The sequence below is a fragment of the Nothobranchius furzeri genome, chromosome 18, assembly GCF_043380555.1.
Source record: "Nothobranchius furzeri strain GRZ-AD chromosome 18, NfurGRZ-RIMD1, whole genome shotgun sequence".
Taxonomy (NCBI): Eukaryota; Metazoa; Chordata; class Actinopteri; order Cyprinodontiformes; family Nothobranchiidae; genus Nothobranchius; species Nothobranchius furzeri.
This window is the reverse complement of record NC_091758.1, coordinates 28,882,223-28,951,728: the sequence shown is the minus strand read 5'-3', so window position 1 is coordinate 28,951,728 and position 69,506 is coordinate 28,882,223. Positions and strand designations below refer to the sequence as shown.

The 69,506-nt window shown below is 40.4% G+C and overlaps 7 protein-coding genes and 2 non-coding genes across 12 annotated transcripts in view; 7 read left to right on the top strand and 2 right to left on the bottom strand.

Annotated features, from left to right (window-relative positions):
- The window catches only part of si:ch211-15d5.11 (oxidation resistance protein 1), a 17,643-nt gene extending 17,090 nt beyond the window's left edge, over positions 1 to 553 (top strand). For all 3 annotated transcript variants that reach the window (XM_015969924.3, XM_015969925.3, XM_015969926.3), the window contains one exon: positions 1 to 553. This exon is cut by the window's left edge and continues 23 nt beyond it. In XM_015969924.3, the coding sequence (XP_015825410.3) occupies positions 1 to 116 (116 nt within the window). In that variant the 3' untranslated portion in view covers positions 117 to 553.
- Positions 554 to 2,360: 1,807 nt separating this feature from the next.
- Positions 2,361 to 7,021, bottom strand: selenon (selenoprotein N). 2 transcript variants are annotated; one of them, XM_015969921.3, is made up of 12 exons: positions 6,592 to 7,021; positions 5,987 to 6,104; positions 5,765 to 5,895; positions 5,343 to 5,555; positions 5,145 to 5,269; positions 4,107 to 4,244; positions 3,955 to 4,036; positions 3,691 to 3,879; positions 3,516 to 3,621; positions 3,281 to 3,393; positions 3,094 to 3,195; positions 2,361 to 2,934 (listed from the first exon to the last, which is right to left on the bottom strand). In XM_015969921.3, exons 1-12 carry the CDS (start codon positions 6,805 to 6,807, stop codon positions 2,767 to 2,769), a joined length of 1,701 nt encoding a protein of 566 aa, XP_015825407.3. In that variant the 5' UTR covers positions 6,808 to 7,021; the 3' UTR covers positions 2,361 to 2,766. The 2 variants fall into 2 exon arrangements, with proteins under 2 accessions (XP_015825407.3, XP_015825408.3); XM_015969922.3 differs by having other exon boundaries at positions 6,622 to 7,021.
- Positions 7,022 to 8,921: 1,900 nt separating this feature from the next.
- On the bottom strand, positions 8,922 to 10,126 carry znf593 (zinc finger protein 593). Its single transcript, XM_015969919.3, has 4 exons — positions 10,041 to 10,126; positions 9,657 to 9,876; positions 9,439 to 9,501; positions 8,922 to 9,355 (listed from the first exon to the last, which is right to left on the bottom strand). The coding sequence occupies exons 2-4, from the start codon at positions 9,854 to 9,856 to the stop codon at positions 9,229 to 9,231; spliced, it is 390 nt and encodes a 129-aa protein (XP_015825405.3). The 5' UTR covers positions 9,857 to 9,876; positions 10,041 to 10,126; the 3' UTR covers positions 8,922 to 9,228.
- A 6,399-nt stretch (positions 10,127 to 16,525) lies between these two features.
- rlf (RLF zinc finger) lies at positions 16,526 to 33,784 on the top strand. Its single transcript, XM_015969918.3, has 8 exons — positions 16,526 to 16,728; positions 18,663 to 18,817; positions 20,167 to 20,248; positions 24,140 to 24,275; positions 24,381 to 24,583; positions 24,923 to 25,059; positions 28,068 to 28,209; positions 28,413 to 33,784. Exons 1-8 carry the CDS (start codon positions 16,552 to 16,554, stop codon positions 33,552 to 33,554), a joined length of 6,174 nt encoding a protein of 2,057 aa, XP_015825404.3. The 5' UTR covers positions 16,526 to 16,551; the 3' UTR covers positions 33,555 to 33,784.
- Positions 33,785 to 34,855: 1,071 nt separating this feature from the next.
- zmpste24 (zinc metallopeptidase, STE24 homolog) lies at positions 34,856 to 40,629 on the top strand. The gene is made up of 9 exons (XM_015969915.3): positions 34,856 to 35,226; positions 36,149 to 36,295; positions 36,375 to 36,578; positions 36,662 to 36,814; positions 36,903 to 37,044; positions 37,161 to 37,336; positions 39,630 to 39,734; positions 39,843 to 39,986; positions 40,059 to 40,629. Exons 1-9 carry the CDS (start codon positions 35,119 to 35,121, stop codon positions 40,281 to 40,283), a joined length of 1,404 nt encoding a protein of 467 aa, XP_015825401.1. The 5' UTR covers positions 34,856 to 35,118; the 3' UTR covers positions 40,284 to 40,629.
- A 1,556-nt stretch (positions 40,630 to 42,185) lies between these two features.
- Positions 42,186 to 43,480, top strand: atp5if1b (ATP synthase inhibitory factor subunit 1b). The gene is made up of 3 exons (XM_015969917.3): positions 42,186 to 42,346; positions 42,901 to 43,013; positions 43,121 to 43,480. Exons 1-3 carry the CDS (start codon positions 42,278 to 42,280, stop codon positions 43,260 to 43,262), a joined length of 324 nt encoding a protein of 107 aa, XP_015825403.1. The 5' UTR covers positions 42,186 to 42,277; the 3' UTR covers positions 43,263 to 43,480.
- Positions 43,481 to 44,943: 1,463 nt separating this feature from the next.
- rpl13a (ribosomal protein L13a) lies at positions 44,944 to 47,654 on the top strand. The gene is made up of 7 exons (XM_015969916.3): positions 44,944 to 45,033; positions 45,640 to 45,712; positions 46,195 to 46,260; positions 46,460 to 46,561; positions 46,893 to 46,978; positions 47,159 to 47,218; positions 47,408 to 47,654. The coding sequence occupies exons 1-7, from the start codon at positions 45,013 to 45,015 to the stop codon at positions 47,615 to 47,617; spliced, it is 618 nt and encodes a 205-aa protein (XP_015825402.3). The 5' UTR covers positions 44,944 to 45,012; the 3' UTR covers positions 47,618 to 47,654.
- LOC129163747 (small nucleolar RNA Z195/SNORD33/SNORD32 family) lies at positions 46,299 to 46,380 on the top strand. The gene has a single exon (XR_008563546.1). It is a non-coding gene; the product is annotated as a small nucleolar RNA Z195/SNORD33/SNORD32 family (small nucleolar RNA).
- Positions 46,725 to 46,800, top strand: LOC129163749 (small nucleolar RNA SNORD50). Its single transcript, XR_008563548.1, has one exon. It is a non-coding gene; the product is annotated as a small nucleolar RNA SNORD50 (small nucleolar RNA).
- Positions 47,655 to 69,506: the final 21,852 nt, after the last annotated feature.

The window sequence follows — 69,506 nt, the reverse complement described above, 5'->3', positions numbered from 1 at the left end:
ACGAGAACCTGTTTCTGGGCCGCAGCAGCCCCTGCTACACCTTCAACAACTGCTGCCTCTCCGAAACCGACGATTTCCGCATCATGGAGCTGGAGGTGTGGACGTTCAGCAACTGAGGAGACGAGGGAGGGCCTTATTTAATAAAAAAAAAACACTTATTATCGCTGCTCTTTTATGTTTCATGACGAAGTCCATCTAGATTATCAGCTGGATTACTTTGTGTCGTGGATTTAATGTTTGAATCATTCCTGAGGGTTTGGCAGCCAAACTCTATGGAGCTGAGCTGGAATTAAACTACTTGACTGAAGATGGTTTCTCTGTTCTTAATGCGACTAAGCAACATTTATAATTTATCATGTAAATACAACGCTGAGTCAGCCATCTTTACGCATGACTGCTTTTCTTCTATCTGTAACATCTCTGTGTTTTCTAAACATGACTTAGGAGTTACTTCAATTAATGCAAGTTTTGTCATGAAGCTGTGGCTCTATAGACCGATGTCACGTTGTATAGAACTGGATTAGTGAATAAAATCAGCACAATGTATATTTGATCTTGTTTTGGAGAGCTGGATCATTTTTATCTTCATTTCTGCAGAATAACACTGTTCTTCCTTTGAAGTAAGGTGCCTCATGGGCCATTGGCGGTCCACAGAGTGGTTTTCTATGGCTTTGAACTGATTCAAATAGAAAAATTATGTATTTTGTTACGGCTAAGACAATATTTTACTCACTGGAAAGGTTAAGTAAAATTTAAAAGTATCTGACTTTATTGAACCTTTTCTTGAGGGGCACATTTGTAAGAAAACACTACAATCATTGCCTTTTAGTATTTATAATTTTAGCGTGTAAAAGCAATAAAAAAATTCTGTTCCAACATCATTTCAATAATTTTCAAAATGTATCTATTTAGCAAAATATTTGTTGATTTCTATCAATTTGTAGCAACATGAGTATTTATATCAGCGTTTCTTTTTAACTTCTGATAAATGCATTATCATGCTATAGTTCCACATCGTGCTTTAGGCCAAATCATCACAGCAAAGTACTTAATCATGCTTAGGACCTGCCTTCAGCGGGGGGGGGGGGGGGGGGGGGGGGGGGCAATGGCCCACCCTGGACATCCTCTAGAGCCGCCCCTGTCAACAACCTTTAATAAAAATCAGACTTGGTTATGTGTGAGTGACCCACAGCCCATTTTTGTTATTGAGAAAAGGCTCAAATAAATTTCTCTTAGACCAAGAAAACAGAAAACAATCGACCAAACTAATCCAGAGAACGGAAATATTTATTTACTGAAGCAGAGCCTTTTAATTTAGCATCTATAGAGATTTAGAGGTTCTCATTGTCACGGCTGCCAGTCTGAAGAGGGGAAAAAGCAGCCAGGATCACCCAGCTCTGGTGACTGACTGGACACCGCCCCTCCTCCTCCTCTCTTCCAGGCTGCTGAGGAGCACAGCTGAACTGAATCCTCCTGATGAGCATTATTTTAATAATGCTCGCCATCTGTTTGCTCTTGTTTTTAGAACCTTTTATCACAATTAAACCCATTTTAAACGCCACTGTTGTATTTCTTATGTTACCCCCTCCTTCACATTTTAACATCTCCTGTCGGGGACGTAACACTCGTCCTGCAAAAAGCATCATTATTAGCTTTTACTTAAAATGCTGCATTTTCCCTTATTCTTGTGAAAAGAAAATAATACACCATCACAGCAAATGTATTTTAGAATTTTTTAATAAAGAAAATCACTATTGTGTGACTGGTGGGTACTTTTTAGCCTAAACAGCATAAGTTTGGACACCCCAGCTCTAAACCAGAGAAGTTCATAAACAAGATCTCATGACATGGGAAACTCTCAGTAACCATTTATTTTATCGGAGTTCTTTAGTGTAAATCAGAAATAAACCAATCTCTTTAACACCAGATGCATTATGGGTAGATTTTGTCTGTGTAACAGGATTAGTACCTTCCATAAAAAGCTGTTGTAATTGATCACATAAATGTTCTTGTTTCAGCATCATTTTATTTGAATGCAATTATCCATTAGTTAATGTTAAAAAGCTATTTTTCTGATTATTTCTTGTGTCAGGCTATAAAGGGTGATGATAACTAATAAAAGAAAAAGCACTTTCTCTTGTTTCAGCAAACTGGAAGTTTAATCAGAACAAGAGCCGAATGTTTTCAGTTAAAACTCACTTTTCATAAAATGCTAAACTAAAAGGAACCAATCACATGAGTTTATCTGACATTTTAACATCAGTGTTTTTTGGTGTGGTCACATCTTTGAGTCCTTGAAAAAAGTAGAATACGAGCGTAAAACATTGTATATGCCGACATCTGGATCAGTTTCTCCTGCTGTTGAGGACGGCGTTGTTCCCAGCAGCTTCCGCAGCGACATCAGGCGTCACCCGGCTCAGAGAGCTTTCAGGAGAAGTCTTCACAAACTGCAGAAGCGCCGCTGGAGGCAACGACGGCGCCCAGACCGCCTCCGAGATCGCTCAGCGAGAACTTCTGCTCAGATCGTTTAAATACTGCTCGTGCCAAAGGATGACACAGAAGAAGAAAAGCACTCTCCGTGTGCCGATTAAGAAAACGTTAAAAACTGTCATCTAAACCTAAAGAGACGTTTAAATAAATAATAGCAAAAATCACAGAAGGCTAAAACATTTGCCGGCTGCCATCACGCATCAGAAAACCTCCATATAACTGTTTTCATCCTGGATCTTTGCGCAGAGGAATGATGCCACTTCCTGAAGCCGGAGGTTACTGTTCCATGATTTCCTTAGCCTTCTCCAGTCCCTCCTTTAGGAAGCTGATGTAAGTAGATGTAGAGGGGTCTTCAAACCCACTAGAGAAGCTGAAGGTTGCTCCTTCATCCTCTGGTTTCATAGCTGTCTGGTCCAGGAAGTAGTTAGCGTTGATGTGGTGGAGCTAAAGGAGAGAGAAAACCTTTAAACTTTGCTTAAGAACGATTTTTATAACTGCGGCTAAAATATAAAGACCTAAAATCAATTAATATCTATCAGTTATTCCAGTTGACTGTAACTGTTTGTATTTTCTTGCTATTAGAGAAGTAAAATCAGTTTTTACAATGGTTCCATTGGGCAGAGCCACCATCATCTCCACAGGGAAGTTGTACTTTTCCAGATGTAAGCGAGCTTTTTCACTCAGAGCAGGGTTCTGCTCGTCAGCCTGAAATATAAAAAAAAAAACATTTATAACACAATCATAATAGCGTTTGTTTATTCTGCCGTAGTTTAACCGGAATGATGCTCACCTGCATGTTCTCCAGCTCTTTGACCAGAGACCAGCTGCTGATGAAGCTCTGGTTGAGCAGAGCCAGGACGGGCGAACTTTCCAGGACCGTCTCCCGGAGAGTTCGCCCCGAACCTGCAGAGGTGTGAGGATAAAAAGACAAGCGCCTGACTTTTATTAATCCCATCACTCAAGTGGTCTGAAACATGAATTCATCAACTGTGCCACCCACTGCGGTGAAACGATCTCTATCTCACCTCAGCAAGACTGGTCGTCCAGAGCTCCCCAGAGCAGAATGGAATGCACCAGCTTCTTCTCAGCCTCAGCGCGCTCGAACGCCTCAGAGAAAGGTAAGTAAGACACCTGCACAGACAGAATGAAGCATTAGTGAAACCATAAAGGTGACTCACTCCCTCTTACGTGGATGTTTACCTTCTTAAAGGGGTAGAGCGTCGCCTCCACGCGTCCAAAAGCTTCTTCCTGACTGATCTCTGTGTTCCAGTTTATTTCTTCAAAGATGAATTGGATCGGCTCGCTGCTGCCATCCCGACTATCAACAACGTTCCCCTCCTCGTCTGTGATGACGGAGGGAGTGGAGGGGCCCGTGGACTGCAGTTCCAACTAGAGGTTGAATCAGAAACATTACACACCGTTTCTGGCAGAAAAATAAAGGTCGGTGAGTGGCCGTGGCCGTGCCTGTGGCAGGTATCCGATGTCCACCTCCATGTTGCTGCTCTCGCTGGCTCCGTACAGCCACTCCATGTCCACATTCAGAGACCTGCAACACAGCAGGACATGTCAAGCTAAAGCTGAGCCGGATGAAAACAGTAAACACCTGGCAGCCGTACCGTTCATTAGGGACATAGAGGTGGAAGCGGCGGACGTGAGAAGCGTCTTTAGAAAGGACGATGTTCCCCGTGAACTGACCTGGGGTGAACCAGAAGGGAAAGTTTGGAACATCATTGAGCTGGAATTCTGCATGGATCCTGCCGAGATGAAGAAAACAAAAAAACTTGGATGAAATACAAAGAGTGCAAAAATGAATAAATAAATAAATAAATCTTTCATTAGAAAATAGAAATCTGGGCTGGATCTGTCTCTATGGGCTGACTTTACACCAACAGCGGCTTCCTGCCAGAACCAACAATATTAATGTTCATGACATTTTATGGGCAGTCACTGTGGAAGACAGTCAATCAAAAAAATGTTTTAAAAAGGCAAATGGGGAAATAAACAAACAAGAAAAGAAATAAATGAGAAAACAAACAAATAAATGTGGAAATAAAATGTTCTATAACAATAAATAAATACATGTTGAAATAAATTATATATATATAATAAATAAATGAGAAAATAAACAAACTACAAAATAAACAAACTAATGAGAAAATAACAGATAAATAATTAAATGTGGAAACAAAATTTAAAAACAACAAATAAAGTAAATAAATGACTGTTGAAATTAAATTTAAAAACACAAAATAAAAGCATGTTGAATTAAACAAATAAACAAACAAACAAATAAATAAATAAATATATTAATAAATAATGGGGAAATAAAAACAAACAAGAAAATATTTTATTAAATGAGAAAAAAAATGTGGCTGTTGCCTCCACGATCTGAGACCGGATAAGCAGAAGAAGATGGAAGAAGGGATGGAATAAATAAATAAATACATGTTGAAATAAATAAATTATTGTGGAAATAAATAATTAGATATATTTATTTGTTTCTAAATGTATGCACATGTTTCCTGTTTTATTTCCTTATTCGTTTATTTTATTTATTAATCGTCTACTTTGGCAGGAAAAGTCCCACCGCGCATCAGCGAAGACAAAAATAATGAAGAGCTGACAAAAACAAAGCAAAGCTGTTTCCTCCTCACCTGAAAACGATGTCATAATAAAAGTCACTGCTGGCGCGGATGCAGGCGACCGTTCCCTGAGGAGCGAAGCGTGATTTGATGAAGGGCCGAGGGTGGAACATGCTCAACAAGGAATGGATGAGAACCTACAGCAGGAGAAGAACAGTCATCAGTATTAACCAGTAAAATAAAGCCCAGTCAGATTGTTTAGGCTGACACCTCTTTGCCCTTTGGAGAGGGAGGATGGTAACGATTATTGGGCAGGTATCCGGTGAAGATGTTGAGCTCGCTGGGAATCACCCACCACGTGTCTCCCACTTCTAATTTGTTCTTTGGGGGCAGAAAAACTCTAAACTGGCTGGCAAAGAAAGAGGAAGAAGGCACAGCAGGGCTCGTCCAAGAGCGGAGTCCACTCAGCGAGCTGTGAGAAACCTGGAAGACATAAAAACACAGAGATGACTTCACATGCAGCTGATTCACACGATCTGAATAAACACCTGGATTTCTGTCATTTATCGGGAGGAAAATGTTTTAAAAACACTAGACATTCAATTCAATTCAGTTCAAAAATACTTTATTAATCCCAGAGGGAAATTGATTAAACACTCTACATCAAATCAACAAGAATGTTGTTTTCTTACTCCAAGAAAACTGTCCTTGCTTTTTGTCATGGAGTCGAGCAGCAGAGGCTGCATCCTCGCCTCCAACACCAAAGTCTCTCCATTTGGGTCATGGATATCCTCCTCCTCCTGATCCACTGGAGCTGTGATCCCTGTAAAACAAAATCACAATTCGTTTGGCAAAAATGAAGAAAAAGAGAGAGTCACAAGACTTTTTTTGTTGTTGTTGTTGAAATTATGCACCTGTGAGCTTCTCAGCTATTGGTTTGAATTCCTCCGGACTGAGATAGAGGTCATGGTCAGTGTCTAGAGAGGAGAAGAGGAAAAACCCCTCAGCGCCCAGAGCTCCAACACTCTCTTCCTGATGAAGGGAAACAAAGGCTGTAAGAACACGCTTCAGAACTTCTGAATGCAGCATCAGAATTAGGACACTAAACCATCACATTATGCAACTTGGGAATATCAATAATCATGCCAAAATCATTTAATTAGACTTATAACATCTTTTGGCAGCAAACTTCAGCAGAAGGGTGTAGATGTTCTGGTTTTTGAGCCTTTTTTCAGACCAGCCCTGAGGCTACAGGTCACTAACAAGAATTGCAGACCACCCTTCCAAAAGCATATGCGTGCCTGCATGAGTCTGCACAATGGAGGGAGAAATGGGAGGGAGGTGTGAAAGAAAGATTTGAACCGTAGGGGCTGCAAGCTGGGAATCAGAGCCACCCACGTAATGAAAGCTTCTAGTAAACAGCCGATCAAAGTGTGTAAAGGCGTCTGGTGTCTGAAGAACACTGAGATTAGCAGAGATTCCTCCTTTAACGATCATTATCGTAGGTCATTAAACGCACCAATACACGCATTCCAGCTGTGGATCTTACGTGACGTTTGAGGAACAGGGCATCTTGGTAGTACTTGATCCCAAAAGCGAGAAGCGGTACGGAACACAGCCCCAGCAGGGCCCAAATTCCTCTGTAGAACCAGGATCCACAGTCCGGGGTCCGGGGTCCATCCTGCCTAATGTTGCTCTCGTTCCCGTGGGTTATTTTATCAACATCTGCAGCCATCCTGACCCCCTAAGAGCAGCTATATAGAAGAGAGCATGGCTGTCCGAAAATGTCATAAAACAGCTGCGGGAGGTAATTTGTTAAGAGTTTATTCCTTTTTACTATTTTTTTAAGTAAGGAATTAGCTATAAGCTCCGTGAGGCTTTAGCCGAGAGTTTTGGTCTTTTCCAACCGTGGCTGGCAGCAGCTGGCCGACGTTAGCTAGCTGCACAGATTTCTTAGTTCCCCACAAACTATCTGGATGGAACCGTGTGGATGTGGTGGTCAGATCCGCTAAGTTACCTAGTGACAGCGACAATAAACCGGAAACGTTGACTTTGATCGTTCAAAATAAAAGCTCACAATAGCACTTAATCGTTAAGAGCTCGCTTCTACTCAGATAGAATAATTGCCTTGAATTTTTAAAAATATATTTTTGATTATTTAAAAAACGTTAATGAGTCGAAATAATTAAAAAAATGCAGGGAAACAGGAAATCCACATGCAGCAAGAGGTTTTATTTTGTAAAATAAAACCGGAAACACAAATGTGCTTTCCTCAAACTCTTCCTCTGTTGCAAGCGCGCCCCGGGGGCGTCATTTGGAATCGTAGGATGTCCAAGGAAGGTCTTGCCTTTCTCGTCTCTGATTGGCTAGAAGTCCTCTCCTACCATTGTCTATTTCCTTAAGACTGTCTTCATTCCACCAACAGAACAGCTGTTTTAAAAAGAAAATGCAAACTTAGCGCTCTAATAACAAGTCTGGTGTCGCAAAATAGTTTTTTTCTGTTTCTTTTGTCAACAAAAAACTGAAAAACGTAAAATGCGAATTTATAATAAATCTTGTTGCATTGTTACTTTATTTGTATCTGTTGGCTCTCAAGCATTGAGGTTATATACATAATATAAACTTATGTGTGCCTAACCTGAGTATGAAATATAATAAAACAGCCTATTTTGCCCAGCTGTGTGCAGCAGGTCTGTTTGTCTTCTAGAATAATGAAAACTGGTGAAAATAGGTCTAAATCATAATCAGTTTTCAATTAAATTTCGATTAAATTATACACATTTAAACAGATGATCAGAGACGTGTTCTAACCATCAACAAATATGTTCTGACTTGCCAACAGCCTTAACCGGTTAAAGTGAAGACACATTAAGATAATCCCAATGTTCAGAGCCATTAAAATGTCAGTAACAATGTGATTAATGGTTAATTACAAATGTCTGCTACATGTTTTAGTGCCAGAGGAACAATCGGTCCTTTATTTAAATGACAAATAATCATTTAAATGGTCAGTTAACAGTTTAATTGACACTATTTTAAAGAATATAGAAAACTAATCCCAGCAACAGAATAAAATCTTTATGCACATTTACTACATTATTAGTACAACCGCTAAAAACTTTTATATCGTGTAATACCGTGTCAGTATGTTGGCAATATTTCACACAGAGAAGTAGTTGATGCACGAGTGGAGACTCAATATGCAATGATTAAAGTAAAGCCTAATTACCAATTATGTGCACAAAATTAAGAATTTTTTTTTCCTTTCAGCACTCCCTCAGCTCCATTTTTATTAATAACCATTAAAGGGATCATGTTTATTTGATGTGCACGTGCTGCACTAAAACCTGCAATCAACTCAGATATCTTAATATGTGCAAGTTGCCCAATAAGCAGATTTTATTCTGATGTGTGCCGAGTTCTGCTAATCACACTTGACATTCAAGGCATATTTTCCGTGGGATTTGAAGGTCATCAAATCACAAAAATGTTCTCCAAAACAGGGACTAGAACTGACCTGAAAGCAAGAAAGATTTTTATCAATTTATTTGTTATCATGTTACTTTTAACTCCCATTTTCAATTGTTAAGTGACATTTTTGATGTTGTGCATTGTTTTTTACAGGACTTTATTTGTTCCTGACATGATGCTACAAACTCACAGTGGCAATTATTAGTTTCAGCCTTGTTCTTTTCAATTATAAAATATTACATGAGAAAAATTCTAATTATTCCAGTTGAGTATTAAGCCCTCATCAAATTATAGGATGTTGTACAAATTAAATACAAAAAATGCTGCATTGCTGAGAATAAAAATGCAAAAATCTATTAAAATGAACTGTGATCCAACTTAAACATATTAAGTTTATTTTCATGTTGCATTCATTAACTTTGTGTTTATGCAATTAAAATACACCGTTTACTCCCATGTTGATGGCAAAATGAGACTTCCAGCTGAATCTCAATCCCTATCATTACTGATGTGAACGATAAATCAGTAAATTTGTAATCACACGATTACACGTGGCATCACATTATATATACTCCTGATCCAGGATGAAAAAAAGCATTATCACACAAGAAAAAGCATTTATCTATGCATCTTAAATTGTGACAATAAATAACTAAAGCACAAATCATATTGTGTTAATGAGTTTTTAGTCCATGTCTTCTTCCACAGGCTGTGTCTTCACTTCTACAGATTTAGGAGGGATGTAAGAGCCCATGCCTGCAGCTCTCTCTGCCTCTGCTTGTGTGTAAGGCTCCTCACGGAGCTGCTTCAACCTGGAAGTAGATTTAAAAGCTTAAATTTAAAACTAACAAACAAAAAATCCTTCAAACAGATTAAAAATGAGATGGTGCCTTACCGTTTTTTGTGCCCTTTAGTTTTAAAGTGCTCTTTCAGAGCTCTCAGGTCCACAAAATATCTCCTGAAAAACATTTATACATTTATTTTAATGTAAAAGATGCAAATGGTAGTGTATTAGCCTTAACCTTGTTAATGGCTTAAGAGTGTATTTGAGCTGGGCCAGTTCCAGCTATGAGAGAAGTTAGGTGATTAAATTTTAAAATCAGAAGCCCTCACGCGCAGTGTAAGCAGTAATGTTGAGCGCATCCTGTCATGTCGTAGTCCACTTCCTGATGCAGGAGTTTGGCTGCTGTCTCTGGCTTCATGTCTGAGTGGATCTGGTCCAGATCTTTGGTCCTGCGCTTTAACTTCCATTTCTTTGAAATGTTCTTCTTTTTGTCACTCTTGTGGTTCCCTGTTTGTTTGGACTTCCCCATGGCGGATGCTACAGGATTAGCTGGAATTTAAACACAAGCTAAGCGTCACGTCACTGTCAACTTTTTTACAACAATCATTCGCAAGTTTGCGTAATTTCCAGCAACTACACAGTAAACTGACACGTGTTTATCACGTTTAACCGAAATTTACCTTCAAAACCATAACAGACTTATCATACCTTACCTCAGACACGTGCAGCCACGAAAAATCGTATGCACTTCCGGGTCAAGAGGACAATCACAATGAAGTTCCTCTACTGTACGGTAGAGGGTGCCAAATACAATCAAAATCAGCCAGTGATGAAGTGACTGAATTTAAAAATCTTTCTGAATTGTTTTCCTGTTTAGCTACAAGTATATATTTAAATGCAGCTTTAAATCATCATAGATTTGTTAAAGGCCAATGCAAGCACCTATTACGGTGCTAATGTGTGCCTCCTACATGGTTGTTATTCTGTTTATGAGTTTTTTTCATTTTGCATTTCTTTGTGCCTTTTGCATTTGATGTTGAACATGTTGCGTCATTGTATGTATGTGGACTACTGCAAAGGAAAAGAAGACTAATAGTAAGTGTCAAAATGTTAAGGCTAGCCTAAAGAGGAAGTTTTTAAGCGCCTCTCTAGATTAAAAACCACAAGAAAACAATTCAAATCATTTTTAAAAGACAACTGTTGAAAAGAGAAATAGATTTAAGATTAAATAATAAGAATAAAAATGAAAAACGGTAGACACTGGAGCTCCAAAAATGCAGAAATGACAGAAACACCAGCATGAAAAGAAACCAGGAAGGAAAAAGAGGACAGATAGGAGTTCATTTGAAAGCCAGCCAGAAAAGATGTTTTCAGATGCTTTTGTTAATGCTTTTTGTTTTTGGGTGTTATATTTGGTAATTTTGTATAGCAGCTTAGTTTCAACCAACATAATTAATTTGTTTCTTCACAAGCTATCTTAGTTTTTAAGGGGACTTTACGGACTTTTGAATTTTTATGCTCGTGATTGCCCCCTCAGGCCAAAAGCGTAACGGCAGCTTCAATAGTAGGCTCGTGCACGAGGCGCACATTCTGTACGTGCACACTCCTTAACGAAAATAACAGCTGAGACAGTCGTGTGTGTGTGTGTGTGTGTGTGTGTGTGTGTGTGTGTGTGTGTGTGTGTGTGTGTGTGTGTGTGGCCCAGAGGACAGAGGACAGGAGAACGTGCAGCTAATTAATTAAATAATTTGGTTCTGTACCTTTCTCTTCAGCACAGCCGACAAAGGTTTAAGATGGGTCAGTCCTGCATGCTCAGATCATTCCCTTCCCTTGCTTGAAAAATTGTTCCAAAATTTTTATATGTGAATTCAATGCCGTTCGGCGAGTCTCAAGTAAAAATTTGGGCATCTTACTGTAAAAAGAATATACAATCAAAGCTGCAAGCAGTGTCGTTCGGCCCTCGCAGCTCCGCGCCGCTCAGGCCTGGCCGGCAGCCCGGGGCACTCAGGCACGTCCGGCGGAACAGAAATGTCGACAATCCCGACATTAAAAACCACGAACGGTCTCCTCGTCCGCACCTTACCCTGACTCAGCATCCCCTCTGAGCCCACAATTAAATTTTACGTCTCACCACTAGGGGATACTCTATCTTTACCACACTGGTGGTGTGATGACACAGACCAACTTTAATGCTATTCTGACCATGTTTTCTGAAGTTATTGAAGGTTTCATTTATCTAGGGGGCGCTGTGACCAACCACAGAAAAATCCCATTGAGGTCAGCTTTGGTTGACAAAGATGGTTTTCTGTTATTTTGGCATCAATCAGACGTTGTGTGTGTTATCTAGAGCAAGTGAGCTGAATGGGGTGGAGCTATAGGGATTTGAACGAACAACCACATCAATGTGTTTGGTGCTGTCAAGTGATGACACAAGCCAAGTATAATGCCATTCTGACCTTGTCTTTAGAAGTTGATAAAGTTTAACCCATCTAGGGGGCACTGTGACCAGTTGCAACTAAATCCCAAAGAGGTCATCTTTGGTCATCAAAGACGGTGTTCTGTTAACTTGGCATCAATCAAATGTTCCATGGGTCATCTAGAGACAACAGGCTGTAAGTGGGAGGAGTTAAAGTGATTTGAACAAGTGAGCACATACATGTGTTGATTGCAGTTGTGTGACGACTCCCACCAAGTTTGATATAGTTTGGAGCTTTTATACAGAAGTTACAAAGGTTTTATTGTATCTAGGGGGCGCTGTCCCAAATTTAGGAAATATTCCATGAAGAAGTCTGTAGGTTGACAACAGTCATTTGTGTGCAGTTTGGTGTGAATTGCATCATGCATGTGTTATTCAGGGCCTAATATCTGTCAGGGGCGGAGCTAAAGCAATATCAACCAATTACCACAGGATTGTGTTGGTTGCCTTTGTGTGATGACACATATGGTGTGTGATGACACATATAGGCCATTCCCATCTGTACCTGGTCGGCCCTGCCCGGATAGCTCCAGTCGGCCCCAGCCTGGCCCGGTTGATTCCACTCATCCTTGCTTAGTTATGCAAGGAATGCAGTCAGAGACATTTTCAGCTTCTAGGTAATCAGCATGATAATGAATGATAATGAATTGAGCATGCCTTAAGCCCATGTGGGCTGATTCGACCCACCAATGAGAGGCTTGCTGTAATGGAAGGTATGAATTTGCTGTCAGCAGTGGGTGTGTTGGCCCTGGTCAGCTTGAAGCAGACCACCTCAGAAAGAGGGCTGAAAAACAGTCTTATTGCACCCTGAAAAAAGGCAGGCCACCAAGATATGTAAGCAAGCTATGCTCTCCGGGCCGGGCCGACCAGTTACAGATGGGAATGGCCCATTAGAAAGTTTGGTGCAGTTACGACCTCGTCTGTAGAAGTTATTACAATTTTAAAGGTATGTAGGGGGCGCTGTGGTGAAATTATATAATGTTCACCAACCGTTTGTGCCTCGTTGGCTAAAGAGCATGATTGTTCATTGCCATGTTCAGTCTCGGGCAGATCGGAGGCTGTTTGTGGAAGTTACAGTCAAACAAGGTCACTGCACCAGAATTTGCCATGGCATCAAAACCCCTCCCTATGTGGAAAGCTATCAGATCTGAATGGTCATTACAGCATCATGAAGACAGTGCATGACCTTAGTGTCATGTTGACTAAATTAGAGGGGACAAATACGAGCATTTCACCATAAAACAATAGACTTCCTGTAGTCCGGGGGCGGGGCTTAGGTGATGTCAGCTGTCCACATTGTCATTGTCTTCAGATGTGGTCAGTGATCACACAGACAAAGTTTGATATAGATCTGATCATGCACATGGGAGTTATTAAGTCAAGTAATGTAATGGCGAAAGGTCAAAGTTTGAGGCTTAGCCACGCCCACACCTTTATACTTATTTAAAATCCGACAGCTGGTGATTGGGTTTACTTGCTGCTATGAGTAATAAGACAGAAAAAGCCACGCCAAAATAGTTTAGGAAGCCCACTAAGAATCATAATAAAAGTATTTGAAATAAACACCATACACAGTTGAAGAAACGTTGGTTTAAGTACCTGATATGAAGTGGTCGCTGCATAAGCGAAAACCTTTACTCTCGGGATCCCACAGCTTCATTTTCGCCCGGTCACTAGCGCGTTTTATTACAATGATCCAACGTTTGCGGCGCTCTGGATCTTGGGGAATCCTGTAGATGGCTCATTCCTTATGTCGTCCGCGTCTGTTCTGCATCCTGGGGCACAACAGGAATCTACCATATTTCCCGTTTGATTGAGTTTTCTGACAATAACAAATAGTCCAGCTGCCGTCTTCTGCATGCCAATATGGCGCCGTTTCGATTTGAACTGTTGCATGCCGGGAGAAGTGACGTCAACTCCCGGAGCTCTATAGGGAGCTGGTGATTGGGTAAAATGAGTCCAATAGGGAGCTGTGAAAAAAAGAGTGGCGTGGCGACAGGTCAAAGTTTGAGGCTTAGCCACGCCCACACCTTTATACTTATTTAAAATCCGAAAGTTGCATTTTTTCATCTATGTCTTAAGAGTGTATAGCAGATGTTTGAAGGCGATTGGTGAAAAGGGTGATGGAGCATCCTTCTCCCAACAACTTGTGCGAAAACCACTAAATTGAGTACTTGGACCAAAATGGCTGACTTCCTGTGCGACTTTGCACTTGGCTCCAAGAGACTTTTTTGTAGGTCCTGAGACACCACATTAGTGTACCAAATTTCGTAATCCTCAGTCAAAGCATGGCTTGGGGCTGACAGTTTTAATGGTCCTAGGGGGCGCTATTTCAGAAAATAGGCCACACCCACCGGATTTTCACATCAGATTTTTTTGGGGGCCGGACTAGGATCACTCCCAAGAAGTTTCGTGGCGATATCTCTAGAAATGACGAAATGGGAGGCAAACGTAAGGCCACGTCGGTACGCCTGACTTCGCCGCGCCGCCACAGCCCCGCCTTCTGCAGAAAACTCCCATAAAGTGACGCCAAGCATCCCCAACTTGTCTTCAGTTATCTGCTACAAATTTGGGGTGATTATTTGAAAGGGCAAATTTTGGAAAATTTCCCAGTAAAACTTGACCTTTTAAGTCCTGAGGGGGCGGGGCTTATGTGACATCATCAATCGACATTCATTTGTCTTCGGAGGGCAATGACGATTGTCCATAGAAAACTTCTTTAACTGTAATTCTTTCATTTATGAAATTATAGCAATTTGAATTTTTTTTGGCGAGTGCTCGAACTTTGAGGCCTGGCCCCTTCAGTATTTAAGAAAAGTCAATTTTATTTTCTCCTTTGAATCGTCCATTGCTTCTGTTCGATCACACACTATTTTTGAGACAATCGTGCGAAAAATGACCAAACTGTTCAACCAAATATAGACCCTAGAAATGGCCAAAACGGGGTCAAAATGGCAACTTTAGTCCAAAATGGCCAACTTCCTGTTTGATATTGACCATGGGTGCAAGAGGCTTTTCTGTGCGTATTGTTGAGTTCTACAAGTGTACCAAATTTCATCACTCTACTATGAAAAAAGGTCAAAGTGGAGGGGTATTTTTAATTTTCCAGGGGGCGCTGTTGAAACATTTTTTTTACCAACTTTCACGTTGCCAGTGAAATACATAAATTTCATGCACTTTCTATATTGGGCCAGAATTTGGTGAGTTTTTGGATATGCTAAGACCCCCTAAAGGCCATCCGAAGACGCGGAAGAAGAAAAAAAAAAGAAACAGAGCAGATTCAATAGGCCTTCGCAGCTTCGCTGCTCGGGCCTACTTAATGTAAAAAAGAAACTCTAAAGCCCTGTCCACACGTAGCCGGGGATCTGCCAAAACGTAGATATTTTTCTACGTTTTGGCCTGTCCTCCACACGAAAACGGAGTTTTTTCACACGAAAACGGATCTTTTTAAAAACTCCGGCCAAAGTGAAGATCTGCGTTTTCTCCGTTTTGGGTGTCTGCGTGTGGACAGACAAAACCGGAGTTTTAAGTTCGGCAACGTCCCTTTCCGCGACAAAAAAATGCTGACATCACGTGTGCGACCTGTGTTTACACTAGCCGACAGCATGGATGCCCTCAAAGCTGCGCTCGCTTTATCAATTGTCCAAGCGCTTTTTGCTTGTTTGTTTTTGCAAGCGGAATTACTGCTGCTTGCGGAAGACCACAGACGAAGGACGAGGTTAAGAACGGTGGAAGTACTGCCGCCTACAGGTCTGGCATGTCCTTAACAACGTATTTATCTGGGTACATGTGGACAGAGTTTTTTTTTAAACGAGGTGGTGTGGATGCAAGTTTTTGGAGGGGCGGATATTCGTCTTTATAAAAACCCGGCTACGTGTGGACTAGGCCTAAATGAACTATGTTCCCACCCAGAATCGAATCCAGGTCTTCTGCATGGGAGTCAGACATCTTACAAGGTGAACTACACTCTAGTTGCATCCACAGTATCTGTAACTTTTATATCCTTGATGACACCTGAAACAACGTCAAACCAAAGAACGATTCGAAGCGAAAATGGCTATTTTGTTGCTAATTTGCAGGAAATATCTAGAAGAAAGTTCTACAGAAAGTAGCTAATGGTCCTCAGAAATGTAGCTAGGTTCATCACTAGGCGTTAGGAACAGCGACAAAGTCACTGGGTTGGCACTACCTCTCTCTCTGCTGCTAAAGCTACAGATAGCAAACGCTACGGGCTATGCCTGAGCGTGAACGAGCATGAAGCAGCCTGCTCGACCCGAGCAGCTCTCTTTTTCTGTGATTTTACAGAAAAACAGGCAATCACAGTAAAAATGCCAGGGCTCATTCTACAGGACCAGGGCATTGCAGGAGAATGTATGAAGAAGAAATTTATTATTTCTATACATGTTTTGGCTGTCAAACTTCCATAATGCCCCTTTAAGTCTATTGGTGATTTACATAGTTTTAGGAAAGACAGGGCCCCTGCTAGCTGGTAGCCCTTTCACTTGTTTATTCTATCTCATCATAGATTTTACAAATTTTATCAATTTAACATTTTTTTAAAGATAGAACAATAAAAAATAATCTAAAGTCACCAAGACTTGTCATAACCATACTCCTCAAATTGCTGACAATCTCTGTTTTGTCTTCGATCACTGAGGTGAAATTTAGATGACTCGTTTGAAAAATTCAGACAGTCCCTGAAGGCAGCATCAAACTGCACTGCATACGCGCCGAGGAGGAGAGCGAAGATGGCGGAGAGCGTCGAAAGCGAGCACGAATGGAACGATTGGGCCCTGGATTCGGCCGAAGACAGCGTAATGGCAATAGAAACCTTGATAGCCACGTTGAGAGCTTTCGAAGACGTCCTGAAACAACAAGAAATATCCGTTGCGTCTTCCACGGAGTACTGTGACAACTTCTGCCAGGTAACGTTTACGTGCAGCATCGAAGCTACCATTAGCTCGATGCTAACCCAGGGCTGTTTTTCTCTCAGCCCGATAGATAACAGGCTCCGCCACGCCTGCGGCAGTTGCCCCTCCGGCTAAATGTGTCGGTTTTAATCTAGGAAGCAATTGCAGAGTGTGCACCTATGTCCAAATTGGCGAATTTATGACGTTTAATAAACGAACTCATTGTCATTAGGTTTGCAGCAGCCAGGGTGACTTACAGTATTCTCATCCACGAGACAACATTGGTCGTTTTACTTCCACTATAAATGGCTGTATTATAAAAGGCTTTCATGCAGAATTTGACCGAGCAGTTGATGCATGCCTATGACATTGCAACACTTTTGCATATCCTGCATTACTGCACGCATGTGGGGCGGGGCAGCATCGTTGTGTTTACCCAAATTTTAGTGATTTTGCTAGCCAAATAAAACGTGCTCTCATTGCTCGGTCCAACAACTGCTCAGCTTTTCTCATGTTTAAATTGGCTGTATTTTGTGTATTTTTTCCCACCATCAGCAATAAATTATACAATACAGCTCAAAAACGAACATATAGTCATTTAATCAAGCATGCGGAGTAGTGGTCGACCGCTATTGGGTTTTCTGTTGCCGATATGTTGGAGACATGGTCAGTCGATGGCCGATATGTACCGCCAATTTGGGCTGATATCTGGACGTTTTCCACCTAATTTTCATGTCGAAATGTCACTAATAACATCAGTTGATGCACACGATTTCTGAAGCTGATTCCGTTTTTGAACTCTGAATTTAACTGTTAAATCTTCACTTTGTGCGCTGCTCAGTGTCAATGTCAGACACCCAAATAAAGTTAATTTAGAGTATTTGTTATGCAGATGTCATCAGTGAATGTAAAAATACATTTAAATTAAATTCTGCAGCAGCACTGGGCTGCCCGCAGATGTGCCTGACTTTAAATCAGCATTACTAAGGACAAAGATCGGCTAATGTTGATGTATTAAAAAGGGTAAATATCCCCTAATGTGTAGCTTGGTGATTTGTAAACAATTAGTTAAAAATATATACTAAAGTTTGGTATTATCTGCAAAATAACTTAAAAAAATAAAACCATCTCATTTTATTTTTCATTTATTGCAGAGCTTCAAATGCACTTTATGTAATAAAACAGCAGGGTAGTAGAAGTTACATCAATATTAAAATCCTTCCTTGTCAGGTTGCTAAAGGAATTATTTTTATGAAGTGTGAAGATGAAAATAAATAAAAGTGGCACATGAGCATGCAGCAAGAAATCCTTGCAACTGCAATGGTTTCTAAGATAATAACTGTGATGTGACCCACTCAGTTTCAGTCGGAAGTAGTCCTGTAGTAATTAGTACACTGATGTAGGTCTCTGGGGTTGTGACTTTATTCCTGGCTCCCCTTATGAGGAAACTGTATTTTTAGATGGAAGGGAATTAATTCTGTCTTTGTGGATATGGGACCCAATCAGTAAGGTGTCTGCTGTCTGGTAAATGAGGCTCCTGGGAGGCTATCCCATCGTGTAGTGTGTTGGTGAAGATTTCATGTGTGTGTGTGTGTGTGTGTGTCATCCACTGAAATATGGCTTTTCTTATGTGCAGGACAGTTAACCATGCTTATTAAAACAACATTGTATTTTTTTTAAATAGTTTTGAGACATTTTGGATTGAGTATTTAAAAATGACATATATTCGTAGTGCAGATCTAGGCTTGTCATATTCAGTTAAGTCCCTTCAGACCTAATCAGCAGAGCTCCAGACACCCCGACACCTTCCTCTAGACTGTCCGCTGGGATCACTCAGGTGTGAGCAGGTGTGTCCCCAAGAGGACAACCTTTGTAGATGATTGACATCCTCTATGAGCTCATTTTCTGAGAAAGTTTGTTGTTTTAACTTCTCTGTTTCGTGTTTACAGGCACTGATGCACTATGCTGGCAGCAGGAACTCCATGGAGCACGGCCTGCCTCTTCTGGATGTGTACTGCCTGTCCATTAACTGCTTTGCAGCAGCCAGATCCCACCTGACGGCAGAGTCTGACAGCGTGGCTCTGGTTTTGAAGAGACTAGCTTTGTGAGTACTAGAAGAAAAAAAAATCACCTAATTAGGAAAAAAAAACAACCGTTAAAGCAGATCCATTTCCTTTGGTCTATTAACTTATGTCAGTTTGGTTTTCCATGTGCGCTCTTCGCAGGCTGTTGTGTAGATTTTAGGGAGATTAGATCAGCTTCTTTAGTTGCTTTTGTAATTAAAAGCCGGCCTGCAGCAGCTGATCGCTGTATATTATCAGTAATACAGTACTTCCTCCTGAGACGCACATTAAAAGGTGGAACATTCTGTCTTTTGTATTATTTATTTTTGAAAGCATAAAATGTGTTCGGCTCCCACTTAATAAACCGGCCACAGAAATGGGCCCAGAGTACAAGAATTCAAACAGCTGTATAGTCCAGCAGTCACACACACACACACACACACACACACACACACACACACACACACACACACACACACACACACACACACACACACACACACACACACACACACACACACACACACACACACACACACACACACACACACACACACACACGTTCACAAAACAACGCACTAGAACAGTCCAATCTCTGGCCATCCCTCTTGCTCCTCTCATTCTCAGAACCTGGCAGAGTTTATACACTTCCAAGGCCGGGAGTATGAGAAGCAGGATGTGTCTTCTGGTCACCTATGTAAACAAAGTCGAGTGTGAAGTTGTTTTGTCTAGACTTTGGAGAAATAGCCTTCAATTAACACAACAAGTCACACAGATGATATAAACATTCCAGATTGTTGTCATTACAAGGTCAGTGATAGTCAGCGATGCTACCAACCCCTCTTTTTAATCTGTGTTATACGTCTGCTGTTGCGTGAATTCAGCATCGTGTGTTGGCCCAAATAAAACAGATCTTTCCTTTTCTCTGCTCTGTTTTTGTTTCTGATTGTCAAATTTTTCTTTATAACACATGAATAATGTGATGAACACATTGTACAGCTGACTAAAGGAAAGCTAACATACCAAAAGTGTAATGGTGTAAATTTGACAGTGTCTGTGTCTAAATCTAAAATGGATTCCCTAATGTTGTTGTTTTAGTTTTTGTTTTAATCCGTCTCTCCACAAAGATCACAGCAGTGACTGGTTGTAGCGTGGGATGAAGCTATTTACATCAGTTTATAAAATATCATTTTCTTTCATTTTCTTGTAATTTATTCCTTTTGGTCCAGCTTTAGTCACATCAGCATAGTTTTTATTTGCTCACAGTTGAAGGGAGCCATTTTAGGTGGATAAAAGGACGTGTTTGATTTTACGTTTGGTTGCAGAATTCTAAATGTTTTTGGATGGAATTTTCTTTCATAAAGTTTCACATCCTTTTCTTATCCTGCAGGAGCTGTTTTGAGCTGTTGCTGTCTGTGCCTGAGAATGAAATCCCATTTGAAGCCTGGCTTCAGTTCCACCACTCTGTTCAGGTAGAGTCCTTTAGGCGTGTGCATTTTTCTTTTCACCTCATTGTATTTAGCACCTGGTGGCTTTCTGATATTCTACCTCAGTGGAGGTTGAGCCAACATCAAAAGGCTGATTGAAAATGCAAACAGTATTCACATATACTGAACATTGGTGAAACTTGAGTTTAGAAGTACAGATGTAAAGTTTTTTTGGACATCGTTGTAACGGTGCCTGGATCAAATTAGAAGATAACTCCAGAACTTTTTAACGCTACTGTTGAATCAGTTTCTGTCATAAAGCAAAGGCTTCCGTTGCTAAAAGAGAGAAATAGTTCAATCAATCAATCAAAGATACTTTTTTAATCCCAGAGGGAAATTAGAGTTTCAGTACACACAATTCAGAGATCAGACATACATGGGCAAGACACTTGACAAGAATTGGTGACTGTGGTCATTCGCAACCCTGAGTCGCGCTACCTTAATAGAGATAAGAGGGTTACATGAGGATTGGTTCAGGTGGAGGGAAAAAAAAGGCACTTCAGAGTTACCCTCCCACCGGGAGGGCAGCTTTGCTCTGCAAAAAAACACCTCAGACAGACAGATATGCAACAGACTTCAGACGTGGGTTGGGACTATCCCCACTTCAGTTCCTGCAGCCACGATGAAGCAGCGCATGTCACCTCAGTGTGGATAGGGGGGGGGGTTGGAGGGTTGCAGTGACCCTGGACTCTTCAGCGGCCTTCCCGCAGTCCCGCCCAGGCTTGGAAAGGAGACAGAGTTGAGTTGCCATAGCGACGGCACATTCCACAAATCTTCTGAGGGGGGAGTTTTCGTTCAAGCCTTGCTGGCTCAAGGACGCCCGATTCCGATTCTAAATTAGGCAACAATTCTGAAACTGCAGTGAAATCACTCTGGTAGAAAAGGAAACCTCAGAAACAAACTCACTATGTCTACGAACATGTTGACCTTCTGAATGATAAGTAAACGGTTCCTATTATTAGAAACCTGCTCAGTTTCACTTCTTATTCAGATCTAATTTACATGTGAATCTATCTTGTTCAGTTGACATCATCATGGTTACAAGTCTACAGAGAAGAAACACGACTAAAGCATAAGTAGTGCATGTAAAGCCAGGTGTACACTGTTAGTTTCACTCGTAGAAATCAGCTCCATCTCTAAATGTACGACTTCCTCGCAGAGCAAAGCTCTCGAGTCATGTTCTCACCTACGCTTAGATGGAACCTGACTGCTCACGCAGTTTGTGTGGTAGCAACATGAATGGACCTAAAATTTATTAAAAATTGTAGTTTTTACTCAACATGTTGGACCTTAAGAGTCCAAAAACCCAGAAGAGGGGTGACTGTTGTGCTGTTTTTGATGTCTGATTTCCTTCTGGCTTGCCATAGTTGTAGGAGGACACGCAGGAGTTTATGGGGGTTGGAGAAGGAAGTAAACCGATGTTTTGGGATCCGTTTTATTTGACATAAATACAGAAAACGTGCTTTCTTGACTACCCTATTCATTGTGTGAGGAGAAAAGTGTAAAAATAAGAGGAAATGACGTGCGTGGACACGGAAATAGCTGGGCAGCCGTGTTGGTACACTAGCAAACCCGTAGTGCATTTTGGGTTGTTGCTGCCATTTTGTTGATTAAGACGGCAAAACAAAGTTGTAGTGTGTTTAACTACATACTAGAATTCAACACTGTTTGCTATCAGCTTTGTTAGATTCTGAGAAAAGATCCAAACAAGTTAACAATGAAACTTCTATCATATATAAGCATCTAGGATATTATAGATTCGATAGAAGTTCATATGTCAACGAGCTTGGTCTATTTTTAATCCAAAGATTAATGTTTAATTTAAGAAAATTACATTTAATAGCAAAAGTTTATTTATTTAATCAGAAGTTTAAAGGAATCTTTGCTTTTTCAATAACCAAAAATATACACCATTCTGTGTTTAATTTCAAAGAAGAGTCAGGTTTTTTAAAGTTAAGAATTTATTACTAACACTTTTAAAAAAATGACAATTTGATATTAAAACTTGTTTTAAAGGCAAACCTGTGACTGAATGGAAGCTAAATTGAAAATGCGAGTTTTTGGATGCGTGAATGGATCAGAAGGTTTCTTTCAGCGAGAGAAGCGTTTCTGGGTGGAAAATTGTTTTGCAGCTAACTGAGTCGTGTCTTAGGAAGAACAGCATCAAACACCATCTGTGTGCTACCTCACCAAGCAAGACGACCCTCTGTGTGGATCCGGAGGTCAAGGAGGATTTTGTCAGCCTCAGGGGTACTCGGTCCGGTAGAGAAGACTCGTAGAACCGATCCTCTGGTCCAGAGATGTCGCGGGTACACGGTGTTGAGCATCTGGCTTAACTCTGAAGGAGTTTTGCGTCAGCTGGTTACAGTGCGTTTATTCAGAGCAATTCTATCGGTGTGACAGGATGCTTAGTAGAGATTCGGGCAGCCGTCCCTCTTCTCCTGGTATGGTTCAAGAACTGAACTTTTGCTGCGGGATTCGGTTTTAACAAAACCCTCAGAACACGCCCTCTCAGCGTCAGAAAGCTTGGTCATGAGGTAACGACATGTGAGATGATTTTACCCTTTACCCTGGATCCCTTCTGAATGAGGCTGGTTAACGTGCAAGATGACCTTCTGGTTTACTGAACACACATTAAGATTATCAACAATAATTATTATGATACCCAAAGCATAATAAGTAATTCCAATAATTGAAATACATTTATACTGAATCAAGAGATTATTTATGATGGTTGTAATAACAGTAATAAGGTCAAGAGAAAATTATTATTTAAAATTATTTTTGTGAAACTTGAAGTGTCCTTCATCTTGGGACGGAACAGCAGCAGATAAAGATGGTTTCAGCAGACATCATGACTTCTGGCGTGGTTAATCTGTGGGGCAGAGTTACAGAACAACCCAGCTTGACCCAGCTGGGAAAATGTGACCTTTGTCACAAATTAGAGGCCATTCATGACACTACAAAGTTGAGAAAAGCTCAAAAAGGCAGACATTTGACGTAATGATGCTTCTTTGTGAATGTGAAATGCAAATTTATTTCGTAAACCAGATAGCTCATGATGTCTAGAGAAGAAGTTTAGAACAAATAACTTCACGTCATTTGCTAAAGGTGGTTTTCCAGGAACGCTACTCGGACCGACCACTGTTTCCAAGGCTTGGTTTGGTATTTTCTCTCTACTTTCTCCCCTATTTTTAAGTCCCTGCTTCGTTGAGGTACCTGGCAAGGCTGGGTCAGCCGGCATCGTGAATCTGGCTGCTGATTGGCTAGGGGGAGGAGTCACTGGTTGCTCTGGAGTTTTTTTGCTTTCTGTTTCACTTCCTACAGCCATTTCCTGGTTCAGAGTCTGACAAGAAGCCGTAAAACTGAGCAAAATGTCCAGCAACACCACCATTTTTTTTCCGCTGAGTTGTGTTTCTGTGGAGCAAACAAGTTACTTTACACTGTTTACTGATCCCCTCACTTTTGTCGTGAGTAAAAATCGTGCCCCCCCCGCGCACCTATGAGGGAGCGCACCCACTTTCTGTCATGGAGCTGGCATGTGAACAAAACTACACTCAGATGGGCTGATTCAAACTGTACAGAGCTGTTTTAGGTTGAGTAGCGTTCCTGGAAAACCGCCTTTAGACTGCAGAGCAGCAGCTTGTGAGTCTGTTCACTCTAATTTTATGTGAAGGAGATAATCAATTATTAAACTGAGTTGTAGAAGGAACCGTTGGTCTTTTGTGGTGCTCATTAACAATATTCAATGTTCTTTTGTTGTAGTAGAAAACCACCACCTCGTTGAGCATCAACAGAAATGTTATTTAAATTTCCCATTTCCTCAAGAAGTTCTTCACAAACTGCATTTATTGAACTTTGATGTGTTTATTGCAGCTTGCTCATGATACCTTGTTACAATATGGAAGCACCGACCTCCAAGCCCTTCTCCAGATCACAGGAGAGGGTGGGGCATGGAGCAACCCGGTCCTTTCTGCACTTCTCACCGGCCAGCCCACCATCCCAGAGGAAGGTCTGGATCTTTATTACTTCGTTTGAAAGTTATGGTGCTTTAGTCTCTGATTTACTGACTGAATATTTATTTGCAACTGAGATTTTGTTTGAATCCCATTTCTAGTTGATGCTTACATAAGGTTGGAGGGCGAGGGCTTCATGGAGATGCGGGTGAAACATCTGGAGAAAATGGGTGAAGTGGCCAAAGCTGTGGTTCTGTCCAAAGCTTGCTGTGAATGTAGCTTTATTACCAACCAAGCAATGTTCCGTCAGACGTTTGTCTCCCAACTTTGTCACCTGCTTCCCAATGAAGAGGCTATAATGGAGGTAGGATGGCCTGTAGGAATCCACCTTTAGTGCATTCAGACTTTGATGTATACAATAAACTACTTTTAATTCATTTTTATGGCTAATTTAACATATCTGGAGTTCATAGACTTTTTTTTTTTCACTTGATGTAATTTTGATCATGGTCCACATATTTATAGGAATTATACAAGTTCTCTGCACTGAAATATAGTCCAGAATTATTATCGGTAACGTTTTTACAGCTTATGTGTAACTTTTCTTTTAGTTTTATATCCTTCAGTGTCTTTGATTTGTGACACTTTTTGTTTTCTCTGGTTGTTGATGCAAGTGTTATATGATTTTTCCACATTTTGTCAGATATCCAGACTGGACTGTAAGGATGTACTGGAGATCACGTGTAACTTGGAAACGGAGGGAGAGGAGAATACGGCCTTCATTCTGTGCACAACTTACCTAACTCAGCAACTACAGCAGCAGAATCTTTACTGCTCCTGGTGAGTAGCCTCTCCATTATTTCACTTGGTCTGTTGGTGCTTTTCGCTGACATAACTGGTTGTTTACGTAAAACCAATAAACCACTCTAGTGTTATGTTATAGTTTAGAGTAAACAAAGTAAATTTCACGTTTAATCATATCAGTCTTGGTCAGATGACTCAAAATCAGATTGAGCTTTGTTTTTATTAAGGAAAGCAGATGGACACAAATAATGCTGAGTTAGCGTGATGTAATGGAAACACTCAAGGAGAAGCTGTGTTTGTGTCACTGCTGTTACATATGTAGGGATGCTGTTAAACAGGATTATTGATGTAAAACAACAGAAACGTCAGGAGAATGTCTTTATGAACTCTTAAGTCTTTTTATGCATGTGTATTTGTTAGGGATGTAACGATTCACTCGAGCCAAGGTTCGATTCCCGATTTTAAGTTCATGAATCAGATTTTTTTTACGATTTTTGTCTTGTCGGTATTTCATTCACCCTTTTCATTTGTAAACTTGGAGAAGCCACAATGTTGACTTCAAACTGATTGGAGCGTCCCACTGTCTCACCACTAGAGCCATGCTTGCCTCTAGTGGTGCGACTGTTGAAAATCTCACGGTTTGGATCGTATCACGGTCTTTAGTCACGGATCGGATCGTTTTTCGGATCAGCGGTAAGATAAAGAACAGAAAAAACAAAAAGCTTTGGTCTCTCTTTATTTTGTATAACACTTAGTGCAAATTTTTCTGCTCAATGTGCAACTTGCTATAAAAGCAGGAATTACAGAGAGGTCTGATTGCTGATTAGTTGTTAAAACAGCTTGCCCTATATGGACACGCTCTCTCTGCATGTCCTGCTTTCACTTGTCATCTCCTCACCTTTCTGATGCGCTGTTTATTTTTATTTTGTCCTCTTAACAGATTTGTCCCTAACAATATTTACAGGTCTTACCACGTTTATGTGATAATTGTCCAAGGCATGTTTCGCGCACCACCTCTCTCTCCTTTCCAACAATTGGAGGTGTGTGTGTGCAGCGCTGCACGTGTTTAATTTTGGATCATTATTGTATTTTACAGGGGAGCCAAAATGCTCCCATACATGCAACTTAAATGATGCAGGTGGTTTTTAAAGCTCCTCTCCTCCTCCTCTGTTATGACCACCGCTGTGCGTTTCTGTTTTGGATTAAACAGGTAGTGCCTACACTCTCCATGTGACCAATCTGCGGACTATGGCGTTTAAAGCGTGCCACAACCCGTGCACGCGCATTGGGTCCACAGCGCACGTGTGAACGGGACTCGCGAGCGCAAATATACATGGCAGCGCGCGTGTGAACGGGACTCGCGAGCGGAAATATACATGGCAAGAGGTCATTTGTGCACTGAGAGGGAGCAAACTGTGTCTGTGAGCGCACAAGGATGTGCACAAGTGACAAACCTGCGTGCGCGCGTTGTCAACGAGCACACGGCAGAGGAAAACGTGCCCGCGCGGCAGCCTCTGTGCGCGCTCGGCAGCCTCTCTGCGCGCTCGGTTTCTGACTCCTGCTCGCTCGGCTGTAAGGGCTTTTGGCACTCTGGAGGCGTGGCCTGTGGCAGATCTTCTCTGTCCTCTGATTGGTTAGTTTACCCCGCACTTTACCCTCTATCTATATAAAAAAGTCTGATATTCAGTAGTTGCTGGCATAGCTCAGCTGGGAGAGCGGGTGACTCTCGCCCTGGAGGATCCAGGTTCGAGGCTGGGCAAGGAAAATGCAGTAGATGTCATGTTAACTTTTCTTAATTTCAGGTATTTTACAGTTGTGACCGTTCAACTGTCATTAAACGTCCGAATGTTTGCTGGGCAGTGTTTTAAAAAGTGCACATAAGCTAGATGGTTTTAACCATATAAAATTACATTTTTTGTGATACTGGAAAAATACATACTGAAATAAAACTACTGGTTGAGTTACATAATTGTCCATTTAGAATTGTTGAATGGACTGAGTCAAGTTTGGTGCACTTTATATATTTCAAAACATGTTTTTTTTTTATTTTAATGATGCATATAAATAATTTAAATGTTAATTTAATGAAATATTTCTATTTTTTCATTACCTCACCCTTGTTTTGACAGAAACGGAACCTTGCTGGATAATATCATGGAGAAACTATTTGTTCACAGTACTTGGCTCAGTGAGGATCTGTGTAAAGGAGGAGATACTCAGAAATCTGTCTGCAGATTGTTACAACCCAGACTGGAAGTGGTGGGCTGTAATAAGAAAGGAGACCAAACAGAGGAGTGGGGGGTTCAACAACTGATTTATTTAACAAAAGTAAGGATTTACTAAAGCAAGTTAGTGAACAGAAAATGGCCAGTGAGGACTCTCCACCACACAGCAGAGACCCAGTGAAAGCAGAAAAACAGTAGGCTTTGTAGGCAGCACCACACCCTGAGCCCAGGTGCCTCCAAGGCTGCTTAACGAGCTGCCTACAACAGAAGAAAAACACAATTAAACACAAATGAAAACCCTCTCAGTGCACAAATGACCTCTCGCCATGTATATTTTCGCTCGCGAGTCCCGTTCACGCGCGCGCTGCCATGTATATTTTCGCTCGCGAGTCCCGTTCACACGCGCGCTGTGGACCCAATGCGCGTGCACGGGTTGTGGCACGCTTTAAACGCGATAGCGGACTGTGTGCATCTGATCCGTACGAATAATAATAATAATGATGATGATGATGAGGATGATGATTGTTGCATCCCTACTTGCCTCTGTTCTGATTAGCAGCACTGTTGGGTGCAAGCAAGCATGCCATATTACATAATATTTGTGGCCATTGTAAATCGATTTTCCCTTTTGTCTACAACGATGGATGTTTAATCTAGTTTGCACCGATTTTAAATCGATTCTTGGAGCATCGTTACATCACTAGTGTATGTGTGTATATATATATATATATATATATATATATATACACACACATACATATATACATATCTCAAAGAGATGTTGAGTGTTAAAGTGTTTTTATTTTTTATTATCTAAAGGGAGTTGATACAGTTATGGAGTAAGCTTCAAAGGAAACTTGACCCCTCTTTGGTCTCTCTTCTGGAAAGATGCCTTCAACTTGGTGCCATTGCCAAAACCGTCCAACATTTGCTTTATCTTGTCCGTGTAATTCAAACAGAGGTGAGTGCCTTTGTAGTGTAAATTATGTCACGGTGTTGGTATATTTCAGATATTATCACAACATTACTGAGGAAATTAACATTGAGGGGGAAAAAAGACTGCACGTCATTAGATTAACAATCAGACTTGTCACAGATTCATTATTATTTTTAAGAGTCCATGCACTGTGGTGTGATTGTAATGGGTACATATTCTCTTTTTAGGCAGAGGACCAGGGGGTACCTTGCTCAGTAGAACTTTGTGTCAAAATTCTACAACTTCCAAAGCAAGATGACTCAGAATTGAGAACATCCGTATGCAAGACTGTGTCCTGCCTTCTTCCAAATGATCTCGAAGTGTTGCGCGCCTGCCAGCTTACAGAGTTCCTCCTTGGCCCCAGCCAGGAATCCTTCACTTGTCTTGAGGAGCTCTACTTACGCCCAGATCATAAGTATGACCAAGAAAACGAGGTCATTCCCAATTCACTACGCTGTGAGTTGTTGCTAGCTCTAAAAGCCTACTGGCCTTTTGACCCAGAATTCTGGGACTGGAAAACTCTAAAGTGTCATTGCAAATCCCTTCTGGGGATGAAGTCTGAGTCAGAGGAGGAAGAGGAAGAGATGGCAGAGAAACAAGAGAAGGTTAAACAAGAGGATCTGCCAGTAGTTGGAGTAAAAGAAGAATCTGAGTCCCAAAACAGGATAAACGGAGGTCTTAATATTGGACGTCAAGATGTTAAACCTAGGCCAAAGTTCTCCTGTCTGATTTGCAAGAGGTCAATCACTGACATACAAATCATTCACCACTCAAGAAGACACATCGAAGACAAATATTTCCCCTGCCCTGCTTGCCTTGAAACATTTAAAGGTAAAAAGGACCTTGTTATTCACATGAGAAAACACATAAAGAAAAAAGGTGCGCCCTCCAAAAAAGACGAAATGTTAAAGGAATTGCCAAAACCCACCGAGGAGGATGATGACGACATGGAACCTGGCGAGATCCCTGTCGATCCTTCCTTGATGATGTATTACAAGTCCACACGAGATCCAGAGGTGTTGAATCACATTGTGCAGCAAGCCAGCACCATGAAAGAGAAGGAAGCTGACGATGATGAGCACATAACATTTGATTACATTGACAGACACTTCAAACTGCAGAATCGAGAGAAGTATCCGTGCCCGGGAACCAACTGTACTCGAGTTTTTAAACATTCCAAATACTTGTATGTGCACCTAAAAGCAGAGCACACAGGTGATGAGAATGTCAAATATTTTCATCAAATAAGAGACAACAGGGAAAAGTGTGTGTTTTGTAAACGTCACTTTATCTCTGCTTACCATCACCGCAAACATCGAAAAGTTCACTACGGTGAGCGGCCTTACATGTGCGTGGTCATTGGTTGTGGTGAACGGTTTAAGACATCTAATGAACTTGTCACTCACAAGCAGATCCACGGCTATCAGCTGAATTACCAGTGTGGGCTCAAAGGGTGTTACATCTCTTACTCTGATTTGGGGCAGATCTATCACCATGAAGCGCAGCATTTCAGAGACGCAGCATTTACCTGCTGTGGCACTGGATGCAAAAAGTTCTACTTATCCAAAAAAGACTTTCTGAAGCATTTAACCACGCACAAAATAACTTTTACAGAAAGAGATTTTGAGTCACAGAGAAAAGCCAAACGGAAATGTTTTAAGACTGTTCGTGAATTGTCTGTTCAGCTCAGTAAATCGGCACGTTTAGCAGAGAGTGTAAATGGAGATGTTCTAAACTCTCAGACAATGAGTTGTGCCTCCTCTTTGCAAGAACCTGACATAAAGGAGCCCAAGGCAACGGTAAAACTGGTAGCTATGTGCTTCGATGGAAGTAAGTTTATATGTGGCTTTGAGAAGTGTGGGATGACGTTTTCCAGAGCTAGAGATGTTCAGAGACATCTGAAGTGTGCTCACCCAGAACATCTGAAGTTGGAGAACAAAGAACACATGCATGATCAAGAGCAGGAATCTACGTCCACAGAAATAAAGACTGAAACTGATCTAGACAGTGAAGAAAGGGAAAAAAAGGAGCTTGCAACCCCACTTCTACCTTTGAAGGCCGCTAAAGACCAAAAAATGTTAGCCCATTCAAAAGGCATAGATTCAAGTTCTACAGGTCTTAACTCAAAGGGGGATGCTCTAAGAGAAATACTGATTGGGCTGAGTAAACTCAGCTTAAATGCCTCACCATCTCACAGTTCGCCAGTTGAGCCCCCTCAGTCTAAACCTGATGCAAACACACCACAGTTGTCTTTTCATCAGGAGATAATGGCAAAACCGCCGGTCGTGCTGCTAAAGAAGAGGCCACAGCTGACTGAGGTGAAGGTGAAAGTCGAATCTGAAGAAAAACCTTTAACCAGTCAGAATGATGCTTTTGAAACATTAGCTGAAGCTAAGCCATATATCTGTCGTGAAAAAGGGTGTAGCTTCAGGTCTGCTCAAAATTACAGCTTACTTCGCCACTATTACAATCTACATGGACACAGCATTGAAAAAGCCAAAAAGATGACGTCTTTTAAGGCCTACTTTTGCCAACTTTGTTCCAAAAGCCACAAAGAAAAGCATGTGTTAAGGGCTCACTACATTAACACCCACAATATGAGCGAGACTTCGGCAAACAAAGTCAAAGTCAGATTGGTTAGTCCTGAGGCAAATGAAAAGCCTACATCCCAAATCAAGCAACCATCTAAGCCTTTGACCAATAACAGTCCAAAGGATAAAAAGAGCCCCAAACAGGAGCGACAGCATGAGGCACAGAACTCAACTGTAATAAGCAAAAATGAAGAAACTGCTGGCAATCATTCCCCATTAGAAGAGGAAGGAGAGAACGAAGCAGAGAGCAGTAAAGACGATAATGAGCAGAAAGAACAAAGTAAGGATGGGACAACACAAAAGCTTAGAACAAGACGTCTAGTGGCCAAAGGTAACCTGTGCTATATACTGGATAAATTCAGTAAACCATTTCATTGTGTTGCAAAAAACTGTGATGCAGCATTTTCCACCCAAGGAGGCCTTGTTCGACACCTACAGTTAGTACATCATTACAATCGCTCTCAGCTCCTGTTGGAAAAAGACTGTGATGAGAATCCCAGTCCAGAAGTCAGAAAGGACACTGCAAAGAGAAGACCTCTCCCAAACTCCGATGAACCTCAGCGTCAGTTCAAATGTCACTTTGCTAACTGTTCTGCCTCCTACCATCTGAAAAGCAGCCTTGTGCGCCACACTCGAGATTACCACTCTCAGCCACCTGGGCTAATAAGGTGCACGTTTGATGGCTGCTCGAGGGTTTTCAGTCATGACGACGCACTTAAGAAACATATGCTTTATAGTCACTGTGAATGCTATGATTCACTAGTGGTACGACTGCAGAGTACTCACAAAAATTCCATCGCTGGATGCCAGAAGAAGCTTCTAATGGCAAAACAGAGTTCCCAGGCAGAAAATTCTTGTCCACCCGTAACTCGGAGATCTGAGAGAACAATTACAAAGCCTGTGGTGGCCGAGTCGGAAGATAAGGTTGACAAAAGTCTTGAACAGAAATCAAAAGAAAATGAATCAAATGCAGCTAGTCAGTTCACTTTTAAATCTCACGAAGAAGCACTACAGATGTGTCAAGATCGCTGCTTTGCTGTCTACCCATGCATGGTTCAGAACTGCAACACTGTTGTCGGGTATCACCACAGCTTACGGCGCCACTATCTAAGATCACATCACATGCGTCTGAACGATTTTGTCAAAAATGCCGATAAGCTTGTTTTTAAAGTTGAGCAGCTTGAAGAACTGATTCAAAGGGAATCGGCCAGGCCAACTGTCACTGAGACACTCTCTTCTAAGGTTCAGCTCAAAACTGAGGGCCAAGAAGAGCTCGAAAACACAGGGAGGCCACCTTCACCCATGTGCCAGCAATCTATCCAGACTGAAACAGAGAATGTTGATTTTCATGAGCCCAAGAAAATCTCTGAGAAGAAAGATAGTAAAGATCTTCAGGAGGTTTTGTTGAAGAATGATGATAGTGATGATCCTCAGGAAATCTCAGAGAAAAAAGATAGTGATGATCATCAGAAAGTCTCAAGGAAGGAAGAGGATTATGATGATCCTCGGGAAATCTTAGAGAAGGAAGAAGATAGTAATGATCTTCAGGAAGTCTCAGAGAAGAAAGAGAATAGTGATGATCCTCAGGAACTTTTAGAGAAGGAAGAGGATGGTGGTGATCTTCAGGAAGTCTCAGAGAAGGAAGAGGATGGTGATGATCTTCAGGAAGTCTCAGAGAAGGAAGAGGATGGTGATGATCTTCAGGAAGTCTCAGAGAAGGAAGAGGATGGTGATGATCTTCAGGAAGTCTCAGAGAAGGAAGAGGATAGGGATGATCTTCAGGAAGTCTCAGAGAAGGAAGAGGATAGGGATGATCTTCAGGAAGTCTCAGAGAAGGAAGAGGATAGGGATGATCTTCAGGAAGTCTCAGAAAACGAACAGGACAGTGATGATCTTCAGGAAGTCTCAAATAATGAAAATAATCCTAATCCTCAGAAAGTACCAGAGAAGAAAGAGGAGGTGCTTGCATCTGCTGAAAGAATTGGTGTCCCTTCTGCAGATGGGGTACATTGTGGTGAATCGTGCACAGCTGAGTCTACTGATGCCTCTTCTGCAGCCCTGCAGAACACACCTAAACCGGTAGACAGAATAAACATCGATAAATTCAAGTCTCTTCTCCGTCCGCTCACTGTTAACCTTTCACCTCCTTATTCGCTGCGTTTCACACCCGAAGAGACTTTCCAGGATGCATTTGGCAACCAAGATAACGGTAAACTTTTGAACGGGCTGGCCTCATTGCCTTCTGCTCCTGTGCGGCAGCCTCTGAAACGGAAGAACGAACTATCAGAACAGCCTTTAAGCTTAAAAGACACTCAGCCTAACAATCCTTCTCCATGCCCTTTTGACATTGCTGCCTATAAGCCTATGGGCTTTGAGTCATCTTTCTTGAAGTTCATACAAGAAACGACACCAACAGATGAAACACCAGTGAAACGACGAAATACATGCAGACGCAGCCGCTCTGTTAAGGAGAACAACCAGCTAGGAATCCCTCACACCCGCAGTAAACGCACTCATTCTGCACTGGTGAAGTCCCAGTCTGTGACTGGAGACTTCACGTCGGCACAAAACTTGAAGTCCATCTTGGACAGAGCCCTGACTGGCTGTGGGGACCTGGCCATAAAGCAGCTTCAGTACCTCCGACCAGTGGTGGTTCTGGAAAGACCCATTTCTACCACTGCTCTGGCTAGCCTCTTCCCATCTAAGACAAAAAACGTCAAACTGCTTTTTGGAAGTTAATTTAACTGAGCACCTTTTTCTTTATTTTTTAAACTTTACAGTGAAACATTACTTTGTGTTTTCACAAACTATGTATCAGTATTTTTTGTTTCGAACCTGGTGTTTTTACAAAACTTCTGTTGTATTTTTTTAATTTTTGATGGAAGTTTTGTATGAATTAGCAGAATATTAAAAAAACATACCTTAATAGCGCGTATCAGAGCAGTCTGACAGTATTTTAGACTAATGTAGAATGCAGTCAAATAACATTCATTATGTTAGTTCACAATCATGTGTAAATAATTCAGCTCCCCCAGAATAATGTACAGCTTTGCAGATTGTTAGAAAGGATCAGTAGCATAATACAAGGCCTTTTCACTTTTGTGGAAATGTGACTGAAACATGGCCTTTAAAGTTATTGTTTCATTTGTTTTTCACCTTGGATTTTATGAAAACAGTGTTTGGTTGCAAATAATGGAATGTGTGTATGTAACACTTTGTAATAAAATAAAAGTCCACAATGAATTAAGGGCATTTACTGAGCATTGTCACTAATCTTTTTATGGCCAAATTTTAAAAAGAAATTCTTGAAACACTTTTAAATTTGATGTTTGATTAAGTATAATTTAATCTGTGTTGTTTAATGGTTTATTGTTGCAGCCTTTAAGATAGCTATAGGATTATATAGATAGGGTTACCAGCTACTCGTACTGTCCCTAAATTCAAGTTCATTTTGCAGCAGTTTTTTTGTTATTTTTTCATTTTGTTTTTTTCTGAAAATATTTTAAGTTCAATACTGAAGTCTTACATAAGTGAAAAATACATTGTGTGCATTTCTCACACAATGATAGTTTAGGATAACTGCCAACTGCACAAGATGAAAGAAGCAGTTTAAAAATTAAATTAAATTTAAAGCAATAACAATGTTGACTAGAGAAACTGGGACAATGGGTATAATAAGAAGCAATAAAATGGTGTGACATTTTGTGATATAATGTAAAATAGTACCTTCTGTACAATATTTTACATGTGTTGGTAATGTTTTACTAGTTTGCATGTTGGCAAATATTTTTATTTAATTTCCCTTTTAGGTATCACACCATTTGGTGGTTTTTTTTTTTTGGGACGCATACTTTGTGAAATCCATCCATTTTCTACATGAAATGCATTAAACAACATTTTATTCAATTTAATTAGATAATAGATTTTATACATTTAAAATTTTAAGTTCCGTGTGTTTAAATACGTAAATTTAGGCATCACGCAAAACGTATCTATTACGGAACCAAAAATATTTAAGTGTTTCCGGGGGGACGGGTTTTGTCGATACGCTTGCCTGACAGGCTCGTTCGCACCTCCTATGAATGGAAGATATTAGATGTAAAAGCCTTGATTTGGGAATGAGAACTGGATGTATACATTTTGGTTGTAGTCGGTTTCTTTCGATGTAAATTTGCTGAAGCTCTTTTAATAATTATAATTAAAAGTGTTCGCCTGTAGGTTGAGCGGAAGCTGAGTAGCGGTTAGCCTAACTACCAGTGAGGCTAACGTCTAAAGGCGTCTCCGAGGGAAATCCAAAGTGAAGATGTTTGAGACTATAATGGAACTACCGGTGGAAAGACAGATATTTAATGCTGTTCTTGGGTTCTCATGGACAGTGTATCTTTGGGAGGCATATCTGTCCTACAGACAGGTAAGTTAACCCATAACTCAGTACATGAGCTGGAGTCTGACGGAAGAAAACACAATGTGCCATTTTTATGTCATTTGGCCTCTATATGAGCAAATATCACAAGAAATCCACCTTTAATGAAATTTATGTGCATCAAAGTAATGTCTTGCTTCATAAAAATTGAACAGCGAGTAAATAAGCAGCTGTTGTACTTTATTAGCAAATTAGTTTAAAGGGTTGGCGTAAAAATAGAGGGAGACGCAATGTGTATGATTACAACAAATCCCAACTTTTTATTTACATGTTTAATTTTTAACGTCTAAAAATGTAAACAACTGAATCTTTTGCTCTCTTCTGCAAAAATTAACCACAAAGGCTACATAAACAGCAAGTATTTAAAAAAATTATATTTGCTTGTCTCTTAAAACTACATAGTTTTAAATGTACAACTGGAGCTGACGTTGACGTAAATAAGAGGGTATGTTGTAGATCTAAATACAACTTTGAAATCCTCAGTAAGGGAAACATAGTTTTAGTTTAATAAAAACCTTGACACCACACTCCAAACCTGAAATCCTCCTGCATAATTCGAGTGGAACATATTTCATGTATTTTGAAATGTGAGACTTTGCAAGAGTTTGAAATTTTGTAAGATATTTACTTAAATTGCAGAACAAAGTTTAGCAAAGTCACGAGTTAGTTGAGAAAGTCCTTAATTACTTTAAGCAACTGGTGTTATAGTACAGGGTAGACACTAAGTTTCAAAGAGGAAGCATATCAACTAAATCTTGTTAAGAGCACTAGCAAATGGGAGTTATTTAAAGCCCCTTTTATGTAACAGCTATTTTCAATTGTACCTCTAAACAGCATCTGAAATTTGCAGATTTTTTTAACTGCAGGTATCCATTTTTTAACAAAATGCTTGTCTCTTTCCTCTGTCCAGAGGAGGATATATAGGTCAACAACACATGTACCACAGGAGCTTGGCAAGATCATGGATCCTGAAACGTTTGAGAAGTCGCGCCTTTATCAGCTGGATAAGAGCAACTTTAGCTTTTGGTCGGGACTTTATTCTGAGATGGAAGGAACCGTAAGAAAACTTATGAATTAAAAAGCCTTTATTTAGTTGACTTCTGTTTTTAAAAAAAAATTTTTTTTTGTATATAAAGCTGATCCTACTCCTGGGTGGAATCCCAGTTCTCTGGGATGTTGCCGGATCCTTGACAGCTCGCTTAGGATTCTCGCCGGAATTTGAGATCACCCAGTCCTTAGTGTTCCTGATGCTCTCCACTTTGTTCTTCGCCATAACTGGACTTCCCTGGAGTTTGTACAACACGTTTGTGATTGAGGAGAAGCATGGCTTTAATCAGCAGGTAGGCAGGGAGAACTGCTCTCACTGGCAGACTCCAATCTGCTTTAACTGATCCGATTTTATATGAGTGTTTGTTCTTCTCAGACGTTGGGGTTCTTCCTCAAAGATGCCGTGAAGAAGTTTGTTGTGACTCAGTGCATCCTGTTGCCTGTGACTTCACTTCTCCTGTACATCATAAAGATTGGTGGAGATTACTTCTTTATCTATGCTTGGCTTTTTACCCTGGCTGTTTCTCTGGTTGGTGCTGTTTTCACTGATGACTTACATAAAATATCAATTTTGAGTAACTGATCACTAAAGATCATCTGTGCTTCTTCGTTCAAAGGTTCTTGTAACAATCTACGCTGACTACATCGCTCCCCTGTTTGACAAGTTCACCCCTTTGCCAGAAGGAGAGTTAAAAGCAGCCATAGTGGAAATGGCTAAAAGTTTAAGCTTCCCACTCACTAAAATTTATGTAGTTGAAGGTAAATCTCTCTTTTTATGTTTGTTTATTTACTCCTCAAAGTTTCCTGATCATACCATTAATGCTAATACAGTTTATTTTGAGGGCTTTTCTGTAATTTCTTTAAATGTTTTCCAGGTTCCAAGCGATCGTCACACAGCAATGCTTACTTCTATGGCTTTTTCAAGAACAAGCGCATCGTGCTGTTCGACACTTTGTTGGAAGACCATTCGCCTCTTAACAAAGTTGTAGAGCCGCAGTCTGAGCAGCCGGAGAATGACGAGACATCCAGCGAGTCAAAAGCCAAACCCAAGGTTCAAAAGGCTGTGTTGAAATTTAAAAAAGGCTCTTTTACAATTTTTTTAACCATCTCCAAACTTTTACGTATAGAAAACACCAAACTTTTATATGTATGACTCATTAGGTGTTTCATGGAGCTCGTTTTAGAAGCCAAAAATAATGTTACTGAAATGTTTTTAAATGCAATTTTTTTCAAAGGACACAAAGATAAGAACAACAGAATATCCATATTTACTTGGTCTGAATGAAAAAGAGCAGAGAAGAAAATGTTTTTTTTCTTCACCTTGTTTCAAAATAAAATCGGCATCATTACATTCACATATTCAGATTGGATTTTCAAACAAATTAAACTTGTAGTTTACATTTTCATAATTACTTAAAGAGCAAGTCACCCCCTACCAGAGTATTACTCCACTCCCACTTCATGTTTGAAAAATGCAACAAATGCTGTTGCCTGGCAGACCGAGAGGGCGGAGCTGCTAACAAATAAACACACACACAGGCTCACGACAGGATTGTGACATCATAATGTACCAGTTTACATCATAGCATACCTCTTAGCCAATAGCGATGGCAGATTTAAATTAGAATGCAGTGCAGAGTTTTTACCTGACAACGGCACAACACTGCCAGTTTTAGGCAGAATATTTAAATTTTAACTAAGATGCACTGAAGTGCTAAATTATTGTCGACACGTGTCTGCAGCACGATTAGACACTCGTTTATTTAGTTTATCAGCAAAAAAATGTTTATTTGGGGGTGACTTGCTCTTTAAAGAGGAACTGCACACCATCAGAAAACATAACTCCACCCCTAGTCAAGTTTTGAAAAATGCTATGAAAGTCTGCGTTGCCAGGTGACACGGAATGGTATGGCCAAGTTTGGGGAATTTTCATCCTGGAGGGAGGGGGGGTGGGGGTGGGGGGTGGGAGGAGACTGTATGATGTGAAATAGTACCAGCTTCAGCCATTCACACATTTTAAATGCAGTAGTTCAACCCACAGGGGGCAGCACTAAGGTGTTTTTAGACCTAGATGCACAGAAACCGAAAGATAGCATTTGTAATGACCCAATTATACAGTATATAAGTAAAAAACTGTTTTTTTTGGGGGGGGGGGGGTGTTTAGTTACTCTTTAAAGTTAGTTGGTTGTTAAACAGATCAGTCACTCTTAGTTTAACATACAGGCTGAATGTGAAGTTAGTCTTCTACCCCATTGCCTTTATTAGCTTCTGATAGAAAATAGATGTGTGAATACTGTAATTATTAAAGCCTGCCAGATCCACGTCACACTGAAAATTAGCATTGATGGACTCGCCCATCTTGGCTCACGATTGGGAAGGCTTTTGTTGATTTGGCGTCCAAGAGAGAGCAGAAGCTAATGATTAGCACTAGCATCTCCACAACATGGCTGAACTCCTTCAGGCTTGTTATTTGAGGAGATAAAACATCATTGTTGCATTAAAAAAACGGGGTCAGTGGTAGAGTTACGCTGCGGTTAGCCAATTAGAGGCGAGATGTCCCAGTGTCAGGAAATAAGACTTCAAATCCTGTCGTCTCCTGCTCCCCTCAGCTCTGGTTCACTTCTAGTTCCAGAAACCGAAGTGCCAGAGCTTTTATCCCTATAGAGATGGACAAACATTCATTTATACTAGACCACTGTAAATTTGTTTAAAACTTTAAATTTTATTCACTTTTTGAATATATTGAGTAACCTTGAATCGTTTATTTGCTTGTTCCCTAATTTAATTTACACCATACTCCATTTCCAATTCAATTCAAAGATACTTTATTAATCCCAGAGGGAAATTAGAATTTCAGTACACACGATTCAGAGATCAGACATACATAGGCAAAGACACATGACAAGAATTGGTGACTGTGGTCATTCGCAATCTGAGTTGCGCTACCTTAATCAGATGGTTTATATGAGGATTGAGTCAGGTGGAGGGAAAAAAAGGCACTTCAGAGTTACCCTCCACAGGGAGGGCAGCTTTGCTATTCAAAAAACACCTCAGACAGAAATGCCTCACAGGCTCAAGGGCACCAGATTCAGATAAGAACTTGTTTTGGGGCCAGACAGAGATAATTTCTTCTCTGTCTTAAAGTTCCGCTGGTCCTCAACCCCTCTAAATCCAATAATGGCGATTGAAATAATTTTATTTTTAGATTTTTATTTTAAAATACTTCAATTCCTATTATTATAATTAATACTGGCTTTGCAAAAGTCCGCAGAACATTTGTTGTAAGGTACTTTTATTTGCTTTTAGTGGTTTAATCAAGCTGCTTCCTTGGCATGTTTTGTTAGAACAAGAAACAAGGATGCAACAACCCAGAGATCCTTGCTGTTTTGGGTCATGAGCTTGGCCACTGGAAGCTTGGTCATACCGTCAAGAATATACTGATCAGTCAGGTGATTTTCAATCGTCTCTAAATCTAAGTTTTATTTTTATATCACTGTGTCGTATCAAATCTATTACCCCGATGCCATCCATTGTGATGTTTGTGTGTTTCCCCGCAGATGAACTCCTTCCTGTGCTTCTCCCTGTTTGCTGTTCTGATTGGACGCAAGGAGCTGTTTGAAGCCTTTGGATTCGTCAACAGCCAGCCCACATTAATAGGCTTGATGATTATCTTCCAGTTCATATTTTCTCCTTACAATGAGGTAAATGGGAAATGACTTTCCTGTTGGATTAGTTTGTTTAGAGTTGTTTCAACAGTTCTTCTGTCTTTGCAGCTTCTGTCTTTCTGTCTGACGGTCCTGAGTCGCAGGTTTGAGTTCCAGGCAGATGCCTTTGCACGTGGAATGGGCAAAGCCTCAGAGCTCTACTCTGCTCTCATCAAGCTGAACAAGGACAACCTGGGCTTTCCTGTTGCAGACTGGTTGTTCTCCATGTGGCATTATTCCCACCCTCCTCTCCTCGAGCGCCTTAGGGCACTGGGCAACGTCAAGCAAGACTGACGGGGCTGGACGAGGGAGCGGCGACCGCCGTTCCCTCCGAAGGGCCTCCGTAGGCCTCTCCTGGCCCTGTGATGCATCCTGACCTCTTCTTCTTCCCCTCCATCTACTTTTATCTTATTTTAGCCTTTTCCTTCTCATTTCCTATACTTTACATTTTGTCCTATTGTTTTAAGCAAAACCAAACCATATTGGCACAAAACAACCTAAAACATTTAGCCTTTACTATTGTTTATTTTAAAATGCCAGTTATGCACTTGAGGTGAGCAATTTGGAAAATGTTTGTTTAAAAGTTTTTAGGAAGATTTTGTCAGAGTACATTTCAGATTAGCTTGACTTAAAATTATTGTTGTGTACATTTTTCAGGTTTTTTTTATTTAAAAAAGAACAGATGAAATTTTAAGCCTGTTTGAGTTAGAATATTTTAGTTTTGTGATGCAAACTAGTGGTAACAGGAGAACAACTTCTTTTGAATAATTACCAAAGTAGTTCATCTAACAGCCTATCACAATTTTACAAGTTTAGCATAAAAAGCTACTTAATACGTACTCATGACAGTACTTTGTACAAAAAGCCCAGATTTTGATTTATCTATCAAGTGCAACGCTTGCCCCAAATTAAGTTATTTGCTCAAATGAACAACTTTTAGGTGAGGGAAGCAGGTTACCTTGACTAAATGCGAGAGCCTCTAATTACCTTTTTGTTCTGATAGTGGACACAATGTGAACAGAGCAGTTCAAAAAGTTTCATTTGATCTTGGATTAGATGTGTGTTTTTTATTTTCTACAGGAAATGTGATATTTTTCTTAAGCACTTGCTTGCTTTTAAGGATCCAAGCAGACCTGTATGTAATGTAACTTTTGAGATTAGTTAGAATTTATGAATTGAATTGTATAATTGTTGGATATGGTTTGAAATTTTTAGTTGACAAAATGTTTATTTTGTATTTGGCTTTGTTGCAAGCCAGGAAAGTGATAGGGCACTTTGAGAAGAGGTTCTTCGAGGCGTTTCCTTTCAGCACACGAGTCCGTTTGGTTTGTTAAAAAATGGGATTGTATGCTTTCTTTGTTGCCTTGAATAAAATCCTAAAAAGTTTTTTTTTTGTTTTGATAAAATTAAAGGTAAAACATCGCTGCTTTTATTATACAGAACGTTTGAACAATCTATGAATGTAAGTAGTGTGCTTCTTTATTAAAGATATTCTATATTGATTGGATTATCCATAAATTGTGTTCCAAAATGCCCCACTCACATTTAAAAACTTTTTTGTTCCTACACATTCTCAGTTATACTTCTTGTATGATGACATTTTTAACCTAAAATTGACAAGAAAATGTACAATAGAACTCTGATCAACCAGTAGGTGTTTGAACAAGAGGAGGTGTGTGGTGGTTGATTCTGAATCCCCGATATTAATGTGTAGAATAGAGATTTCCTTCATTTTCCTCAGGGGACATTTTGGTGTTACAGTAGCAAATAAGATTCACAACAATAAAAGTTAGTACAGTGAATAAAAATGCATTTTTTTTATTATTTCTAATTTAACTGAACTGATCCCGTTTAAAAATACTGTGGAAACGTCTAGCAGAATATTTTAAATGAATCTATAGTGTACTCCTAATTTCTGTGTTAAACATAATTGTAAAATTCCTAACAATGTTTCAATTAATTCTTGATAAGTTTTATTCTGAGAAGTTCACGTCAACCACAATTCATTGCGGCTACGTAAAGAACGTACCATTACGCATCAATACGGAAGTAACTCTATTTGTCCCTACTTCTTAATAAATAACACTCTTAAATAACACAAATGTAAGTGTATTTTATAAATAAGATACAATTTTTTTTAATTTTGTTACCACTTCTTGGTATTTTATTGTTTAAACCACCTTTTACGTCACCACCCCGTCTTGCTAACAATGGTATGGTCCGGTGGTGTATTTCTGCAGACAAGGACAAGCTAGTGTCACTGTTGTTTTTACACGTTAGAAATAAAAATGGCGAGGTTCCTGAGGCCCAACGTTAGAAATTTTGTCGTTTTCCAGCTGAGGATGTCATCTGACCAGGTAATAAATGTCCCACAGACACACTGTTAATTAACATATCCTCCCAGCCTGTCAGTTTGTCATGCGTGCTAATTATTAGCATTAGTATGTACTTTAACATTTTTGCTAGCAGTAACCCATAAAGAGCTGAATACATGTGGTTTACTGGCTACTATTATGTATAAGCCAGATGAAGTGTATGATGAATCATCTGAATACACGACATGTTTATTTTGATTATATTTTGTCAACATTTCACCATTAGGTGACAGTTTAGAGAATAATATTCTGTGAGTTGCTCTTAATTGCATCGTTATTATAAAGCTTATAGTCTGTTCCAAATACACAATTTGTCACCTTGAATGTAATACATGAATATAGGTAGGCTCTTCATTCTTTGTTGTGAAGTAAAACTTATTTTGACCTTCAGACTTCAAATAACTGATCTAAACACGCATACACCAAAATCTAAAATGAAAGTAAAAAATGTGTAACATAAAGCCTGTGTCTTGTTGTTTCTCTCCCCTAAATGAATCTATTGCATTTTTAAAAACTTTCTTCCTGCATTGCATCAGTTGGGTGAGCTGGGTAAAGGTGCAGGAAAAGGTGGTGGAGGTGGAGGTTCCATTAGAGAAGCAGGTGGAGCCATGGGGAAGAGGGAAGCTGCAGAGGAGGAGATGTATTTCAGGTATGTACAACATTCTACTTCAGAGAAACAGTGTCGTGCATGCATTTTTCCATGCTTTCTCTAATTTATTTGTATGTATGATCCTTGTGTCTCTCTACTTACTGAAGACGTAAAGAACAGGAGCAGCTGGCTGCGCTGAAGCAGCACCATCTGGAAGAAATTGATCACCACAGAAAGGAGATCGAACGCCTCCAACGTGAGATTGATCGTCACAAGGGAAAAATCAGAAAACTGAAGCATGACGACTGAATTAAACAAATCAAACATAGCGTGTATAACTTCAATAGCTGCATGCAATGTTACCAGGCAGAATGTGTAGAAGATGTTGTTCTTCAAAGGCTTTAAAGTTATTAAAAAGTTAAATAAATGCTAAATGTTTTCATGGCATGCTTACAACCTCATTGCTTGTTCTGTAGTTCATTGTTGGCAAAACAATGCAAAGCATTGAACTAAATATTTTCAAAGTATCATGGCATCATTGTTTTTTTGTGGTATGTAAACACGAGTAGCTTCCACGACATTGTTCATTTGAACTGTGGACCAACAATACTTTCAACAGTTTTTAAAGTCATTTTTCAGCAACTTGCAATTTATACATCTTTTGTCAGTTCATTAAAGTAATGATAATTAGATTATTATATATTTGTAAAAATAAAAATAATGAAAACCTTTAAATCTCAATTAAACAGACATTTTTTTTTCAATTGGGTGAAGCAATCACCTTAAAAAGGTGTGGATACGTGGAAATATTTTTTTTCTTTTTCTAAAGACAAACATTTTAGTAAAACTGAGTCATTCAGAATAGAAGATGGAGGTCACCAATTAGAGAAATATTTTTTTCGCAGGTACTGGGACATTTTTCAACTATAGCTCATATTTAACTTGATTGTAAATCAAATGACACTGGGACTATTATCAGAACTGTTCAGTCCTGTTTAGGGTCACTACCTGCATGCTCATCAGCACCAAAACACCTGGTTTGATTTAAGATATGATTAGTGCTGAAGACTTGATTAGAAAACTGAATCAGGTGTGATGGAGTAGTGAAACAGCAAAAGCATGTACAGCTATGGCCCTAGGACCCTAATCAGATTTCAGATTCAGATTTATTGGCCAAGTAAAATTACATTTACAAGGAATTTGTCTTTGGTAGATGTTCGCTCTCTAAAACAGACAACAACCACAATAAATGAGAATAAAAATACCTAAAAACACATAAGAACATGTATACCCACACACATGTTCATTTACACACACACATATATACATACCCCCCCCCCCCCCACACACACACACACTCACACACACACGCACATCCATAAGCATACTGAATAAGCATTAAAAACTACAATAATAGGATGGTAAAAGAATCTACAGATTCAGGAGAGAAATGGCTGACGGAAAGAAACTGTTCTTGTGTCTGGTAGTTTTTGTGTACAGTGATCTATAGCGTCTGCCAGATGGGAGGAGATGGAAGAGAGTAGATGCAGGATGTGTGGCATCTTGGACAATATTCACTGCCTTTTTCCTGGTCCTGCTGATGTACAGTTCCTGGACAGAGGGCAGTTGGGCACCAATGATTTTTCCTGCTGTTTTAATAATACGCTATAGTCTGCATTTGTCCATTTTTGTGGCTGACCCAAACCAGACAGTGATGGATGAGCAAAGTATGGATTCGACTGCAGCAGTGTAGAAGATGATCAGCAGCTCTTGTGGTAGGCCATACCACGGCTATGGCCCTAGGACCCTAATTGAATAACATTGGACTATTTGAATAGAAGTATTGTGTAATCAGATTTTAAATTGGTCCAATCAATGCTTTTAAATTATTACAAATAAACCCCAAACGTTCTCTTCGATCAGAAGCATTTATGTTTGGTTGGATGGCGCTAGACTGTTCCTCAGTCATCCCACGAAGAAGAAAAATATCGTTCCGTCACTTCCTGCCACCCCTGCATTTTACCACGGGCAACCCCGTTGCTCTTTCTTTTCGCACGTCATGGCGGACCGGTTCAATAAGGTAAGCTGCTGTTGCGAGGAAATAAAATATATTATTCTACATTTAGCCAACTACAATACGCAATCTGTTTAGTCAGAATGGCTTATAACAGCGTTATATTTCTAAACGTATTCAGTACTTGTGTCCGTCTTGTCTGCAAGACTCGTTTTTTAACACTTGGATCAGTTAGCGGTAGCTATTTGAGCATGCCTTCATCATGGCAGCTTCCCCGCTGAGGCAGTGGCTTATGGTTAGCTTGTTAACAGTTTTTGTGAAAATGAGAATCAAATTGAAAATTAATCAACTGTCGTATAAAATAAAGAGACTGCTATATATCTGTGCAATACTCAAAACGTTTATTTCAGAAACAAGCTTACGTGTGAGCTACGGGTGTTTTAGCCGCGAGTGTTCCATGTGCTAGCTTTGAAATGCACATGAAAAAGACTACGATACAGTGTCACAATCAACAGTTCTTAAACGTCTTAGTAATTTTTACTCAAATGGTTTAATGTCTTGTTCGCTTAACGATCAGACATTATGAATATGCTTAGTTGATAATAGTACGCTTTTTAGGGCAAAGTCAGGCAGTCAGCCAAAGTTTAAAAAATGTACATCTACATTCTACAGGTTCTGCTAATAGATGGCAGGGGCCATCTACTTGGCCGACTGGCTGCCATTGTGGCTAAACAGGTCCTCCTGGGTAAGTTGTTTCTTAAGGATGTGAATAAAGTATGCTCATTTGAACTGCAGTAGACATTTAACCACACATCAAGAATTACTAACAAATAAGATAATTAACACTGTTTGACCAAGGTCCATGGGTTTTATGCTGTCGAGGGGATTGACTTGGTTGGAAATATTAGCAATTATGCTTCCAAATTCGATATGACCTGTTACTGGGAAAACCAATTTAATGCAAGTCTTTGCATGCACAGCTTGTATTGCATTTTATTGTATTCCTATTAAAAGTGTTCATGACTGTTTGCTACCCTTGTGTGATGCTGCATGTTCCTGGCATGAATGCAAACATGGAAGCAGATGTCTAATGTGAAATAGGACTCGCCCAGAATTTAGCACTATCATTTTAACTGTGAAAAAATGTTCTATCGCAAATGGAGAATGACATTTATAACCAACGATTTAAGGAATGTGTCCAACCAGCCTTTAATCTTTCTTTTGTAGGCCACAAAGTAGTGGTGGTAAGATGTGAAGGCATCAACATATCTGGAAACTTCTATCGCAACAAGCGTAAGTAAAACATAAAATAAGTTTTTCTCTTAAGATGTGCTCGTCAATGATGATTTAATGATATTATTCGAGTTTCACTGACCATGAGACTATCTTACATGCACTACCATCTGAGACACCAGCATTGTTTACTAGTAAGACATTAAGTTTAGTAAGTAGTCTGCCTGTGATTTACTGTGGTGTTTGTGTCCACCAACAGTGAAGTATCTGGCTTTCCTGCGCAAGAGGATGAACACCAATCCCTCACGTGGGCCGTACCACTTCAGAGCTCCCAGCAGGATCTTCTGGAGGACTGTCAGAGGTGGGATTGTGGCTCAGGTTAAGAAGTTTACATTTGTGTAAATATAAACAAATGCTTGAAGTTTAATTACAGATTCAGTCGTTGGGTTTTGTTTAGAACTTTCAATGAAGGGACCTTAGTGGTGCAGGTGATTGCAGTTTCAGTTTACATGTTCTAAGTTGCTTGACTGTGATGAGCTCTTTATCCCGAATCTGAACATCTATTGATGAAACAAACACTTCGGATCTGACTTCTGAGTTAAGCAACAGCGTTTTTGGACTTCTGCTAATGTCATACTCGAGGGTGTTTCCCTTATTTTTGTTTTTTACCTTGTATTTTTTTCTCTCTCAAGGCATGCTTCCCCACAAAACCAAGAGAGGCCAGGCTGCTCTGGACAGGCTGAAGGTGTTTGATGGTATCCCCCCTCCTTATGACAAGGTATGTGTCTTTATTTATGTAGCGTTTGAAATTTGGCTGTCGGTGATTACTTTTATCTCCCTTCTTTGAATTTACCATGAAAAGGGAACAAGATCTTGACTGAGACATGCCACGTTACCAAGTGAAATACTTTCTGAAGCTGCAGTTTTTACTTTTTCTAACGTGGATTTTGTTTTTTAGAGAAAGCGTGTGGTTGTGCCAGCTGCTCTGAAAATTGTGCGCCTGAAGCCCACTCGTAAGGTGAGTTGTGAACAAAAGTTTTTCATCAGATTTTTGCTCTTAGTTTGGCTGTTGGTGATGTTTCATGACTTCGCTTCCTTCGTTGAATTTAATGAAAAGTAATCCTAACTGAAACATGCCATTGTATGTTTTATTTCCCTGCTCTCAGCTAAATTTATTTTACTATTTAATTTCCTTTTTTCTTTTCAGTTTGCTCTGCTCGGGCGTCTGGCACACGAGGTTGGCTGGAAGTACCAGGCCATCACAGCCACTCTGGAGGAGAAGAGAAAAGAGAAGGCCAAGCTCCGCTATTCCAAGAAAAAGACACTGGTCAAGCTGACCAAGCAGGCGGAGAAGAACGTTGAGAAGAAAATCGCCGTATACACAAACGTTCTGAAACAATATGGTGTACTTGTCTAACCTGGGTTTTCATGGCCAATAAAGATAATTAAATGTTTATAGAAAGTGTCTTGTTTTTCAGTGGTTGCTTAAAGTAATTGTACATAATGAGTTGAAAAAACTACTGTGATGGACAAGCAACTTGTCCAGGGTGTACCCTACTCGCATGCCTGGAGACTGCTGGAGATGGGCACCAGCACTCGCCACCCTGTGTAGATAAGTGGGTGGAAGTTGAAGGAACTGCAGGCAATGCAGAATATTTAGATTCAGATGTGAATCAGTTAGTTTTTCCTGCTAAATTTACATTTTACATCTGAATAACCCATAAACTACTGGAGTGTTTGTAAGGTGAATGTGCATTTTTCTAGACTAATTCTGAAACACTGCTTTACAAAAACTCAGTAGTTTGCATCAAAAATTATACGAACGTTATTTATAACTTGGGAATCAATTTAGGCTTTAACAACTAAAGAGAATGCAACACATCCCAGCAGAAACCATTTTTTAGTACTGCAAAACTAAACATCCTTTTGTTTTTGTTGTGCAAAAAAAAATCTTTTGTACTTGTCAGTTTTACTTAGTACCACCAGGGGGCAGCACTGATTCATGAGAGCTCCGTAAACTCAAATCTCAATTTTAGAACAGTGATGTAAAATGTTGCTGTCAATTCTTCGCCTCTGAATCGGTGTATTTTGACCAAGTAAAATGCAAAAAAAAACTACATTAACCTGAGTATCTCAAAATTGTTCCCAAACTAACATACTCAAGGAAAATAATGCAAAGGTTCTGGGTTCTCATTTTATATAGTATATTTTTATTTGCACTGCTCAGAATGTTAGTTTTCCACAGTCCTGTCATTATGAACCTCTGACGTTATAATCTTTCACTTTAGTAACTAAAAATACTTTAAAAGGCCCTTAATTCAGCAGAACTGCCACAAATGAGGACAGTCAAACTTACAACCACCTGCCGTAGGGTTATGTAGCTGTGAATATCATGGAGCCGTATTTGTTCAGTACTTTGACTAAGTTATTTCCACCAGCCTGATGGTCGTGGTTTCCTTTTGAAACTTCTCTGGTAGATTTTCAGAACTTTGCATAGTGCAAAAAGCACAAACAAGCATAATCTTTCAGGCCTATTGGAATCATCTTGCGACCGCTCACATTGGTTTTTGGATCTCCTGAGGCATCTAACAGGACTACCTTTAGTGCATGGTGGAGGTGATTTAATAATGATGCTTAAATGAAGCTTTTTGTTCAAATGAGAGGAAAATTGATCCTTAAAAGACAAGTTAAGCCAACAGATCAAAAACAAATCAATCGTCAAAGAACAACAACTGATACGCAATTGGATTTTTTCTGCTTATTTCTGCAATGTTGAGAAAGAATCACGAGTATTCATGTTTCCATGTTTTGCTTTGTAAATACCTCTTGAGTTGGATTGTTTATTTGTTACACACACTCCTTTGAATTTGAGTCGTGTCATTCCTCATTTTTAACCTATTTGTTGTCTTTCTGATGAAAACTGTCAGAGAAGGAAATCATATCCAAAATAAACAAACCAGAAACCGGCAAGACAAGCCAAACATCCTTACTAAACAGACATGCCCTAAAAGCAGAGGATCAGGGCCAATCTGACGCCTGTCTACCTGTGTTAGCTAAAGACGTCATGGCTCCTCTAAACAGATGGAGACGATGCTGTGGCGGCTCCTGAAATGGGATGCTTGGTTGATGATGCCTGCACTAGAGATTGCTCTGTAATCACAGCAGCTGAAACAGATTGAGTAGACCTTGATTGTCTGAAATGGCTCCTGCAGGACTGGTATTATGAACACACACACACACTGAGGGGTAGGGGGTCTGTGGAGTCATACATAACAAAATGTTCTGTTTAGGAATTATTTTTATACTGTATTTGTATGACGTGAAGTAAATCCATTTTTGCACATTCATTTGTCCCTTAGAGACACATTTGAATTATCTGACCTAGAAGTACTTCACTTATCCAGTTTGTGTGTCGTTATAAAGGACTCACTCCATATCAGGCAGGAAAACAGCACTTTCTGTTAGGGATGTCCCGATACAACTTTTTCCGATACGATACCGATATTGTAGCCTTCAGCATTGACCGATGCCGATATCCATCTGATACGATATCAGCACAAATCACACTTACTTTTACCTGTTTGTAGTGTGGAATGTATGAAATGCTTGATCAAGTGATTCTACTCAATCGGAGAACAAGCGCCAATAACAGTAAGTATGAAAAAAAGAATTTTTTTTCTTAAACATTGGTTGCAAAAATGTGAGCCTTAACGGACTGCTTATATCAGAGATTTTTGATGCCATGTGATATAGTGGAGTAGCTCAACAGGTTGAGCGGGTTGTCCAGTAATCGGAAGGTTGCAGGTTCGATCCCGGCTCCGGACAGAGAATTCTGCTGTTGTGTCCTTGGGCAAGACACTTAACCCACCTTGCCTGCTGGTGGTGGTCGGAGGGTCGCGCCTGTGCTCGGCAGCCTCGCCTCTCATCTCCACCACTGTATGAATGCGTGTGAATGGATGACTGATACACTGTAGTGTAAAGCGCTTTGGAGTCCTTACTCTGAGTGGCGCTATAGAAGTGCAGGTCATTTATCATAGTCTGGTACACTGTTTTTGGGCCGATATCGATGTCGGACATCCCTACTTTTTTAATATCTCACATTGTTGGAGCAAAAATACAAGTTGTGTATCCTTCAGACCTGCATTTGTCTTGCATGCAACTACAGAAATGACACGTGCAAAATACAGTCAGATTTCTGAGTCCTTGAGTGCTGCTCCTTTTGCATGGAAAGATGAAACCACCTGATGCTTCATATTCAACACACACACACACACACACACACACACACACACACACACACACACACACACACACACACACACACACACACACACACACACACACACACACACACACACACACACACACACACACACACACACACACACACACACACTGTGTGTGACAAATGAGAGTAATAGGAAGACTACATGCCAGCATGAGCTGATTGGTTTCTTAAGCTTCTTTTTTTATAGCGCAGCAACGTCTCATTTCTACTGAGTCTGCCTCAGAATTATTCTGTTAAGTCATTATTGGAGCAGAGATAGCTTTAAAATCAGATTAGCAAAGAGGAGCTCATCAGGGAGCGCAGCTTTAATATCTAATATATTCCTGGTGAAAGCTCACCACATAGTGATCTGTGGTTCCTCAAAGAAGTGTTCCAGAGGAGACTCGGCCTCTTTAAACCATTAGAGCTGTTCTAGCCTTTGCTGATTGAATGAGGACAACATTTTCTTTGTATCAAAAGCTATTTTATATGACGTGAGGGGAAAACAAAAAGCAACAGAAGCAATAGTTTGGTCAGCTGGAGCATACAGGCACGGATAACTCATTATTTGAGATGTGATAGGGATTGACAGTCTTTTTCATGGTAGCGATGTACCGTCAAAGACATGTCCTTGTTTAATTCTACTTAAAAAAGATTGAGGATCAGGCTCCCAGTGAAGGATTTGTTATGTCCTCATGATGTTCCAGCTCACAGAAAGTAGATGCTTTTGTTTTATTGATGAGTCATTTTCTACTGACTGAAATACAAAGAATGAAACATTACAGAGAAATGCTCAACCTTCCATCTGCTGCTTCTTGCTTTAAATAAAGGGTATAATCATTTTTACACTGTTGCTTATAACTCACGTGAATAACTTCTTACTTAGGACACTAACTGTTACCAAAGCTGTGCAAGAAATAAAACTCGTTAAATTCATGCAGATTGATTTTACATCATTTTTAGAAAATGTCAGGATGTTCGTTAAAGAGGCATTAAGAAAGAATGAAGTTAGCTGGACATCTTGTGGTCAAGTTTGGGTACTGCAGCCCATTTTCCAAACACACGAGTGACTTTCTCACTCATGCCAGGAGAGAGTGAAGACAAGTCGTACACAGTAAGTTGATATGGATGAATTCATTTCACTGTAACATTGAGTTGTTCGTAACTGAAAAAGTATCTTGAGATTTTTTAAGAGCCAACTATTTGTTTCTAATTCATCAGTAGCATGGCTAGCTCAACGTTAGCCTCTAGCGTTCTTTACCCGATATTAGAGTAAAACAAAAATGCTTCTAAGGCTTCTAAGGGGTACAGGAAACTTCTGGTTTGGTTACTCCCGTCAGATCGTAACAAGACACTGCTGCGTTTTGCCGGCCAGTGACGAATTACAAATGCTGGCGCTGCAGTGCTGACAAATGGGCCATTCCCATCTGTACCGGGTCGGCCCGGGCTGGATAGCCCCAGTCGGCCCCAGCCTGGCCCGGTTGATTCCACACATCCTTGTCTTAAGCTTGGTTTATGCTTGACGCATTTACTTTCCGCGCGGTGATGCGGCTCGCTGATGGAACACGCTTCACAACTCGCAGCTTTTATGGTTCGTGCGGCTCGTCTCTGCGGTGAGCCAATATTCTCCCAAACTGAACGGGGCAGCATGGAGCTCTACGGCATGCATTCAACACTACACCATAGTAGAAGTAGAAATTACTGTTTACAACATGGCATTTCAGCATTTTTAACAGCGTCCCCGTCTTTTCCGACAGTGCAAGTTATTTCTCTCCAAGAATTATTAACAACATGTTGATCATGGTGATCTCTGAGAGCTGAATCATACAAATGTCTGTATTTACGAACCTCTGTCATACTAGTTCTTGCCAGTCCGCCATGTTTTTCCGCGTCCGTCCGTCCGCGTGGTTAGAAATTTTCCGAGGTGCGTGTCGCGAAAATTCTGGGCCGTGCGGAGGCGCGGTGGAGGGGCGTGGTTGTTAAAATGACGCAAAATGACGCAACTTTTCCGTGCGGACCTTGCGGACGCGTCAAGCATAAACCAACCTTTAAGCCCATGTGGGCTGATTCTACCCACCAATCAGAGGCTTGCTCTAATGGAAGGTGTGAATTTGCTGTCAGCAGTGGGTGTGTTGGCCCTGGTCGGCCTGAAGCAGACCCCCTCGAGAAGAGGGCTGAGAATGAGCCTTGGTTGGCCCGGAAAAATACCAGGCCACCCAGATATGTTAACAACCTACGCTACCCGGCCTGGGCCGACCCGGTACAGATAGGAATGGCCCATTAGCAACCCCGTGGGCATGCCACAGATTGTAAACCAAAACGTCCCTCTTTAGCCATTTTGAAAGAAGAAAATCGACAACCTCCAGTCGGTGGACAAAGAAATATGTTTTGATTTAACATTCCTTCCAACATGATTGAGACATTAACTGTTTTGTGATTATTTTGCTGTAAAATTCTTACCTACTGTACCTTTAAAGCAATACTATACATTTTTAAAATATTTTTAAATCATCATCTGGAGCCAGTACAGGTGCTGGCCAGTAAATTAGAATATCATCAAAAGGTTGAAAATATTTCAGTAATTCCATTCAAAACGTGAAACTTGTACATTATATTCATGCAGTGCACACAGACCAATGTATTTCCAATGTTCATTACATTTAAATTTGATATTCATAAGTGACAACTAATGAAAACTCCAAATTTGGTATCTCAAAAAATTAGAATATTCTGAAAAGGCTGAATATAGAAGACACCTGCTGCCACTCTAATCAGCTGATTTACTCAAAACACCTGCAAAGGCCTTTAAAAGGTCCCTCAGTCTTGTTTTGAAGGCACCACAATCATGGGGAAGACTTCTGACTTAACAGCTGTCCAAAAGACAATCACTGACACCTTGCACAAGGAGGGCAAGACACAAAAGGTGATTGCTAAAGAAGCTGGCTGTTCGCAGAGCTCTGTGTCCAAGCACATTAACAGACAGGCGAAGGGACGGAAAAAATGTGGTAGAAAAAAGTGTACAAGCTCTAGGGATAACCGCACCCTGCAGAGAATTGTGACAACAAACCCATTCAAAAATGTGGGGGAGATCCACAAAGAGTGGACTGCAGCTGGAGTTAGCGCTTCAAGAACCACCACGAGGAGACTCATGAAAGACATGGGATTCAGGTGTCGCATTCCGTGTGTCAAGCCACTCTTGAACATGAAACAGCGCAAGAAGCGTCTCGCCTGGGCCAAGGACAAAAAGGACTGGACTGATGCTGAGTGGTCCAAAGTTATGTTTTCTGATGAAAGCAAGTTCTGCATTTCCTTTGGAAATCAAGGACCCAGAGTCTGGAGGAAGAGCGGAGAAGCACAGAATCCACGTTGCATGAGGTCCAGTGTAAAGTTTCCACCGTCAGTGATGGTGTGGGGTGCCATGTCATCTGCCGGTGTTGGCCCACTCTGTTTCCTGAGGTCCAGGGTCAATGCAGCCGTCTACCAGGAAGTTTTAGAGCACTTCATGCTTCCTGCTGCTGACCAACTTTATGGGGATGCAGACTTCACCTTTCAACAGGACTTGGCACCTGCACACAGTGCCAAAACCACCAGCACCTGGTTCAAGGACCATGGTATCCCTGTCCTTGATTGGCCAGCAAACTCGCCTGACCTCAACCCCATAGAAAATCTATGGGGTATTGTGAAGCGGAGGATGCAATACGCTAGACCCAACAATGCAGAGGAGCTGAAGACGACTATCAGAGCAACCTGGGCTCTCATAACACCTGAGCAGTGCCACAGACTGATCGAGTCCATGCCACGCCGCATTACTGCAGTTATTGAGGCAAAAGGAGCCCCGACTAAGTATTGAGTGCTATACATGCACATTCTTTTCATGTTCATTCTTTTCAGTTGGCCAACATTAGAGAAACAAACATTTTTTCATTGGCCTTTAGAATATTCTAATTTTCTGAGATACCAGATTTGATGTTTTCATTGGTTGTCACCTATAAATATCAAAATTAAACGTAATAAACATCGGAAATACATTGGTCTGTGTGCATTGCATGAATATAATGTACAAGTTTCACGTTTTGAATGGAATTACTGAAATATTTTCAACCTTTTGATGATATTCTAATTTACTGGCCAGCACCTGTATGTGCTAAAATTACTTTTTACAGGGTTACTCAGAACCCACCGCCCCCTGTCGCCAGAATACCACATTGGTCCCTGCTGGTGGAGGGAGTTGTGGAGTGGACTGGAGCTGGAGTCTGCTTCTAGTACATTTCCTGTGTGTTATAGATTGTGAAAACAGCTGATTTGTTTGATTTAGTGATGAATCCTCTTCTCCGTCACACCATGAACCAAAAAAAAAAAAAGAACTCCTTTAGAAGCTAATGAAGGCTGAGGAGACATTTTAGCAGTTGGATTAAGGTGTTAAAAAAGACGAACTCACAACAAGGAGAGAACTTTCATTTTCGGTAAAACCACAGTGAATTAATAACGCACACTGGGGGTGCTAAAACCAAGCAAAACTGTCTAGGATCCTTAAAAGAAATATTGTGGAGAATATATTAAAGTGATGATGTGTTGCTTTATGAGATATTTTGATTCCACAGGTGAGTAACAACAACACAGAAAGCTTCGTCCCTCCGTTAAAGGGGTCTCTGTATGTTTATGCACGTTTATTATAATAATTGTGCATACAAGCACTTTTAGATGAGTTTAATCTAATATATACACATTGCTCACCACTTCAATATAAACAAACACAGTTCTCAGCCCACACAAAGGCCCTGATAGCAGGTCATGAGCATATTTCAACAGACCTCTCCTGCATGGTGCATGTTGGGTGTGAAACATACGTTGCCATAAAAATGAGATGCAGCAGGGCATGTCTGCGCCTTGTTTATATTCACTGACCTTGGGTGTAACTGAAGTGATTTACGGATAAGAGCGGCAGTGACGTTCAGACACGGAGTCGAAGACAGATTGCTGCTGGACTCGCAGGGGAACAAATTGAATTTAGGATGTGAAAATGACCTATCACAGAAGCCTTTATCATGGTAATGAAGTGCTTCTGATGCAAGTGCGAACAAAATATACACATTACCCTGTAATCCTTGGGTCAGAAACGTGCACAAGTGTCCTTGAATGACATGAAAATCTGCAGAAACTCATAATTTCTTCTAATGGAGAAATGCAGTTGAACAGACTGGGCGTGGTAATGTGCAAAAATCATTCTGATCAATAAAATGTTAAAGTGAACATGTCGCTTGTTCCATTTCAACTGTGGGAAACGAATAACGCTTCAATAATCGGTTGTCCTGCTGCCACGAGGCTCCAGAGCACACACCGCGTGCTAACGTCATTGAAACGTGTCCCAGTGAGTGCTGTCATGTTTCATAGATAAATACATTTAGTTGGTGGACCGGACATAATCTCTGGGGCAAAATGGAGATTCGGAGATGACTTCACGGCCGGTGACTGTAACTAAAGACATCGGAGCAGAAAGGACTCTGAACACTGGAGTTACTTGACCTGGCTGCTGCACAGGAGATGTTGCACGTCCACCTAAACTTGATGCAGATAGTAGGATTTGTGAAATGATGCAAACAGATTTTTAGATGTAACACTTTTAACATTTAAACAAAGACCTGGAGCAAGTTAAGACAACTCCTGACTGCTGCAGAGTTCGCATGCTGAACAAATGTTCTGTAGGAACAAGGATTTAGTTTTTAGAGCTGTCTGAGAACATGTGAGGAAAATTATAAAAAAGTAACAACTCCACAGGTTACAAGTTCAGCTGCTGAGGAACTCCACTATTCTGTCTCAACAGTTAGTGATCTTATCAAGAAGTTTCAAGTCAGAGACCTGAAAAGACTCTTCAGGAACGTTAAAGAAACTCTGAAAGATGTTTGTGAAAGTAATAAAACACCAAGATTTCAAAGAGCTTCAGGCTGACCCTCAGCAGTCTTGGTTCAGGTTTGAATGCTGCATCCTTGCAGCCACTAATGAAGGCTGGGGAGACGTTTCAGCTGTTAGATTAAGGTTAAACAGACTAACTTCACCTTTGATTTTACTAATGGAACACTAGGGGGTGCTAAAAGCAAGCAAACCTGCACAGTATGCCTTAAATATTTTTGTTCCTAGATAAGATTAACCCAAGCCAGTGCGGGTGGAGTAACACTTTGACCCAAATTCGAGTTTATTTATATAGCGCCAAATCACGACAAGAGTCGTCTCAAGGCACTTCACATAATAAACATTCCAATTCAGGTCAGTTCATTAAGCCAATCAGAAATAATGTTTCCTATATAAGGAAATCATTCTAGGAAACTTTGGTACCTGTACGTACAATTTAAGGTTTATAAAAACATCCTGAAGTTTGCAGGAATGTTACTTCCAGGTCATTTTGCACGTCCAGTTTCGGTCTCCTGCAGGTGCAGACTGAGACACCTGAGACACCTTTTCTTTGACGTCTTCTGGACATTGTCTATTGACGTCCCAAGGATTTTTTGATATTATTAATTTTATGTTTCTTTTTTTTATCTAAAACAAACTTTCTCTTTTGGATCATTAAAATATTGATTTTTTTTAAATGATGTATTTTTTAAACTGCAGTGGAATAAATAATATTTTTATTTTCAATTAGATTTTTCACTGCACATCACCAGGTTGCCTCACAAAATTCTTAATCATTAACTTTGTTTTTCATTTACATACTAATGGAGCTCAAAGGGCGTAAAATGTTTATTTTTCTTTGCTTTGACTGAAGATGTAACCTCTGAGGTCTGTGATTAATGGTGCACACATCATTACCTCAAATAAATCATTTAACCTTCTATTTGTAGTCAATGGGGGGTTATGCTCAAATAAAGTGCACGGGTCACAAAAAGTCCTGGCAGCTCTTTAATCGTTCTTTAATTAATTACATAGAAGGAAACGCAGATAACTGATGCCCAATGGGGCCTAATTTGCCAATAAATCAGTGTTAAATGGGTCAAGAAGCAAAAGCGGTTGTTCAAGGTGACTGTGAGAAGATTTCAGTTTGAGATCATAGTATAGTGCCAAAAGATCCTCCCACATGCTGATGGGAGAACAAAGCCTCTCAGCTGACCTGCAGCTTCAGGTCAAGCCTGTGAAAGGAAGGAGGGGATTTTCAAAGAGAATGGCATAAAGTAGAACAGAGCCACTCAGCTGTATTACTGCAGGGCAATGCAGAATGTTCATTTAAAGATTGGAACCAAATTAAGTCATGAGAAAAAAGCAGGCAGGCCTAACATTGATCACCTTTTGGTGCCATTCTTTTTTTTAAACCAAGCAGTTCTAGTGATTTTAAGCAGACGTCTAAAAGCAGCAACTTTTACCAGTTTTCAAGGCTGGATCTATTCTCAGTTGTTTTCTCACGGTAGTTGTTAACTGTTTCTGTGCATTGATTCCTTGCTGTGAGTTTACCGATCATCAATGCTAAAGTCAAAGCGGACTTTAAAGAGCTGATTAGCTAACCAAATGTTGCAGCTGCATGGAAAACAAATGGATTTAGTGTTGTTTCTTCCCTCCAGCTGCCCGCCTGGTCTCTGTCAGCAGGACCAGAACTTTTAAGCTGGCATTTTTAACAAGTATGCAGGAGTGTGTCTGCCCCGCTGCTCAGCAGATCTCTGCACAGCATGTGAAGCTTTAATGCCTCAGATGCACCTCCGAGCACACACACACACGCACAGATAAACCTCATTCACAACAAATCCCCCGTTTAGACAGTCTCCCAGCTGTAAAATCACATTTTATTTCCACGTTTCACTAGGCTGTTCAATTTGTGTGAAATTTCCTGTAATGAGGCAAATATCGGGTGAGACTGTCACGCAGATTTAAAACTGATGTTTCTCTAACAGTTAGAAAAAGCCTGATCTGCTTTCAGTCACACTATGAGCCAAAAAATAAAGTTCTGCACATTTTTAAGTGCTTTTTGTGTCCTTAGCTGCTGCTAACTGATTGATGTGCAGGCACAGTCATGCTCGGGGAACAGGGGCGTGTCCAGGGAGTGGCCTGGGGTAGCACATGCCACCCTTAGAATCTGATTGGCCACCCCAGGTGCCACCCTACTAATTTCCAGTTAAAATTGACTTTACATTGTTGACAAAAGGCTTGAGTTGTAAACTCCAAAAATAGTGTGCGGTAGCAAGCACCTTTAACATTGTCTTCTAGCCCAGGCATATGAACATTTCTGTGGTATTAATATTATTTATAATTTTTTCATATTCACATAAATAGTATTTAGAGTCCCACTCAACTCCAGTTGGTGGCAATAATGCAACAAGAAGTGACTTGCTAACCACCACAAAACTAGAAGATGAATAGAAAAAAATGGTGATTGTGCAATGTGAAACTCCAAAATTCACTAGAAAGTAAATAAATAAATGAATGGTGTAAATAAATAAATAAGCATAACCATTGGTGCCACCCATGCATTAACAAGTGCCCCACATGGGCCACCCCATTTTAAAAGTCCTGGACATGGCTCTGTCGGGGAAAAATGAGCAAACTCTGAAAGAAAATTGGCAATTCAACAACTCTCCAGAGAGTGTCAGTACTAGAGAGCGGGTGTCCTGCAGAACAGGCAGCTCCGGACCCAGCCACTTCCAAACACAAAGGACATGAGAATCTATGGAGTTTCTAATTTTTAAAAGCATGTTTTCTTTGTAGCTACTTGAGAATGGGCTTAAGATGTTCCAGCATGCTGGGATTCTTTAAATTAGGAAACCTCTGAAAACTGGAGGCTCAATAAAAAAAAAAATCACCGTTATATGAAAAATAATTAGCATACCATCCCTAGAGTGCGTCATCCTGGAGATTGCTAAGGGGATAATTTGCAAGACCTGTGTTGGCGTTGCATTAGGCGATACATTAAGAGACGCTCAAAGGGCTTCACATGGCTAAACACTGCAGATCTCTCTCTCTCTCTCTCTCTCTCTCTCTCTCTCTCTCTCTCTCTCTCTCTCTCTCTCTCTCTCTCTCTCTCCTGTTGGGAAGACACAATAAAAAGAAAAAGTTATTTAAAGTAAATCTCTCATTTAGGATGTAAATGTGTTCATTAATTTACAAGTGGATAACATGGCTTTTAATACTTAAGCTAACAAAAAGTCTCTACATAAAGCTCTGCAGGACAAGACATTTTTTTAAAGCTGTCCCATTTTCTGAGTCACTTCACTTCATGACTTATAGGAAGATGTCAGAAAACCGAAAGAATTAAAAAAATATCGTTTTGAGTCTCAAAATGCAAGAAAAACAAAATAAAAACTTTGAGACTGTCCAGTTTGTTTGGGAATCAGACAGAAAAGGTCTGCTTCTTCAAAATGAAAATTCAACCAAACCCCTCCTCTAAATATATGAAATGAAATCTCTTTAAAATAAAATCTTGCTATATGTTGTAGAGTCAAAAACCAATTAAAATCCAACAAATAACCACGTTGCTTCAGGGCGAACAAATATATTGGTGCTCCAATCTCAGTAAGATCAGAGGTGACACGGAATAAAAAATGTCTACATGCTTAATCCTTTGTTTTACATGATTGTATTTAATGTTCTCCCATAGGGCTGTGCTGTGGCACGGATGCCTCACAGCAAAAATGTTGAAGGTTCAAATCTCGGCTGCAGTCTTTTGAGTGGTGTTAGCATGTGCTCCATGTGCATGCCCTAGGTTTCACCTAGGTTTCCTCCTACAAACCAAAAACTTTTTGGGTGTGAGTGTCTGCCTGGTTGTATGTCTCATTTGTCCCTGCCCAGTAATGGACTTGCTACCTGTCCAAGGTGTCCACCGCCTTTTGTTCGGTGACGTCTGAAGAGCAACACCATCTCCGTGCCTTACACAAGTCTGATCATTTAACACTATTCAGCCTAATTTGGATGAATGACAAGGGACAAGCAGACCCCAGTTGGTTGGATTGAAAGGTTGCCTGGTGGTCAGCAACACAGGGGCACCACAGGGAATGGCACTCTCACTGTTCTTTTTAACTCTGTACATTTCAAATGATGCTGCAGTCATTTGGTGAATCAGAGATGGTCAAGAAAATGAGTTACATCTTTTAATTTCCCTCTGTGATCAATCTCCATCCATCCATCCACCCATCCATCCATCCATCCATCCATCCATCCATCCATCCATCCATCCATCCATCCATCCATCCATTTTCATCCGCTTATCCGGAGTCGGGTCGCGGGGGCAGTTACCTAATTCGAGAGGCTCAGACTTCCCTCTCCCCAGCCACTTGGGCCAGCTCCCCTGGGGGAATCCCAAGGCATTCCCTGGCCAGGTGAGAGACATAGTCCCTCCAACATGTCCTGGGTCTACCTTTAGGTCTCCTCCCGGTTCGACCGCTTGTATCCGCAATCTCGTTCTTTCGGTCACTACCCAAAGCTCATGACCATAGTTGAGGGTAGGAACGTAGATCGACCGGTAAATCGAGAGCTTCGCCTTCTGACTCAGCTCTCTCTTCACCACGACAGACCGGTACAATGCCCGCATCACTGCAGATGCAGCACCAATCCGCCTGTCGATCTCACGCTCCAGTTTTCCCTCACTCGTGAACAACACATAAACTCCTCCACTTGGGGCAGGACCTCATCTCTGACCCGGGGAAGGCATTCTACCCTTTTTCTAATCATTCTGTTATGTAAAATACGCAGAATCTAATTCAAAGTGTAAACTGAATTAGCTAACATGCGTTTTCTTCTATGTGTTCGATGAAGTATAGCTCATAAGAGAAGTGATCAGCTTCATAATAAGATCAGCTGATGAAATATTTCAATTAGAGGCTGCACAAAGTAACAGGAGCCGGCTAAAAGCTACCGTAAGTACCGTAGCTCAGTCTGACTTATATGAGAGCCACATTTACCAGTCAGTGAGTCTTGTGTGAAACACTGAATGGGTTTTAATTAGAACAGATGATGAAGCAGCAGAAGAAGCATATTTTATTAAAAACAGAATGTTTGGAGTTCAGTGAGATGAGTTTTGCCGTGCTACGAGCTGTGTGTGTGTATCCATATGTATGCGGGTCATTTATGTTGCTCAGGAAAGTTTATATGAAGAGTGAGAAAGAGGTGTGTGTGTGCATCATAACCCGCACAGTTCTCAGCATCTCTAATGAGGTTTTCCTGCCTGTGCGCGTTCTTGTACATGAAACAAAATGCTGCTTTTAAAAGCATCTGAGAGCTGAACAGATAAAAAAGATTTTTTTCCTTCTTTTACATTTATAGCAACAGAAAAGATGAATCAGGGGAAAGAAAAGCAAAGAAAAGAACCCAGAATCCTAAAATAATCTGGCTAAAGCAATATAATTCCCAGAGCTTTGCACTCTATTGATTCCTTGTGCTGTAACTCGGTGTACAAAGATCTCATTGACGATCATGAATGGTTGTTCAGGTGAGTAAGAAGCGTTTTTTAATTTCATCTCCTGTGTGCACTGCAATGCAGTCACAGGAGAGCTGCAGCTTCTTCTATGTTCTCACAGTTGTGCCATTAATCAATTCTCCAAGAACACGACTTGTCTTTACTGCCCACCTCTCTCTAGAGGTACTTTGTTTCTTTAGATTTTTTCTTATTTTATCTTAGATTTTAGCGATTAAAGTGTAAAAAGCTTCCTTTTACCTCATATGCTGTTTTTAATAATTTTTTATTGAATTAAACTTGTTTAACTTTAAATTAAATAGCAAATAATTCATGATGGGCTAAAAATGTTGTCCGTGCTTCAATTATTCTTTCATAAAATTCCCTTTAAAGATTAAAGATTTATATATGTTTTAATTTAAAAATCTATTTGTTTTGTTTGTTTAAATTCTTTATGCAACCAGATACTTAAGTTTATCTTTAACAAGATTTTAATGTAAGTTTAAATAAAATAAATGGAGAAATAAAATAATAAAATTCCAACATGTTCTCTGCGGCTGGTTAAACACCAAGAGCTATGAAAAAAATTAAAGAAAGTCAAGAAATTTTACAACTAACTCAAATAATTTGACTGTAACTTTATTTAACTCATAACATGTCAGGAAGTGCAGAATACATTTTAAAGGGATATTATGCAAATTTTTCATATTTTAAAATAATTTTCTTGAGCCACTGTGTGCTAAAATGACTCTTTACAGGGTTAATGAAATGTCACTCCAACCCCCATCACTCTCTGTGGCCAGATTACCGCATTTGCAACTTCAGAGTGCTGGTCCAGTCCCTGTTGGACTTAAAAAAGTTCAGCTTACATACCTGGCACTGCAGTCTGCTTCCAGCATGTTTCCTACATGTTTTAGATCGTGAACCCAGCTGATTTGTTTGATTTAGTGATGAACGGCTCCCGTAGACACTAATGAAGGCTGAGGAGACATTTCAGCTGTTAGATTAAAGTGTTAAAAAGATGAATGCACCAACACATTCTCACACCCAAAGCGTCAAAAACTGACGATGGGTGAACAAGATGGGAGCCGCCGCTAGAGCGTCGGTTTCCGAAACCCGCGGGAAAACGTACTCACCGACATTTCACCTCTAACCTCTTGCTATTTAACCTTCCCCTCACTCTCATCCTAACCGTGACCCAGTTTCTCATTCTAAATTTCCCATTAACCGTGTTTGAGAGGGGCGATACAGCTAGTAACAAAGCTTTGCATGCTCAAGAGGATTAAGATTAGGATGGGGGTGAGGGGAAGGTTAAATGGCAAGAGGGTAAAGGTCAGAATTCTGTGAAGTCTCCATTTTACTGCAGGTGTCAGAAAGTGAAGCTCTGACACAGCGCATTGCCTCCCGACGTGTTGGGAGCCCCAACGCATTGGAAATAAACGTTTGGTCATCCATAGTCAGTTTTTGATGCTTCGTGTGTGAGAATATGTAGAGTTTTTAATGAGTTTAGCTTTTGGTTCCACCAAACGGACACTAGAGGGTGCTAAAAGCAAGTTAAACAGCTTAGTCTACCTTTTACACTTAGGATGTCTACATTTTGGAATTTTCAAGTTGTAGCTTCTGCAATGGACTGGCTCTCTGTCTAGGGTATACCCCGCCTGATTGCCCATTGACCGCTGGAGATAGGCACCAGCTCCCCCGCGGCCCTACGTGGACAAAGCGGGTTCAGACAATGGATGGATGGATGGATGGATGTTGTAGCTTTTCTAAGAAAAAAAAACTCTTGCCCTACTCCCGATTTTTAATATAGTCAGATGAGAAGATCTTGTAGTTTCTTGTTAGTTTGAATACATTTTTTAAATTACTATCATTATTTTTTACATTTTTGCAGATTTATAATCAACAAATTTCTTTCACTGTGGAAGGTGTTAAATCTGATGAAACTCAACAATAAAGCATGCTGATGCTTTTTTCTATTATTTGTACAAGAGGCTTAACAACAAATACATAAAACACTCACAACTTGACAGATGATGTCTTTATTCTCTCGTCAGTTCTGTTTGTGTTTTTAATCAGCAGCTGGTTTCATCATGCAGCAATATTAGTTGTCAAACTGACGTGTTTCTCAGTCTGTTTGTGCTTTATTTCTGTGTGGTGCATAATGTCGGAAAAGTGATGCCAAAGTAGAAGAGGTGCTTACTGAATGTGCTAGAGTTTTGTCATTTAGTGTGTTTTCTTGAGAAGCCTCAAGATTTTCAGGCTGTCATGCTCAGAAAGGCTAAAAGTAACAACCAGGGACACCCTTAAGAGTTCTCTAATTAGTTTAATGGTCACTGAGACTCATTAGGATCCATAAAAGAAAACGCAAAGATTCTCATCTTTTGAATTGGAGCCCTTTTGGCCTTTGGTTGAAATAAAAAATCTCCACCACCGTTTTGACCTTGGGCCAAGTAATTTTTGCAGAGAGCCGTGAGAGTGCATTTATTCGCCATGTTCCATTTTAACAAAAGTCATTTGTCCAAAAGCTCAATAAAAGAATCCATTTACTCAGTAGAGCTGGGGTCATTGCAGTACAGTTGAGTTCGGTTCAATCAGAAAAAGTGTGTGAATCTGTTCTGTATGAACACTGGTGATGGTTATGGATTGAAAATCCCAACCACTGCTGTCACCTTGTTGACTGCTTTGGTTTGAGAACGCTCTCATGATGAAAAATAGCTGAAACGGACAGATGTGTCTCTGTAGTTTTTTTTTTTTACCTGAGTGAAGTCACATGCATTTTAGTAAAAATTGCTCAAAAATTTGTCTCTCTGAGTCAAAATATTCAGTCAATAATCTGAGTTTGTAGTTTTCCCAGCTGAAGTTTATCTTCATTCTTTCTGTCTAGATTTTATACGTGTGAGCATAAAATAAAAACGTGACCCACCCCAAAGTACAGAGCCTTAAGGGAATGCATGAGGGGCAAACTGGTTCTTGGATGCAGGAGACGGTACACTGATCCAACCTGCACGATAAATATTACACTTTCTTAATAGTAAGTCTTGTGCACACAACAAACTACCCCCCCCCCCCCCCCCACGGACCCCTTTTAAAAAGACAATGTGTAGTTTTTATCATGAATCTTTGGAAATATCTGTCTAAATGTTGCAAATGAATGAAATAATGCTGAGTTGTTGAAAAAATTGTCAGCTTTGTAACATATAACCATAAAAATTGGGTCTAAAATACTTAGGAGTGTGTCTCAGGGTGTTTCTCAATGTCAAGGCACCTGGCCTCACAAGGTGATGTCTTGCGAGGTCAGGTGCCTTCTTTATGAGGACGCTGTCCTTCCTTGGTCACGTGACACGGGAGATAACGTTATATTTCATACATATAAGTTTCAACATAAATATATAATGAGCTTTTTACTTTTTAAATTGCGTATAAATTGGTTAAATTAAATAATGGGCCATTCCCATCTGTACCGGGTCGGGCCGGGCCGGGTAGCTTAGGTTGTTTACATATCTGGGTGGCCTGGTATTTTTCCAGGCCAACCAAGGCTCATTCTCAGCCCTCTTCTCGAGGGGGTCTGCTTCAGGCCGACCAGGGCCAACACACCCACTGCTGACAGCAAATTCACACCTTCCATTAGAGCAAGCCTCTGATTGGTGGGTAGAATCAGCCCACATGGGCTTAAGACAAGGATGTGTGGAATCAACCGGGCCAGGCTGGGGCCGACTGGGGCTACCTGGCCCGGGCCAACCTGGTACAGATGGAAATGGCCCATATGTAAGCGACTTACTACCTGCTAGCCACGAAGCTGCGGCTGCTAAGCAACCATAGATAACTTTTTTGGATAAGAAAAAAAAGAGATATCAGCCCAGTAGCTAAAATTTGTTGACTTACATTTAAACTTGAAATTTGCCCCTGAAATAGCTGCCGCCTTCTTATCCACCATCCTTTTGAAAATACTGCAGAGTATTCTGGGAAATGTTTGGCCAAGGCCATGCTTCAAGGCATCTCCCGTGTATCCTCGCTCAACTAGCTAAACGGCTAACAAACATTGGAACACGCCATGAGAGTTTCTGGTGATGACACATCTCCTAGGCAACCGGGGCGGGGCCAAGACATCAAGGCGAGGTTCCTTGGCATTGAGAAACACCGTCAGTCTCTGGGCGATGCCATATTTCCTTCAACTGGAGCCTGTGAGGACAAAGTGCATTTACTAATTTGTAACAAAACTTTCACCATTCATAAACATCGTTGTTTTACACTTTTATCTCTTCGCTCATTGCCAATGATGAAAGTGAGTCTGATGTGCTTGTTACTTTGCTGGAGGTTGTGCTCCCAGTATTTTTTGACCCTGAAGGCCATCCCTTGGTACTGTAAGTTCTTCCGTGAACACAAAAATACAGCTTGTTTGCAGTGATTTAGGTATGTACTGCCCCCCTATCGCCAGGGAAAAAACACACCATCACTTTAAGGTCAACATAAAGTGGGACCATGATGCTGTCAGCTTTTTTATTTTACCAGCATTTTATCTTATTAATTTTCATCTCAACTCAGTGAAACTCAGTGAAGCAAAAGCACCATTGCATCCTTGTCAAAATTACTGAATTATCACATTATATATGGACTATAAACTACCACCTGCTATTTACACCCTAAGAAGTGAAATGTTGAATTTACTAAACCGAGTTACACAGTTGTCTTAGGTCAGCTGCTCCCTGAGGATCTTTTCCAGAATGTTTTTTTTAAGCTGTTGGTGTTCTCTTCTCCCAGCCACTGATTGGGATTTCTCTCAGCTGGTGGTTCAGGGCAGAGCCAGGTGGAGTGGGAGGAGACAGGTGCAGATTAAGGTGGAGTTGTGATGCTGAAGGGCAGAAGCCGCTCCAGCAAAAACAGGGAAAAGAAGAAGACACACAAACACAAAAGTGACCACAAAAGGCAGGGACATAACAGGACTATTTCATAACCTTTACATTGTTAAATATGTCATATTCAACATAATTCTGACAGAATTATTATGCAGAAAGATAATAGCTTAGATTCTCTCAACCCCTTTCCCTTATGCTAACCTGTTTCTACTGCAGTTATTCAGAGAATTTGATATCACCAACCCTGAAGTGTGAAGTCTACGGAAGTGTAAAGCTCATGAAACAGCATTTGTTTGAACTGCTATGAATGTTTTGAGATCATAGTTGATTTTATAAAACTATCCGATGTTAACTCATCTGTTTGGTCAGAACTAGTCTCTGTTTCTCCAACCTGTGGCTGTTCAAAAGCTATCCACAGTGTATAGGTTATTACTTGTTTGTGGCCTTTAATCTATGTAAACACTAAAAAAGCAATAGAAACAGAGCTGATGTTTGTTAACGTGGGTGTTGCTGAGATAAATCAGCTTTCCTTGTTAATTCTGTGCTTCATTAATATATTATCGAGGGTAATTATTGTCGCACAGTGATGCAGCATCAACCATTAAATAAATGCAGTTTCAAATGAGGCGGGACTTATATATAAACAACATTTTGCTTTAGACCTCATTATTACAAGCAGAAACCCCCCTTTTAGCTCCTTCTCATTAACTCTAGTGAAAAAAAAGGATGAGCACCATTGATTTATCAATACGCCTCACAATTAGGCTATCGCTTTCTTTCGGCGATGGATTCTAACTCACAGGAACCTCAGTTGGTTAAAGGATCAATGAGTCCGGCGGGCTGGATGAACACGCTGAACTAAATAACCTCTTTGTCTCCTAAAGAAAGCTGGTTAACACAGGGATGAATTCTGGTCATTGTGCCAGCGAGAACATTTCCATTTAAACAGCCCGTGAGGAAATTGGAAATACAGAAAATTAGATTTTATTTGCAAGGAAATCCACACATTTCCATTCAGATTATCTGCCTTCAATTCAAATTTATATTAAGGTAATTTAAATCTTTATTGTTGACTAGAATAATGGGGCACACATTAAAGACTTTCACTGCAGGTATGTTGTAAAATATAAATAAGGATGATATCAGTGAGAACCTCAGAGAATAGAACATTCCCACACCCCTCCCTCTCTGTAGCCCATGGGGATAGAACAGAACAATCAAACAGCCGTGTGTAAATGCTTACCCGTCTGCATTTATTCATGATGTTTCCCTGGAAATGCCCGGGAATTAATCACTTTTTTTCCATTTCTTCTCTTGCCCAGGCTGTCCCTCTTCATTCCTCCTGTTTTCCCTCTAAGCATCATGTAAAAGCGCCACCATATAGGAGAGAAAAGGGACGGGGGAGGACAAAAAAACAATAAAACACACCTTGAACCCTTCGCCTTCAGCAACGGAATTAATAATCAAACTCCATGTATAGTACCTCTGCTCCATTGTGAATCGCTGGTGGATTCTGAGCAGCTTTTATCAGACCTATGAAAATATAAAACACTCTACCCTAAAGCTACAGCGCTCTGAAGCCAGGGGAAGATAAATAGCTGGAAGACATGCGGCTCCGTTCATTTCTTTATGGAAGTGGACAATCGCTTCTGCCACGAGTGAAGGGAACACTCACATTTTCAACTACGCGTATGCTACGACAATAATTGAATAGCTTTAGTAATAAATGTACAGTCTGCATTGTAGGAAAAGTAATTTCTATCAGAGGAAATCAGCTTGTAGCCGTGTTCCTCATCTCCCTCTCTCTGTTGCAGTTATCAGTCCAGCCTCTATTTTTCATGTTTGTTTAGCCTCCCTTTGTGTCTATGACCTTTGACCCCTGTGTTTTTTAGCAGTTGCCCCTCCCACTTCTTGTTAGTTACTGTTACGGCCGCCGCCGTTTGGAGCCCAGTGGTGTGCTGCGCTCCGTTCCCTGATCAGCAGTGCAGCTAAGCAGCACCGTGGACAGCAGCTCCTTGGGAAAGTTCATTCAGGACCATGGACAGCGCCGGAGTGGCAGTCACGGCCACCTGGGACTTCTCACCTCATCAGCTGGCCCTTCAAAAGCGGACAGCTGGAGCTCATCAGGGGAGAGAAATGTTTGTAGTTGCAGATGCAACGTGTGTTCTCTCCCCGTTGGTGGTTACCTGAGATTTTGTGGTGTAAACCAGTTTGTCTACTTCTTTAGAAGAGACTTTAGAACATTTTGAGTGGTTGGGATTATTTTGAGTTAACTGGTAAATCTTTGGGTTTTTGGTGTGTCTGCTAGACCACCTTGTGGATAACTTACCAGGTGGGGATTTTTCCCTTTTTGAAGTCTCAGTTTCCTGAGCTATTTTTGGTGTTTTGGCAACTTTAGTTAATTTAGAATTTGGTTTTGTATTTTAGACAAACCTTGTTTAATTACTTGGTGGGATTTTTCCCCTTTTGAGTTTCATTCCTTTTTAAATAAAGGAGATTAATTTTGGATTTAGAGTGGTTGGTCCTTTGGACATTTTCAGTTATTCATCTAAACTTAGTTCGGATAATTTCTAGGTAAGGGTTTTTGCCCTTCTTTTGGTTCTTCTTTTTTTGTAATAAAACCTTTGAAAATACAAGGACACTTTGAGTTTGGTTTTGCTTGGTCAAGCCTTTTTCTCCCCAACGAGGGTCACTTTTTGTTATACTGGTCCATCTTATGTTTATTCCCCTCTCCTCCCTAGCTGAGCCCACAGAGGGGTGTAACAGTTACTTTAATTATTTAGTTCATCCCTATGTCCTTTTGTTCCTGCTCTTGCTCCAT

Bases quoted from the DNA above. Each gene is read 5' to 3' on its own strand.
- znf593 (XM_015969919.3), bottom strand. From the start codon at position 9,856: ATGGGGAAGTCCAAACAAACAGGGAACCACAAGAGTGACAAAAAGAAG. The intron at 9,502-9,656 runs GTGAGGGCTTCT...AATGTTTTTCAG, and splicing joins CATTACTGCTTACACTGCGC to GAGATATTTTGTGGACCTGA. The intron at 9,356-9,438 runs GTAAGGCACCAT...ATCTACTTCCAG, and splicing joins ACTAAAGGGCACAAAAAACG to GTTGAAGCAGCTCCGTGAGG.
- rlf (XM_015969918.3), top strand. From the start codon at position 16,552: ATGGCGGAGAGCGTCGAAAGCGAGCACGAATGGAACGATTGGGCCCTG. The intron at 16,729-18,662 runs GTAACGTTTACG...TCGTGTTTACAG, and splicing joins ACTGTGACAACTTCTGCCAG to GCACTGATGCACTATGCTGG. The intron at 20,249-24,139 runs GTAGAGTCCTTT...TGTTTATTGCAG, and splicing joins AGTTCCACCACTCTGTTCAG to CTTGCTCATGATACCTTGTT.
- zmpste24 (XM_015969915.3), top strand. From the start codon at position 35,119: ATGTTTGAGACTATAATGGAACTACCGGTGGAAAGACAGATATTTAAT. The intron at 36,579-36,661 runs GTAGGCAGGGAG...TGTTCTTCTCAG, and splicing joins AGCATGGCTTTAATCAGCAG to ACGTTGGGGTTCTTCCTCAA. The intron at 39,735-39,842 runs GTGATTTTCAAT...GTTTCCCCGCAG, and splicing joins AGAATATACTGATCAGTCAG to ATGAACTCCTTCCTGTGCTT.
- atp5if1b (XM_015969917.3), top strand. From the start codon at position 42,278: ATGGCGAGGTTCCTGAGGCCCAACGTTAGAAATTTTGTCGTTTTCCAG. The intron at 42,347-42,900 runs GTAATAAATGTC...GCATTGCATCAG, and splicing joins TGAGGATGTCATCTGACCAG to TTGGGTGAGCTGGGTAAAGG. The intron at 43,014-43,120 runs GTATGTACAACA...TACTTACTGAAG, and splicing joins GAGGAGGAGATGTATTTCAG to ACGTAAAGAACAGGAGCAGC.
- rpl13a (XM_015969916.3), top strand. From the start codon at position 45,013: ATGGCGGACCGGTTCAATAAG. The intron at 45,713-46,194 runs GTAAGTTGTTTC...TTTCTTTTGTAG, and splicing joins GGCTAAACAGGTCCTCCTGG to GCCACAAAGTAGTGGTGGTA. The intron at 47,219-47,407 runs GTGAGTTGTGAA...TTTTCTTTTCAG, and splicing joins GCCTGAAGCCCACTCGTAAG to TTTGCTCTGCTCGGGCGTCT.